Below are 70,936 nucleotides of genomic sequence, written 5' to 3'. Positions count from 1 at the left end.
TTCACACACGATGGTCAGAGGGAAACAAAGCAAGATCACCACCAACCAAGGTTAGCAGCTGAAGATGCTCGATCTCCAACTGACTTAGTTAAAGGTGTAATATGTATGCAGCTGTGTCAAAATATCTGGCCTACGTTTGCAACGTCTTGCTGCTTTGCCACCCCCACCCCCCTCTTTTGGAGCATCACTCTTAATGAAGAGTTCTGGAGAACTTGAAAGGTTGCACCATTCTTAGTGCATTTTAATTGGGTATAATACAATTGTTGCCCAACTATGTCACTTGATCTCTTTTTTATCTTGTGGACCAGTATGGCTGCCTTTATTTTTAAGTGGTGGGCAGCCTTCTCCAGTCAACAGAAGCATTGGATTTCCGTTCCCCAAATGGCTGGATATTAAAATAATAGACTGTAAGACATGAATAGACCTGAGAGGTCATCTAGTCCAGCCCCATGCCCACTGCAGAAATGCATTACTACAGCAGTTGAATTGTGCAAGCTGAACAATACCGAAGGATACCAAATTAGGAAAGACTTGTGTGGAATCAAAGCTCACCGTTAGGAAACTTTTCCTCTGTTCTGGATCTACAGTTCCCGGGATGGGGCTCCCTGCTGCCCAACCTTGTCCCACTCTCTTTGCAATATCAAAATCTGCTACGTGGTTAAACCCTTTGCTAAAGTCCTACACCCCTAGTTACCTCCTTCTTAAATAAGTAATCCTTCCTGTCCCCGTCACCTGTCACCAGGTGGTGCTGCTGCGAAGAAAAAATGTCCTGTTCAAAGAACCAGCGAAGCGGCAAACGCCGGCGGGCAGCAAATTTGATCCCCCCCCCTCCGCAAAATGATGGACAAAAAGGCAGGCGTAGCATGACCGGCAATTAACTGAGTTACAGCTTGCAATTTAGCACAGACCAACAGGGCCGTCGATAAAAGAGCTGCGCTGTCGTTCCCGTTCCGAATTTTAGCCCGCTCGGCTTCAGAATTTTTTCTTCCACAAGTGTCTGTCCAAAGACCACACACACTTTTAAATGCCGGCTTGCGCGCATGCATTTTCCTTATTTCGGATTTTTTTTCCCCTTTGGTTTGGAATTATGGATCGGAAGGGGCACGGCAAACCTACTGGTTTGGATATAGCAAGAGTCCCACCTTTGCGGCCACTTCTTGGTGGTGAAGTGAAACGTGCTTTCTTCAGTTAACCCTGTCTGCTCTATTCACGTGGCCTACTGAACCATAACGTAACCGTACTAGCTTGGTTCACTTAAACAACTAACCAAGGTTAGATGGTTGCACGAACTTTGCCGTCTCTTTCACTTCAACTTCCGTTTTATAATATGTCTCTCCTGGGTCAACCTTTTCCGCTCCGTAAATAAATTCCCGGGTGGGAATTCTGGGAACCATCGTCCTAATATACCTAGAGTGGATCAGACTGGGTAAGTTTCTCTAAACTATCCCCCCACCCCCTTTCTCCCTTCTTATTCCCCATCCAGTTTAGTGGCATGCATGGTGCAAAATAAGTCTGGTTTTGCCTTCACTAGTCTGTTAAAGAAATCACAGGGCAGTAAGGCAGTGTTTCTCAACCTTGGCGGCTTGAAGATGTGTGGACTTCAACTCCCAGAATTCCCCAGCCAGCCATGCTGGCTGGGGAATTCTGGGAGTTGAAGTCCACACATCTTCAAGCCGCCAAGGTTGAGAAACACTGCAGTAAAGTATAAATGGGCTGGATGGTACAACATGCTAACCTCCCAAAACTCAAATTAACTTTGTTTAGCATAGTCGTGGATGCAGCCTTTAGGTTAAATGACACGGTTAAGCGTGTTGAATGCAACAGCTCCCAGCCATTCCTAAAATGGTCTTTTAACTAGAAATGTAAACCAGCATGCAGTTAAAAGTCGGGATGCTTTCAAAGGAAAGGAGATGATGACAACCTGCAATTGTTATTCTTGTTTTTCCTGACCATAAAAACTATAAACAGGGGAAGTCTTGTTATTGCTCATTTTCTAAGTAAGGAGGGTCCCTCTGGGACCCTAACCCCGCACTGTGGCTGGGAAAATTTAACCTGGTAGAAACGCTTGACTTCAGATCCTCCGAAACAGAGTCTAGCCGTAGCTCAGGTAAACTCCTTCAAATCAAACGTAGCCTCTGATGACGCCATGGATGTTATTCTTCATAAATCTAATGAAGAAAGAAAAGCACACCTCCATGTAGTCTCTTTTGCTACAACGTAGAAGTGGTGGGTTGTTCCCTTCTTCGTGGATGTGACTTCCCAGTCCAGCTAAAAGCCCTGAGATTTCCTAGTGGTCTCCCATCCAAGGACTCACCAGATAGACCCGAGCCTGTTTACCTTCTGAGCTCAGCCAGGCTGGGCCAGCTGTTTAGGCCTTGCTGGTATATAAATCCACCACGAGAGTGCTCCCAGGGGCTGTGTTCACAGAACCCGCTTACAGAATTAACCTGTTTCCTCGATTCCCATCAGGTTTCCAACGCAGGGTCTTCCTAATATTTAACTGAAATTGTCTTTGTTATCGCTTGAACCTCTCAGTCTTACAAGAAGAGGGGCTTCTGAAGGAGAGAGGTATCTTATCTCAGAACGAATGGCTGAACAGGGATCTGAGAACGTTTGGGGTCTGTTTTCACACACGTGACTCGACCTGGCTGCGTGAAGATCTGGGAACAGCGACCAAGGGAGACGAGGGGGTCCCCTGCTCTCAGTTTGTTCCAGCAGTAGCTGGGCAGCCGCCTATCACGGATGCTTGAGGGGGGTTCCTGCACTGAATGCAGGGGGGGCTGGACCTGATGACCTCAAGGATCCTGCCCAACTCTGTGATTCTGCTCCAGTGTGATTCGGCTTCTGGAGCAGCAGAAAGCAAATTCGCCCCACCATCTCCGTGACAAATGAATCTGGGATTTCTGATCAATCGAGCCAAGTAACCTCACACGTTAGACGTTGCAGTTCTATCTTTAAAGCGCACGATTAAAAAGCACGAGTGGGGGCTGCCTTCTTTAAAAACACGTCTCCCACCTGCTCATGCACACGGCAGCTTTTAAAAAGAAGCAGGCTCGGGTTTGCACGGCAGGCTGAACCGCAAAGCAAACTCGCCAAGCTGAACCCTGACCAAGGTTAACGCAGTCTGCTCCCAAAGCAGCTGCCGAGCGTGGTTGTGTAAACCTAGCCGTTGTGTGAACTTAAACACTCTCGGGTTCCCTGGATAGTCCTCAGAAGCTTTTGAGCCTCCTTGCAAACTTACACCCTCCTCCTGGGCGGCCTTCCCTTCCCTCTGTCGATGTTAGAAAATACATCATCGGCTGGCTGGGACCGAGATCGAAATCCTATCAAGGGCCAGGTTCAAAACAGCCGCCCAAACAGCCTTCTGGATCTGCGCTGGAGAGTCTGAATTTAGGTGGTTTATGGGGAGCTTCAAAATCACTTGTGCCGATACACACAGGCACGTGCGTGTGCATTCCTTGCAGGATGCAATCTGCAGGTTCAGCTCCCTGTGTTGTTTTTATTTATCCCGTTGCAGAGAACAGATGTTGCAATAGGGTGAATGAAAGTGCCCTGGCCGGTGCCAACCCACAGCCTTGGGTTGGACAGCTGTGGATCGGTCTAAAAGGAAGCTAGCAAGCTTGGGGGGGGGGGTCTCAAGCACCTCTTCTGCAGAAGCTGCAAGGCTCCGCTCATTGGATGACCTCATTGTTTCCATAGGAGCTAATGAACTCGAGATGGGGGGGCTGGGCTGTGGGGGTGGATCAAACTAAAAACAGATGTATGAGTAATGAGCTCGGAGCAGTAAAAAATAAAAATTTATGGGAAGCCCAGGTGTACGGTGGAGCCGTGCTCCAGATGGCTTTGCAAAAGTTCACCGGGAAGGTGGGAACCTGGAAATCTCATTTGTTTTCCCACCAAGATTCCCAGAAAAATCAAGCCCTCTCTTTAGTTCCGTTCAAAATACAGCTGTTGCTCTGAGCTGCCAAATTGCGGAAGGCCAGGAGATGGCAGCAATAGAGAATGGGGAGTCCCGTGTCTCTCTGCTGCCATCTCGTGGCGCTCCAAATGTTTGCAGCCCAATATTTAAATGTTTTTGGTCCTGCACTTGTGGTTTTTCAGTGTTGGCTGCCTATCGTATTTGGCCATTGGCAAGAAGAGGGGAGAGGCGGCTGAAATATTTAATTCCCAGACAATGAATTACCCACTATCTTTGATGTCACAGCAGTGTAAACTGAGGCCCATACACATAAATGCAGATCAGGCCTGTTTGACTTGGCTCCCAGGGATGTCTGCTGGGTGCAGTCAAAAAAGTCAAGATGGCGGCTGCAACAGTGTGATTGAAGCTCCTCCTGGTTTGTATGTGCATTGACTACGTTGGCAAATAATTGATCCAGAAGCTCTCCCAGAGTTTCTGGAAAAACTGATTTCCAGCATTATTACTATTTTAACTTGAAATAGTGTGTCAGTGAACAATCTTGTCCAAGGACATGTAGTTCAGCTTCAAGTCTGGTTTGATATTACTCAAAATTCTTAGCTTCATGAAAAAGATTACACCATTCGATCCAGAAATAGACATTATTTTATATGGAGGAGATCAAGGGAACAGAGGTCATTGAGAGCCACCTTGGTTCTTGGTTGTGGCTTGTGTTCAAGGAGAGACCAACCCAATGTATTTGCATACCATGCTAAGATTAGAGCAGTGTTTCTCAACCTTGGCAACTTTAAGACAGGTGGACTTCAACTCCCAGCACACTGGCTGGGGAATTCTGGGAGTTGAAGTCCACCTGTCTTAAAGTTGCCAAGGTTGAGAAACACTGGATTAGAGAGTGTTAATCTCCTTGGTTAGCTTTTTCCAGCATATTGTGTGAACCCAGCCTGTTTGGTCAGTTCAGGGTTCAATGTATTGTGTGAATTCAGAAAATGGAGGAGGTCAGTAACCAGGTCAAACAAGTTGTGTGAACACAGCCCTAATTCTTATGGCAGAACAGGATCTGGCTGAGGGATGGGAGACCAGCCCGTATGGATGACCTGTATGGCAGAATCAAATAACGGCTTTGGGTGTGTGGCCTGCAATTCCAGAAGCTGCACCCTCCACATTTCCTCTGAGTAGTGGATTCTTGCAATGAGTAAGGGATACTGAGTAGGGAGATTCTTGCACTGAGTAGGGGGTCATCTCCAAGATCTCTTCCAATCCCTACATTCTGTGATTCTGCAGAAGGCACCCAACTGAGACAGCTTGACCTGGGGGCTAGAAGCATGACGGCACAGGGGAGAAATAATGATGAATTTGGGGAGCAGGAATCAAGGAGAAACTGCCCCTAACTATCTTAAATTTGCAGCTCTGTGGGGCTGGGGATTTGGGGAATGCTGCAGAACAGAGCGGGAGGGCACCAAGTTGGGGAACGATGCCATGGAGGGTTGATCAGCGTCATCACTGCTTTGGGGCCCGCTGCAGCTGGTCGCCTTGGGGTGCAAAAGCAATGGACGACTCGCTTTGCTGAAATGTCCATCAGCTTCGGACCTCAGGGCTCCACCCGGCAGCCTCTTTGTGTGCAGAAGCCCTGAGTAAAGTGCCCAGCCTGCCCTCCAGCTGTTCCCCTGGCCTGGTGTAACGTTGCAGGTTCATTTTCCTCTGCTTGTACCCGTCTCCCCAAAACAGGGCGGCTGCTTCAACCCAATGGCAGCCCTCAGCTGGTGCTGATGTGCGTTTCAGACAAGGATGGAAGATGCCAGGAGCTGCAGTTCAGCAACATGGGGAAGGGGGTGGGTGCGCTGGTGGTGGTGGTGGGGAGAAATGAAGGAAAAAATAGCTTTTGGTCCTCTAGCATGGTGTTTCTCAACCTGAGAACATTAAGATGGGTGGACTTCAACTCCCAGAATTCCCCAGCCAGCCCTGCTGGCTGGGGAATTCTGGGAGTTGAAGTCCACCCATCTTAATGTTCTCAGGTTGAGAAACACAGCTCTAGTATATGAATTGGATAAACTGGGAATAGCCACTCCTGTTTTCCATTAGAATATCATGGAGTTGAACACACCTGGAAGGCAATAGAGTAGGCCAAGCTCTGACGTCCCTCAAATCTTATTTAATCAATTCATATCTCAATAAAATCAGACATATGAGGAATATATATTGATCATGGGCTGAACATGTTGAAGGAAGGGGGATGCAAAGAAGAGGAGCGTGATTTTAAAACTGGAGGAAGAAATATCAGTGTCCTGAAAACGCAACGGATCTACACATTCTAGTAACGGAAGTCAAGGAGCGCAGTGAAAAAAAGGGGACTGAACGTCAATATAAAGATGGCCAAACTAATGACAAGAGATACACCCACCAACCTTTTCAGATGCCACTCGTATATAAAAGTGATCCTGTAATGGGGATCTGGTATCCTAACATGGAGAACATCTCTTTTTTTTCCATGGAGGCTGTTGGGGGTTGCTGGAGAACAGCCTTTTAGAGTGGAAAAACACTCGAAATGGCAAAGTTTTCAAAGTATCCTCAGCTGGAAGAAGTCACCCGGCTGACTTCATCTGGACCTCTAAGGTTAGCAGCTTCAGGGCTGCTTGGGAGGTAGATGGGAGACCACCAGGAGATCCTGGGCACGAGCTAGACAGGGGTGTTGAAAAAACCCACCCCAGAAGAAACCAGTGGCAGCTTCATTTGGTGGAAAACTAAATTACACAGTAAGGGTTGCTTAAAAGAGAGCTGTTCATGCTCGATATCAAATGCTGTTCTTGACCTGAGATTTGTTCACGAGGCATCATTGGAGACCTGATTACCATGTTCACTTGTGAGGTGGAACCTTGTTTCTACCAAGTGATTAACTATGAAGCGCTTAATAAGAATTTCTTCCAAGAAGGTTTTTTTTTTTTAATGCTGGAGGCATTTTTAGATTGAAATATAATTCTGTAGCTAGTTTGGGAGAGTTCTTGCTTGCTCCCCAAACGCAGGATTACACTGAGGTGGTGGGGAGTGCCCTGATGACGAGGATCCTGACGAAACAGGTTTTGCACTGGGCACGCCTGCCTCGGCAGGCACTTTGTGAAAGTGTCCCTAAAGTGCCCCTAAATTCCCAAACTTCCCTTTCGGAAGTTCCCTAAGAGATTGGGGATCCTTGGCTTAGAGAACAAGAACGGGCCCAACATGGGAACACGTGTTCCTAGTAGAAAACAACCGCATTCACACAATACACTTAACCTGGCTATAGAGTTAACCTGTGTTTTGTTATCTCAGAGTACGCTGGGCTGGGCTCAGAGCATCCTATAAGCCACACTACAGAAAATCAGACCAAGGTTAAAACCAGGCTGAGTCTGGACAAGCCCTAGAAAACTAACTCTTGGCTGCCCTCTGTGGGTCACCTGGAGGTTTGCGGCCAAACTTAGCAGGTTGTGTGAAGGCGACATGAGGTCCAAAGAATCAATGGTCGGGGGAGAGAGAGGGTCTTGTAACGTTATGCTCAATCAGGATGAAAGTTCTGCATGATATTTTGGCATTTGTCCACATGAAAAAAGGGGCAGGGCTTGGTTTACATGGACCCAGAGGCCATCTTGACTTTTTTGACCCTCCCCAGATGCCCCTGAGTCCCCATCAAATGGTGAACCGGGCCCATCACAAACAGCTCCCCATCCATAGGACTCTTTAGGAAAAAGCGTCTCTGCACTCGCGAACGGCAAGAATCTTCTGGTGCTGTGAATATCAGCACGTTTATTGGATCCCTGAGATCTTGTTCCCTTCATCACGGGGGCGGCGGATGTCCCCGTTCAGAGCCCCTCGGGTCGATGTCAGGCCTGCAAGAGTGGGCATTCGTGCCCGCCTGGTCTCCCGCTCAACCGCGGACAGCGCTCACGCTGGGTGCCGGCTTCTCCTCTTCTAACAAACCTCGGTGGGCAGCCGTGCCGTTGCGCCCTGCGCATACAGCTTGCGGTCCAATAAATCACTGCTAAGAGAGACCGAGAGCGCTGCCAGCAAATTCCCCAGCAAGCTTTTCTCATGCACTTAGCGAGCGAACATGGGAAGTAAAGAATACTATTAGGGGCCATTAGCACGGCCTTCATTTGATCGTGTGCGCTCGGGGTAGACTTGCGTGCTTCGGGGCACGCTCTGGTCCGATCCAGTGCCTGATCTCTAACCTTGTTGCTGCAGCGCATGTGGCAGAGATCATATAGCTCAGAGAGGGGACCCCCCCCCAGCTCTTTTCAGCACATGGATCGCTAGCGGGGCTGAAGGCCAGACCCACTTGTTGCATTCCTTGCAACAAACAGTTGTAGCACACGATGCTCCTGTTTTCAGAAAACTCCCTTCCCTTTCCCGCTCCGAGACCCTGGATTTCTATTTTGTCTTCTCCTGGCCACAGAAGTCCTTTGACATAAAGAACTTGGAGGGTTTTTCCCCATTTTACACAGCTTGATGCTGGCCTTGGATGGGGGTGGAATAAGGGGGGAAATGCTACTTTAACATTAGTGCAGCTAAGGTGGGTTTAAGCCTGTCTTGCTCGTGGGGACGGGGATGAATGGTAGGCAATGTTGTGGGGACAGGGCAGAAAAAAAGCTGCCAAGACGGGGGTGTGCTATGCTCTACTGCAGTGTTTCTCAACCTCGGGAACTTTAAGATGTGTGGACTTCAACTCCCAGAATTCCCCAGCCAGCTTGCTGGCTGGGGAATTCTGGGAGTTGAAGTCCACACATCTGAAAGTTGCTGAGGTTGAGAAACACAGCTCTAGTCGCTGTTTTAATTATTGTTTGGTGAGCAGTTGTGAAACTGCTTCGTAGGGGAGAGAAAGGAAGATGCAAAGGCCAGCTGAGAGGTGCTTTATTTAAATTAAATTAAAGATTAAAGAACTGTACGTTCGGTCCTCCAAGAATGGAGACTCCAAAGCCCAAGATCCATACCCACTCCTAGATTCAAAATGCAAGGAAAGAGGGTTTCCAACGCAATGGATTAAATGTCTACCCTTTGAGGTTTCGCACATTTCACCAGCCTCCCTTGGAGATCCTGGTACTGAGGGGGGGTCCCAGCTGGGGGAGAGCAAATGAAGTGCACGCATGATGGTGTCCCTGTCTGTGTGATGCCCCTCTGTCTTTTCACCAACTCCTACGATTGCAATATTTACTGGGAATTCCTGAGCATTTAATTATTTACAGGACTATCTTTGATTGACAGCCCTCCTTTACGGTCTGTGGTCGCAGCGAAAAATTGCCGCGAAAGCAGAAAATAAAGTTTACAGTGCCAATTCTGATTTGCCCTAAAATGAAGCGTGGCCTCATCTAATAATGCTCGGGAAGGCTGGCCAAGAGCTGGGTCCTCCCCCTCCCCCTCCCCACAACGGTTGGATGGTCCCATCTGCAGCCAGCCGGGACCCTCGCTCCTTCTCCCCTTCGGCCCCAGCAGCACGCAGCTTTCAGACCTAGCCGGAGCCTTCCTGAACTGCAGCTCGTAGGGAACAAGACGGGCAGGGGGAGGAAATTGGCCCGGCTTTGATGTGCAAGATCAAAGGCAGCGTGTGTACATTGTGGCAGATGGATGTGAAGAGGAAGGGCCAGCTTGGCTCTCTCTGAAAAACAAGCTTTTTCAAAGCTCTGCGTTTGGGGGGAAATGCCTTACAACTGGCTCTTGTCATAATTCGGAACGATTTATTAATGCACCTTCCAGAAGAGGCACAGGGCTTTTTCCCACTTGAAGAGACTTATCCTGGCAATCTCCTGTTCCTGCTGGGTCTCCAGGACTTTGCCACCTTGTGGTCCCCAGCCCAAGAGGGAGGCAGCCCTCGGGCATTCTGAACTGTACCTGGTTCAAGGGAGGTTCTCCAGCTGTTCTTCACTCGAGGGCAACTCAGGGGGTGTAAAATCTCTTAGGCTTTGGAAGAAAGTCAGGGGACGAGCCGGAACAGAAGCATCCGAAGCAGGGTGGACAATGGGGATAGCCTTTCTGGCGTGCGGCTAGTTTTCTGCCAGAACTGGTTTCTGCGCTTGGGTGCGGAGCATCACTCAGCAGTGGGGAAAGGGCCTGTCCGCCCTTAGAGGTAGTCCAGACAAGAAGCTGCAACCACGGGTACCAAGACTACCTATACTGTAAGGTTACAGTAACAGGATCTTGCAAGTATGAAAGTCCATTTCTCCCCCCCTCGCCTTTACAGTCCAAGAAACTAGGGAGGGTCTCTTCTGAGACGGTTACCACATGTCCATTCCTCCTGCAGGCTTAGCTGCTGCTTATCTGACCATTGTCTAGACCAGTGTTTCTCAACCTTGGCAACTTGAAGATGGGTGGACTTCAACTCCCAGAATTCCCCAGCCAGCATGGCTGGCTGGGGAATTCTGGGAGTTGAAGTCCACCCATCTTCAAGCTGCCAAGGTTGAGGAACGCTGGTCTAGACTGCTGCTGCTGTTCCTCCTCCTCCTGTTTCTCAAGGACATCCTCACAGTCCATTACAGGTCCCAACAGAGCAACTCAGACATGCAATGAAAGAAAAACAGGGCTATATTTGGGTGCTGGGTGTGAAAGTTCTGATCACATTCTCCAGGTGTTGGGGGGTCTAAGGAGACTTGTAAAGAGAGCAGTGGGCCACGTGGCAATGCCTTGTGCAGCCCTTAATAACCAAGTCTCCAAACAGAGATGTCCAAGGAAGGTCAAAATGTGCAAGAGGGCAGACGCAGCATTGCAATCAAAGTTTCTTCAGGATAATTCAGCATCGCACAGACATCTTCGACTACAGTATTACATTTTCTCCCAAGGCTACCTTAACCTACATCAGCGTTTCTCAACCTCAGCAACTTGAAGATGCGTGGACTTCAACTCCCAGAATTCTGGGAGTTGAAGTCCACACATGCTGGCTGGGGAATTCTGGGAGTTGAAGTCCACGCACCTTCAAGTTGCCAAGTTGGATGAACACTGCTCTAACCCACGCCATGAGAGTTCTTGGTGTTTTCCCATGCAAATACTAGTTAGTCCTGGCTTCCGAGATCAGCTAAAAACAGCCAGGTACTGCCATCTGCTGAAACACTGGCGACTAACTCTGTAGCATCATCTTGTCAATGACTTCTATCCATGATTTTGATAATTTCCAGATCCCAATCGGTTGGGATCACTCCAGGACAGAGAAAAGGATCTTTTAACAATGATGCTAAACTAGCAGCAGGGAGGAAAATCATTGTCAGTGAACAGCCACAAAAAATACACTGAAAAGATTTTTTTTTAAGTTGGCGGAGGGGTGTGTTTGTGTGTTTGTTTCAAAAGCTTTTTTTCCCTCCAGAATCTGGTTGGTCGGACTCACAAAACTTGATTATGTGCCATCCAGTTGGTGTTGACTCTTAGGGACCACATAGATAGATTTTTCTCCTTGATCATAACATTTATTTTACTGCAATTAAGCCATTTTCTCATCCTGGCGTTGTAGAAATTTGAGGGCTGTTTGACTCATATGATTTGGTCATGTCCAGTTGTGGTTCCATTTAGGTTTCAAGCTATTACACAGATCAGTGTTTCTCAACCTCAGCAGCTTTAAGATGGGTGGACTTCAACTCCCAGAATTCCCCAGCCAGCCTGCTGGCTGGGGAATTCTGGGAGTTGAAGTCCACCCATCTTAAAGCTGCTGAGGTTGAGAAACACTGACATAGGTTAATGTAGCCTTGGGAAAAAATGTAATACTGTAGTTGAAGATGTAAATGTGATGCTGAATTATCACCCCCCAAATATGGAATTTGACACTTGATGAAAATCTCTGGCGTTATTCAGTCTGGGAATTAGCCAAGAGAATTCTTACCTTGATGGAAAGATATTTACCTTCCTGATATGAAAGAAGGGATTCACGATACGTGTCTTTTATCCGTTTTTGAAATCTTTGTGTTCTAAAGTCAGGAGATGGAGAATGTGTTTCTATATGATCCCGATCTAATCACCGTAAAAATTAATTTTATATTCATATTATATGGATCCTTTTTTTCCTTTTCTTTTCCCTCTTTTGCCTGATCTTTTTAGTGTATTTTAATCATTGCAGTGTATTTATTCTTTTATTGTACTCTCACCAAAGTATTGTTTTGTCTGTTATACTTCACTAATAAAAAATAGTTTTTAAAAAATATCAATCCTTTTTCTGGGCTCACACACTACACTGAAGCACAGGCAATCCAAATGGGTTGAGTTCACACAACCTACCGCGCCGCCCTCAGAACCAAAGTCCTTGAACTTCTCTATACACCCCATTCTGCAAGAAGCCTCCGGTTCAATCCAGCTAGCAGAAATCACGGAGGCGAGATCTGTGAACAGGCATCATTTAATTAACACTGCAAAGGGTCTTTGTGTAAACATCAAAGCCCTGCCTGTCAGTCCAGATATATTTCTGGAGAGGGACAGATATTCCCTCCCTGCTGTGATGAGACTTGGTTTTAATTTGGCTTCCGGCAAATTGGTGAAAAATAACATTTTAGCGATGCTAGGGGGAAAAAAAAAAACTCACGCTAGCAGCAAAGTGAGAGGACATCTGCGTTCACACAACATGCTGAAAGCCCGTTTCCTGGGTACACGCAACGTGCCAGGCCGCAAGGAAACTAACCCAGGTTAGTTCAGCACCTTGCCTGCACGCACGCAGTGGAGCTGTAAGTGCTGCTCGCGGTCACACGGGTTTTAGGGCTGCAGTTCGCCAGGAAGCGCCGCAGGGCACTTGCGTGTCAGGGAACAGCAGCAGCCGATCGCGGTGTCGAAGCTCCCTCTGCTGGCTGCCTGGCAGATGAACCCCCTTCCCCTTTCCCCCGCCACCCCCTTTTCTGCAGCAGAGAAGCCTCGGCGCGCGTGTTCCCGTGTAAGGCTCGAGGGGGCGGAGTCCGGAAGATTTCACGGATCAACGAGGTCTTGTGTCCCTCCCAGCAAAACGAGAAGGGGGGGGAAGCCCCCGCCTTCCGTTTGCATTTCCAGCGGTTGAGGGAGCAAACGATCTTTCCAAGGAGCATCCCGACGTGCACGCGGGATGGCTTGCGAACGAACTGCCTTTGGGCCTTGGACGGTGACTCAGGACCCGCGCGCGTGACTCGGGGCTCGCCCGTTCCCGTGTCTTTGCTCCGATCCGTGTTTCGCTCCCCTGCATGCTCGTGTTTGCTGCTCTTGGTACGTATGAAGAGCTTAGCGGGCACATCTGGGGTCGTTTTCCGTCGGGCAAGTTTGGGGGTGGGAAGGACAGTCGTGGATTCCCCCCTCCCCGTGTTTGCGTCCAAGCCTTTTGGTCGCGGATGTCGCTTTTGGGGAGGCGTTTTAACATGCACATTATGCACGAGCAAAGATGGGTTTTCTCTGTGAACGGTCAGCGCGTGCCAAACACCCGTGCACATTTGTTTCATTACGCATACTTCTGAGTGTCGGTGGTTGTAGCACCCCAAAATGTGGCATTGTGCCATCATAATGTGCCATTGTGCGAGTGGGTATTCCGTGCCTGAAAACACATCTGTTCTGCACATAGCTGCTTCTGTAGGCATGTTGGTGTGAATCTGCACAAGAGTTTCATGCGTGCTGTTTTCATGTACATGAACTTCGTACATGTTCTTTAATGCAATTCCCTTCCCAGTCTGAAAGAGGTCCAAATATTTAGGATGTGTCAAAACAGGTACATCTGGTGTTTTCTTCTTAGAAATGGAGAAAGTCTCAAAAAAGAGAGCGGGGTGTTTAGAAGATTTGATTCTTTTCAGTTGAAGATGCCTTCATTCGAAGCTTTAAAAAAAAAAAAAAGGAACTGAGGGGGCATTATGGTACACTCAGAATGTCTAAAATCACACGGCTTGTGGAGAAAGAGCAATTTCCCTATGATCACGAAACCAGCAAAAGCAGCCAACTGCAGAGAAACCGAAATGGTGATGCTTCCTTTTTCACAGTATGAAATTAATCTCTGGAACTCCTTTGCAACACGGTGGTTGTCAAACTTCAGATGCCGGCTGGGAAATTCTGGGAGTTGAAGTCCACACACCTTAAAGTTGCCAAGTTTGGAAAACACCGATGTGACAGGAAGATTGGTTACCATTCACATTTGTACAAAAAGGCTTTTATTCATTTTCCTCTTTGGGTGGGTCCACGGGACTGTTCCCACGTGTGTCTCTTTGCAGGTTCGTATGTGGTCTCCCTGCAGAGAGTCGAGCAGTCTTCCCACAATGGCTGTCATTCAGGGGGATCAAACTACAATTCCCATCATCTCCAGACCACCTAACCAGAATCCTCATCTGGGTGTCAGGGCGCATGAACCAGCTGATCAACAGCTGGGGCTGGTGGACCCAGGCAATGTTTTCTGGAAGGCTGAGCAAGTGGGCAATTTTGACCACGTGTGGTGGGCACTCTCACAAAATGGCTAAAGTGGTGGGTGTGGCCAGTCCCAAAGGCCAACCCATGACTTTTATCTTTTTGGGGTGACAGGCAGGGAACCTTCCAGACAAAACAGGACAGTGAGGCAGGAAGAAACCACAATTGTCGACAAAGATGAATACCTTGATGTTCATGGACCCTCTGTAGATTTGGATACACAACTCTTAACACCTCTCGCCACCATTCCCAAAAGGGATTGTGGTTTAAATTCGGATGAGCACTAACTTGCTTGTGACTCTACAGCTGAATTCACACTGCACACCCTACAGTAGAACTAGGATAAAATGGCTTTATGTAGCTGTGGGTCAATGTGATGTGGGAACTCAGCCCTTAACTCAGAAGATTGTGTTTATCTGTTCAGGTTTATCTGTTCAGGCATAAACCCAGAAGTTGTACTGGGCTAAGCTTGGTTTAGTGAATTGTATGAACAACTCACCTTTTAACTGGGTTCACCAAGGAACCACGTCCTCCTTACAAGAGATGCTCTGTTACGGAGCTAGAAGGTCCTTGAAGGAACATCTGAATTCCAGGATCTGTATTCTGGGGCATCTTCCTGATATACCTGATACAACCTGGGGGGGCGGGGAGGGCTTCTCTTCTTCTCCTTCCCACTCTCTCTGGAAAAAAACGACTGAGTTAGAAAGTCAGCTGGGTCTTCCCTTGACTGCTTCTTTCCCACTCTCTTGGTTGTGATTTTTGGAGGGGATGGAGTGTTGCAGAGGCCTACAGCTCCAAGCCCTTTCTCCAGCTGAGGTCCCATGTGGGAACACTGGAGATCCATCAGTGGCCACCACCAGGAACCTGATCTGTCCACAAGGAATCTATTTGGCAGGATACCCCAACCAGGTCCTTCCCACATGTAATCCTGGCTGAGGATTGAAGATCTGGCTATAGATCTATATCTATACCCAGATACAGAGAGCGCAACCGGAAACAGAATTGCTAAGAATAATACACAAGGGATGCCCAGAAGACCCACAATGGCACAGGTAAGGTCAAGATTCTCAGAGCAATCCCTTCCCCTTTCAATAAAGGACCAAGGAGTCTTTGTGAGCATCTAGCTCTAAGTCCGTTTACCTTAAAGTTGCCAAGGATGAGAAACACTGATCTGGCTAATACTGGTCTCTTTCTTTGAATATACGGGGCACCCTTGATTCACCAGAGATAAACACAATGGACTTCACATGCTGAGGACCAAATTTCTGCAGCAATTTAGGTCAGTTGTGTAATGATGCAAAATAAATCAATTTGCATCATGCCAGTGATGTAAATGGCCTCAGTGATGTGCTCTCCCATTTAGCGGATTACAGTATTGGGATTTTAGCACCGTGAAACCCTTCCAAGAGCGTCTAGAAGGGCTGCTGTGCCCAAATTTTGATCACATGACCACAGGGGTGCCACAATGGGCGTAACCTTGAGGACCGGCTGTAACTTCCATTCATTCAGTGCCATCATAACTTCGAACAATTGCTGAATGAATGGTCGTTAAGCGAGGACTACCTGTACAGTATTTCTAGTTGTAAAATATGTCCTCCATGAATATGGACCATTGATTCCCAGGAAGGCCTGTGTTCTTCCCATGTCTCTGGTTGGTCCTTTAGGGAAATTGGGGGCCAGAGACGGGATCTCCTCTTTGGAATGTGTTGGTGGGAGCTGCTGTGGGAGCCACCCAGACATCAGGGTTTTCCCCTGGACTGGGTGCTGGAAGCAAAAATGTTACCACTCCCAGAACCATGTTGGACAGTCACTGTCTTCCCCAGCAAAACCTTGGATGTCACTTCTCCAGAAGTTATTGCCCCCTTGTTGGTTTTAATGTGATGGGGTAAAAGCAATTCCACCCTTGAGTCAAACTTAACTAGCAGAGATCATTTTCTTGGCACCAGTTCAGAAGTGGTTTGCCCCTGCTTGCTCCTGAGATATTTTTGCAACTTCCCACTCTAGCCTACAACCCTGAGATTTCCTTGTGGCCTCCCATCTAAGGATGAACACCTTTGCTTATTTAGATCGGTCAAAACCATCTTGGTGTTGCCCCCTGCTGCTAAGGGGGAAATTGTTAACCTCATACCTATACACTCATCCAACCATTCCTTTTTGGGGTAAGCAACATTTGCCAAAGTGTGGGAAAGCTAAACTAAAGGAATTAAAAGCGTGAGATAAGAAAAGGGAACGTAACTAAACCTAGTTTATTTCAATACCATTCACGACTCTGCTCTGTATCTTTCCGTCTTTGCAAACTGTCCTTGTTTCCACCTCTCAACCCTTTCCCTATTCCTGCATATGTTTCTTTTGTGATTTGATCCTTGTGAATATAGCCAAACTAAATCAGCGCGCTTCCTTCAGAATCAATCCACATTCATTCAGCACCCGTTCAATTCTGACTTTACTGTTTCTGGTCTCCTCCCTCCCCTTCTTAAGCATCCCATTTCTACTGGATTCAAGTAACTTTGCTCCTTCAGGTGCAGCCTTCACATGCCTGTTGCACAGCCATTCCCTAGACCAGTGTTGTCCAAACTTGGCCACTTTAAGATGAGTGGACTTCAACTCCCAGAATTCCCCAGCCAGCCATGCTGGCTGGGGAATTCTGGGAGTTGAAGTCCACTCATCTTAAAGTGGCCAAGTTTGGACAACACTGCCCTAGACAAACCATGCCCCTATTTCAACATTTTCCAACGACCGTGCAAGTCTTGCCATTTTTCAACATTCACAGCATTGATTACTTCATTTTTTTCTCGAACAAGAACACGTATTTCATCCTTATCAATTCCACTCTTTGGCATAGCACCATCGTTCCCATACAGATCTCTAAAACGCTCCTTCCAGCATTCCCTTATTTTAGTTTCAGCCCAATTCATTTGATCTCTTTTCTTTTTAATTCCATCCGTTCTGCTGGAACTCCCTGGTTAAGCCCTCTTCACCTTCTTGCCAAAATGTTTGATTTCAGCAAAACGACTCTTCATTTTTTGGCCTCTTTTAATGTTAATCATTCCTTGTTCTCTTCAACCATCTTTTTCTCTCTGCAACCATCATGCAGTATCTCCCATGTTTTTTGTAGCAATTGTTTTCTTTAATGATTTCCCCCCCCCCTCATCCATAGCCTCTTCCACTTCATCATTCCACCGAAGATCTTTTTCATATTTTTAATTTGTGACTCTACACTAGTGTTTCTCAACCTTGGGAACTTTGAGATGTGTGGACTTCAAGTCCCAGAATTCCCCAGCCACCCTTGCTGGCTGGGGAATTCTGGGAGTTGAAGTCCACACATCTTAAAGTTCCCAAGGTTGAGAAACACTGCTCTACACACTTCAGTAGCTTCCTGCATCGAGATTTATATTCATTCCTTTGCTGTGTGCATGATTAAATAGATGTATCCTTAAGCCACATATTTGAAAGAAAAGCACCATTCTTTAAGCAGATACCGGTCCTCATTCTCATTCCTACCCATCTATTCTTGTCACCTAAAAGAATAATTTTCCTCTGGGTTGCATTTACCCAGAGCGTAGCACAATTCTTCCCAAAACTCCTATCTCGTTCTTCCTTTATCACCATTCACTGGACCAGAACACCAACTTATGGATTCCTACTTCATACACACTCATAACAACCTGGTAGGCACCAATTGATCATTTCTGGTACGTATTTTACCCCTTTGATTTATAAACACACTGACACCGTCATTCCCCTACATTTATTCATCAGCTGTGCTCCACAAGATGAGACCACCTTCATTCAGATCTATGACCGGCTTTCTCTTAATTTGACAGATAGACAAGGAATCTATTTTTCAACTTGAGACTTCAACTCCCAGAATTCCCCAGCCAGAATGGCTGGCTGGGGAATTCTGGGAATTGAAGTCCACCCATCTTAAAGTTGCTGAGGTTGAGAAACACTGGGCTAGAAATTATAGCAATTGTCATGCAACATGACTAAGGGCACCAGATTGGAGAAGAAGACTGAGATCGCTTTCATCAATCTACTGCCATGTTGGACTCCAACTTTCTTTCCCCCTTCCGGCTGGGAATTCTAGGCATCAAGGCCAAGACAGGGCCCCCGATTAGGGAACCCTGGGTTTATAAGACTCAACATCTGCAACTAGTACATCTGGAAAGGTTCAAGGCAAGGGGAAACAGCTGCCTAAAAAGACAGGCAGAGATTCGATCACACCATTGTGGCCAACTTCACTTTTTTGACCGTTGACACCTCTGTACCCCGTTAATGTTCACGTGGAGATTTATAGTTGGTGAAATGTACCCATCACCATCTTTTCTGCCTCTCTGCTCAGCCAATGAATGGCTCTCTCCTGGCTGCTGTCCACTAGTGGAAGCAGCCAACGGTGGCCAACTCTAGGTCAAGGCATCTGTCCTCTGCTGCCCAGGTCCCACCAGTGGCCAACGGAAGTGGATGAACCTGCCCGTGCCATGCCTGGATTTCATGAGGATCATCTCCCCCTTGGATCTGGACCGAAAGCTTCTAAGATGCACAGAGAGGGGGCTCGGGGAGGGAGCCACAGCCATGGTGGGCACCAGCACCGGAGGGTGCCATTTTCTGTGGACTGGCAGATGCGGAAAGAGGCCTCTTTCAACGGCCACCCCCTCCCCGGCCCTTGAAAGCCAGCCTGCTTCAAAGGCATTGCTCTGTAGCCTCCTGGAGTCTGGGTTTCAAAAGCCAAGCTGGCAACAAAGGGAAAGAGGAGGAGGGGAAGAAGGAGGCTTATTTTAGAAACCCAGCAGGGAGGGGCAGGGCGGCTGCGTGCAGCCATGTTGCTGCCTCCAGTCAAAACGGAACTTGCAACAGGTGCCTGCACTTCACCTTGTGCATGCCAGGGGCCGTGGGGAAACCCACTGCCCCATTTGCAGTGCCTCCATCCAGCACAGCAGGAAGCAGGGGGTGGGGGGCCAATCCCATTGCTCACTTTGCACAGGAAGAAATCCATTTTTCTCTTTGGCCTTGAAGTTCCCACCACTGGTCTCCACTGGGTGCCTGTCTGGTCTACATACCCATCTTCCTTTCCTTCAGCACCCTTTTGAAACAAGCAAACTACAGTTGGGGTCGCAAAGCATCTAAACCCTACATCCAGGTTAAGAAAACACGGTTGCTGGGTTCCTCCCAACATACCATGGTCAAGCGAATGAATCTTTTCTTGCCTGATTTAAAACATGCCAAAGTAACACAATGCATGTTAATAGGAGTGGGGCTTTACATGTGTGGTTGTGACCACCGTCTTGACTTTCTTGACCTCCCTCTCTTACAGATGCCCCTGAAAACTCAGCTTGTTCAGCTGAAAGGACTGAGATTCAGTAACCTGGTTAAATGTGTTCCTGAGCTACCAGAAATTAAGGATAAAAAATAAACAAGCTTAAAAGCCAGGTCTGCACCTGACCTGGTGAAACAAAGGCTTGATGGTAACTTAGCTTCACCTTCCCTCGCAGATATAAGTGTAAAGGAAGAAATAAAGACTTGAACGTTGTAGGAGGAGAGCTGTGATAGTCTTAGGGCAGCAAAAATCAGGAGCATGGGAATTCCTTTTCTGACTTAACACCATCTTGACTTTTTTGACCCACCCTGCAGGCCCCTCTGATGAACTCCAGAATCTGCAATCCTTCCAAGGCCATGGGTGACAAAGCCCACTGGCTTTTGCATGCCTTAAGGCTGCCCTGGGACGGTGCCAGAACAAGCAGGGGAAGTACCACCCTGGTCCCGGGGTCTCGTTCGTGGGTTGGTGATAAGAGGATGCCACGGTGGCCAGGGGGCACGCGTGCCACGGTTAGCAGCAAGGGGAAAAGGCCCTTCCACCAGCCTGCTTTCCCTGGCATTGGCTGTTCCTGGTCCACTGATGCCCTCTAGTGCCAGCAGGTAGAATCTGCTGGTTTTAGCCTGAGAAATAAAGGACGTTTTCTCCAGCAACAACTGAAGGCTGGAAGGTGCCCATAACTTTCCTGCCCGCTTCGGAGGAAGTTCACCTGTGGTTTCACACTGGCTGTGTTCGTGCAACATGGTGAGCAGAAGGCTCTCTGCTGTATTCCCGTGTCACGCTGAAGATCATGAGTTTAAACACTGGAGAGGGGGGGATGTAAGTTTAGTTGCACAAACCTGGCTTAGTTGGCTAGCTTTTACGGCTCTGTGTATCTTGCCAATGTAGAAAGACGGTTAAGCATGCTGTGTGGGCCCATCGGCTGGATCGTGATGGAACCACGCAGCTTGCTGCTTTAAAATCTGGCGACAGAGTGGTATGTAAAGTAAATAAAGTCTCGTGGTTGAGTTCAACTCTTGGGGGCTTCTAATTTTTTGTGGCAACAATACAGAATTTGCTGGTCCTGCTGGCCTCCCTGGAGAGTTTTTCAGTTTGGGTTTTCAGGGGGTCTCCCATCCAAGGGCTAACCAGGCGGGGCCCTGCTTAGCTGCTGAAGCCAGACGAGTCAACCCGAAGCCTAAACTGCGAGCAGGTGAAACCACCACGTGGGCTCTGGTAAATCTCTGGCAGGCAGGAAGAATCTCTCACACTCTGGTTGTGTTATCACAACGCACTTAACTCAGGAGAGTCAAAGATCTGGTGGCTGCATTTTTGCAAGGCTGAGTTTAGCCTGATTTCATGTTTGGGATGCTTAATGTGCTGGGTGAACTCAACCCCTTTTGGTGCATTTAAGTTTCAGGGTAGAGCAGCGTCTCTCAACCTCAGCGACTTTAAGATGAGTGGACTTCAACTCCCAGAATTCCCCAGTCAGCCATGCTGGCTGGGGAATTCTGGGAGTTGAAGTCCACTCATCTTAAAGTCGCTGAGGTTGAGAAACACTGGTGTAGTGTGTGAATCCAGACATGGACCCAGGTTGTCACAAGCTGCATTCACGTGGCATATTGAGCCACCACCTGCCCAACATTTAAGTCCAATGGATTGTGCGAACCCAGCTGTGGTTTGCCCTGACACCAGGAGCTTCATGAAATGGACCAAGAGATGATTTTTCTAGCTTGGAAATTAACTTACTTGGGCTTCATCAGTTCTTCTGTCTCTCTTTTGGAGTGATTGTTTTGGACTCCTCGGGGAGGTCAAAAAAGTCAAGATGGCAGCCATGGCCATCCAACTGAAGGCCTGTAAAAAAGGGTGGAGCCTTGATCATAGGGGTGTGGTGGCCATTTTGACTTTTTTGACCCTTTTCCTGTGGACACCCCTGGGACTCCTCTTAAAGGGACAGGGGCAGGAATATGAAATGGTTTGGCCTAACCAACAACACCCAATTCCACAATCCCTGTTTAAAGTCAAGTCCCCCTCAAGTGCAGCTCAGCTCCTGATGACCTCTGGGACGCCTTGGGAAGTTTTCCTGGCAACAGTGCAAAAATCAGTTGCTCCTCCTTTTTCCAGGATGTTTTTGGTTGACATCTGCAATGGTGAGATCTCCTGGTGGTCTCTGACCCATGTCCCATCGAAACCCCAAATCTGGAAGCCTGCCTCCTCTGCCTTTTTGACTTCTGAGCTAACAGGTGTTCTGCACTTGGATTCAGTTATTTTCTTTGATGGCACCATGGCTTGCAGGCTTGTCTTATTGCTTAATTGCAACCATTAAAAAATATTGTTTAATTGCTGTAATTCAGAGGCAGTTTTCCTCCTATCTTTTTTCTTCTGTATGTAATGGGGGGGGGGGTGCTTGTAAATGTAGGAAGCACTTGTGATGAAAGCCTGCCCCCTAGAGGCCACTCTGTGACTAGTCACATTCGTCTCGCCACTGAAAAAAATAGATTCTGAATTACAGTACAGGCTGGAAAGTTTCTTGCACAATCACACTCCCATCCAGTGCGCGTCTTCTCAGCTGCACAAACAAGGAAATACGACGAGATTTATGCTCAGGTAAGTATTAGAGGCTCCTGGTCTAAATATACCTGTTTGCCAAGGCCACAGCGATCCCCAATTTTCGACTTCCTCCAGGAGAAAAGGCTTCGGAATAAATTTCTCCTGCCAAATTCTAATGCCTCCTTTGCATTAGAAACGCGGAGGTTAGTTTATCGCTGTTATTTATTCATTGCATTTTTATTTTACTGACCTTTTAGACTGTTTAATATTTAGGGAACTTGGATAGATGAAAGGATTAGAAATATAATTAATCATAGACGTTAATGCAAATCTGGGGATGACTATAATTTCTGCTTTTTATTATGGATCACATGCACCCTTTTTAGCTGCATTCACAGAAGAGGCTACCCTGGGCTAGTTCTAATGCTGATTTCTTTGTGTTTTAGGAAGTCAAGTCTGTGGGTTAGTTTATGGTTTATGTTATGTTACGTTCATGTTACGCAGACAGACTAATTCAGTAACCCCAGTTAAGCATGTTATCTGCGTGCAGACAATCTGTGTCATAGTGAGACCAAAACAGTGCTTAATTTTACAACTGTCCATTTACAACTCGTATTTTTTCAAGTTCAATATATCCATAGTTCTTGCATGCATCCAGTCACACGTGCATTTCCCTTACCTTGTGCTTTTTAGACATTTGGGACTTCAGTTCCAATAATTTCTAGGCAGCATGGCCAAGGGCTAGGGACGATGGGAGCTGAAGTCCAACATCTCAAGGGCAACCGGGGGGGGGGGAGGGAAGATGGGTTGAGAAAGACGATTGGCACAAACTCAGCCAATCAGCTTTAGGGTGAGAGAGCCAGACCAGAACCTGGTTCAGAAGTGAGAATGAACTTGTGGAGACAAAGCACGTGTGAGAAGGCAGTGGGCGTCAGTTGGAATTAGCTTGGGTGGACATGTCCAGAGTGCAATTCCATGTTTCAAGTTAAATCCAGCCTTCACAATCACCTAATTCATTCACAAAGCAGAGGAGGCAGGTTCCAACCTCTACCCTGCTGAAAACTCAGCAGACACAAAGCAGGGTGTGTGAATAAAAACAAGAGTGTGTGATGAGGACGTGTGGGTGAGATTTCCAGGAGCTCAGGAGAGGGCCCTCCATACAAACCTGCGAGGTAGGCTGGGCTGAGAGAGAGTGCCCCAAGTCCCCTGGGGGGGGTTCCACCATCGTGGATGGAAACCTACCTCACAGGGCTGCGGTTGTGACGATAAAAACCAAGCGGGACCCCCGGGTACGCTGCTTTCAGCTGGAGGAAAGGTTGGATATCAATCTAAGAAGTCAGCAGGCGAAACCTGACGTCTGCATCCGGCTTCCGTTACAGTTTCTGCCAATTTCCTGCCTCTAAACGGTAGAAACCGCAGGGGTTATTTTTGGCAAGGGCGATCAGAGGACTCTGAAAACTGCAAAAAGGGGCACTGGGGGCCGTGTGTGTGTGTGTGTGTGTGCACATGTCTCAAGCAACCTGCTCTTATTGTTGCTGTAAAATGCTGCAAACAGAGAGGCCTCCCCCCTCCTGTTTATTTCTACCAGCCATCCCCAACAGGGCGCCCTCCGGGGGGTGGTCTCGCAGGTGGCTCGGCCCTCGCGGGTTCCTTGGGAACTGTGCACCTTCGCAGGGGCCTCTGGCTGCTGGGGGCTGGATCTGGCCTTCCGCTCTCCCTGCAGCCATGCCGGAAAGCTGATTTCCCTATGAAAAGCAAGAGATCCAGATGACCCCTTCGCAGTAAAAGGGTTACCATTAGCAATTGAATGCTGAACTGGGAGGGGTCCGGATGCTTTGATGGCCGAAAGGTGGGGTGTATTTATAACTTTCCAGCCCCAACAGACTTCTGCTTGAGACAACTGAAGTCTATTCCCCCCTTCACTCTCTCTCTCTCTCTCTCTCTCTCTCTCTCACACACACACACACACACACACACACACCTTATTTTGCTCTCAATGAGAAGTGAAGCGTAGTGGGTAACACTGGTGAAGACGTGGGTGCGCTGAATTTTTTTTTTTTTTTGGTCTGAATGCTAGGAATTGCAAGGCAAGGATCTGTTTCTCTTCGAGAAGAAAGCTGTAATTATTTCAATGATGCCCTTTTCCTAGAAGCATTTCCCGAATTTCGGGCTCGTCCTGACCTTTATGAGGTCTTTTGTGAACACGGTGTCATCGCCTGGGCAATGAGATCTGGGTCTCAAATGGAGAAGTCAGTGCCAGACACTCAGGCGGTATTTGCCCAAGACACTTAATCCAGACAGTGGACAAACCGGTTTTTCTTGGTTTACCCGAGTTGAACAGCTGAGTTTGCCCGACACGCTAAGAGACAAAAAACCTAACCAGACTTAAAACTCGCTGGGCATGTTGTGTGAACGCAACTGCTGATTTTCTGCCGCTTTGGGGTTTCTTTGATGCAATTATTTCTCTGTGTTTAGGTTGACCAGAAGTTCTTTTCAACAGCTCTTTCCAAGGGGGTCTGCAGGAAGGGAGGCAAAAATGTCAAGGTGGCGAAGCATGTGAAAACAGGCAGGGCTTTGATCACATGGTTGATTTTTGGGACCCCCTGCAGCCCCTCTGACACTTTTAAATCGTCTTCAGATATGCCAGCCTGCCAAAAATGCTGGGGTGGCCATTGGGCACGTCACCCACCATCCCGAGGGGAAGAAAGGATGAAACAGCAACTGAACGTATATCCGGAAGGACAAGCATGCACGATGTTCACGCTGTGGATTGCCCTTGAAAAAGTAATTTGTGGGGAGGCACTGCAGGAGGACCCAAAAGTCGCAAAATAGGCTCTTGTTTTGAACAGGGTGGGAGGGGGATCAAATAAACCACGTTAAACTTACTTAAAAATAAAAAGCAAAAATTGCTGTGCACGAGTGGAGGGTGGTCCTGGTTTAGATACCTTTTAAAACGCTTAAAAACAGGACTTTTGAACTGCATTCATGCAACATGCATAATCTGATGATGTGTTCACTCACGTTCCGGTTTTGCACAATTGACTGAACTGGATTGACTGCAATCACGTAGCACGTTCAGTTACAATCCACGTTTGACACTGACAATTAGCATGTGTGAATATAGCCTCTCGGTTTGTAACTGGCCTGTTTAACATTTTGTGGGACCACTTTCATAATCTTGCCCGTTGTGTAATCTCTTTCATTTCAAATACATTTGTCATCAATCGGTGGCAGATTTCGTTAACAATCCTTCATCTTCCGGCTTTATATTTTTAAAAATCCCTTATCCTTATGTTCTGCACCATGAAAATTCCTAATTCAGCTATCCGCCTAGCACACTATTACAGAAGTGAATATTAAGCGTTAGATGTTGGGTAAAAAAGACAGAGAATGCAGATTAGATCTAACCGCCTAATGCTATATATCTATAGTCCAGAAAGGTGATTGTTAAAATTGGATAGATTGTGGAACTGCAAGGGACCCCCTTCAGTACAGACCTAAAAAGGATCAGTTAGAAAAGCAGGCAGGGCACTGCCAACTTAACCCTCCAAAGAGATTGAGCAAACCTGCAGGGCAGGTGTGACAAAAGATCAAAGAACTGCAAAAAATCCTATTTATTGAGGGTCAGAAGTGGCTCTGGACCCACTTGGTCTGTCCACAGTTGTTAAACAAACCGGCATCAAACGTTTCTTCAATTCAGTTCTGAAGTCTGAATTCTCTGCCTCTGAGCCCCAAAGCTGTTGCTCCTGTGGCCCAATTCCTCTAGCTTCATGTTTCTCAACCTTGGCGACTTTCAGATGTGTGGACTTCAACTCCCAGAATTCTGGGAGTTGGAGTCCACACATCTGAAAGCTGCCAAGGTTGAGAAATGCTGATCTGAACCATGTTTAGAGAAGGATTCTCCATGCAAAGGCGTGGATCAGCGGGCATGAATTCCGCAGGCGTGCATTCCCCCCATTATCAGTTCACCACACTGAGTTCGATTAACCGTGTCGGAGGTGTGCAACTTCGAATCCAAGCGCTTGTTTACAGCATCTATTGCAGCTCTTCCTCAGATCCCTTCACCGGCACCAGAGCGAAGAATTTATACGCTTGACATTGCAAATTCTGAGGCTTTTGCTGCATTGGCAGTTAGTAATAATAATACTAGCAGCCAGTAGATGGTTCCCAAGCAGCCAGGATTTTACAAGCCGGGCCTGTGCTTTATCCCCCTGGAAAACTGCCAAAATGGGTTGCAAAGGAGGGTGAAAAAAGTGTGTGTTTTTTTTCCTTTTGAAGTTTATGAGGTCAGGCCTGCGATATCACCCAATGGATTCATTTTCTGCCCGTGTGCCTGAGAGAGAAAGAGACAGTTGCAATCGGAGAATTGGTATCTAATCGAAATCCTCCTTTTAAACGCTTTTAAGCTGATGGGGTAGTTTTAAAATAACCACACGAAGAAAGCTCCCAGCCTTTCAACAGAACTGGGTCATTTGCAATGTAAAATTTTTAATGGACTATTTGTAGATAGGTTTGAATCGAGCTTCTTTTTGAGGAGGGGGGCGTTTCTGGTTTTGAGAGCGGGGTCAGAGCAACGGGGAGATTTGGAGGCAGGTGGGAGACCATCTCCCCCACCTGCGCAGAAGTGAGTGGGTTCGCTTCAGATGGGCAGGACGTGACCCGTGTTTCTGATTGCTGTGATATTTCAGTCTGATCCACAGGAACAAGTTCGAGGGAAACCCCCCCCCTTTGCTCTGTTGGTGTTCAGTGTAATTTAGGAGACGTTGATTGATCTTCTAGCACAGCTTTTCACTTTTAGGGGCACCATTCCTCCTGACTAGTTTGGCCCACAATGGCTGAGAACCATAGGCATTTTAGTCCAGTCTGTTTGGAGACATCGGGTTGGAGGACCGCCCAACAGCCATGATCGTCTGTAGTGGCCAAAAATCAGGAGGCGTCTGATAGCCCCTCTTCCAACCAATTCGTCGTATTCAAGGGCAGAAGCTTTCTTGAGCTGTAACTCGCTTCATTGGATGCGTGGAGGGAATAAACTGATGTCGGGTTTAAATTGGAGGGAGGTGGGGGGACCAAGGGAGGGGAAGATGGGCTGGTAATGCAGATGCAGATTACAGGTGAGACAGATGGCCAACTAACCAATTAGTTGACCAATTGTTACCAACTAACAATTGTAATGAATTAAAAACCGACTGTGTTTGTTGAGATCTTCTAAGATGGCCTGAAACTGTTTGATGTATTTGAGTTCAACCGTTTCTCGCTCGCTGGTGCTGTTAAAGCCCCACTTTCCCAAAACAGGCCCTGTGAGGTCTGCTACGGAGTGTCCCGGGAGGTTGAAATGCTCTGATGCTACCTTGCCTTCTCTTGGGCCCTGCTGTCGAACTTGCCTCCATCAATTCTTTTGCGCACAGTTTGTCTCGTTCCTCCTCTGCAAACTCCAGAGGGGCATTGCTGGCCGCGATGGCATGGATCGCACTGGAGGGAGAGCAGGTGAAGGCAGCTCTAATCCTGTGCGTGTGTCTTGCTGGGGCTGGGATGGCGCTGTTGGCGTGGATCTGGGGGCAAAGCAGACATCTGGGTTTGTTGCAGGGTCTGGCCCCATGTAAGCATCATTGTTTCTTGTTGCTTGGGAGAATCTGCTCCAGGCTGGGTAGATTTCTACACGCAAGCATGTGCCACTCACCCGGTGCCTGAGAAAGGGCAGCATCATCGTCCAGTATGGCCTGCAGATTATTAATAATGTGCTTGAGTGGTTGCAGCCGTGAGCTGTAGGTGACAACCAGCGGTGTTCCACCAGTCAGGTTCTGTGATCTCTTTTTCACAGGTCCTCTCTGCGGATTGATTTGGCTGTATGATTTGTGTATTGATCTCATTGGGAGGGTGGCTCAGTATCCTGGTTTAATTTCATCAGTTCAGCATCTCGGTCAAGTGGATCAGGGCAAATATGGTTATAGTGGCTATAGACAGTTGATTAGGGGTATGTTCTAAGTCCATGTTTCTCGATCTCAGCAACTTTAAGATGTGTGGACTTCAATTCCCAGAATTCCCCAGCCAGCAACGGCTGTGTAAAGCCAGCTGGGGAATTCTGGGAGTTGAAGTTCACACATCTTAAAGTTGCTAAGCTTGAGAAACACTGTGCCAAAGCGTCTCTCTCCAAAATTGCCAGGTGCCAGCGGTTTGCTGCAGAGTCTGGTCCCATGTTGTTTCTTGTGCTTAGGTTGTGCTGGGGGAGATGATGTCACAGGTGAAGCGGAAGGCCACACACAACTATAATAGTGTATGCACATAAGTGTGTATGCTTAGATGTAAATGCATGCTCACCTCTGGAGCACAAGTTCAGTGCTGTGCTTGGAAATAATGTCAGTGCTTTTCTATGACCAAAACCTAGCCACACTGAATGCTTTAGGATTCTGTATTAACACGGATAGGATCCAATGGCATGACAACTATCACCCTAAAATTATTCATTTCCCAGTAACACAGTTTGCAAGAGACACTGCTGAGTTAATGTAACATGCTTAACATGGGTTGGCACAACATACCGAAATCATAAACTAATGAACTGGGCATAACATGCTAAGACACATGTACACACGCACACAAACACCTACATATAGGTGTCCGTTTCTAACCATGATGATGCCAAAGTGATGAAAAGTGCAATGTGATGTCACAGTGATGTCACAGTGCAAGTCTGAATGGGCGGAGCCTGGATGGTGACATCACATGCAAATAGGAAGGGGCGGGTTTGTGTGGTGATGCAATGACATGTTTTATCACTTGCCCCTTCTCCCTGACTAATGGTATTTTGAACATGAGATATACAGTGGTACCTCGGGTTATGAACTTAATTCGTTCTGTGACTCTGGTCGCGACCCGAATTGGTCGCAATCCGAAGCAAATTTTCCCATAAGGTTCAATGTAAATACGGTTAATCCATTCTGAAACATATGTATTTTATTTTTAAACCACAAAACCAGGAGAATGCTGACCTTGCTCGAGGCGACTTCTGGCGTGGAGGACAGGAAGGCGGGTGGGGAGGCGGTTATTGTTTGGAGGGAGAGTCCAAAAGGACATCGGGGAGATCTCCTTCAGGGGTGTCCTCTCTTCTTTGTCTCTTAGCTGCAGGCTCAGTTCTGGGGAAAAATCTGTCTAATGTCAGTTGTTTTTTCCTGCACTGCATATCCCTCCGGAAATGAGAGACCACGTTATCGTTCATCAGATTCAACACTCTGTTCGTTACAGTTCTGTTGGGGTGGTGCTTCTCAAGGAAATCCTGGCACTCATTCCATTTCGCCATGATGGATTGTATCACTTCACTGCTCACCTCCTCCCTGTCCTCCTCTTCCTCAGTGGAACGCTCCTCGCCAAGCGCTTTCTGTTGCTCACTCTGGAGCTCAGCAAGTTCTTCCGTGGTCAGCTCCTCCTCATGGTCCTCAACAAGCTCCTCTATGTCTGCACCATCGACATCCAGACCCATGTTCTTGCCCATGGACACAATCTCCTCCACTACCTCTGCATCAGACCCTTCAAAGTCACGTTCAGTGACACATTCTGGCCACAGTTTCCTCCAGGCTGCGTTTAAGGTCCGGTACGTGACATCTTCCCAGGCTTTGTCAATGAGGCTGATGCAGTGGAGGACATTGAAATGTTTTTTCCAGAATTCTTTCAGAGTCAAGGATGTCTCTTCAGTGACATTAAAACACCTGGTGAAGAGCGCCTTTGTGTACAGCTTCTTGAAGTTGCAGATCACTTGCTGGTCCATGGGCTGCAGAAGAGGTGTCGTGTTGGGCGGGAGGAACTTGACTTTTATGAAGTCATACTCAGCATCCATATTATCCACCAAGGCTGGAGGGTGTGCCGGGGCATTGTCCATCAGGAGAAGGCACCTTTCAGGCAGCTGGTTGTCAGACAGGTATTTTTTAACGGTGGGTGCGAACACCTCGTGCAGCCATTCCATGAACAACTGCCTTGTGACCCACGCTCTCGCACTGGCCCTCCACATGACAGGCAGTCTGGCCTTGTTCACATTGTGCGCTTTGAACGCACGAGGGGTCTGGGAATGGTACACCAGTAGCGGCTTAATCTTGAGGTCGCCGCTTGCGTTAGCACACAGCAAAAGGGTCAATCTGTCCTTCATGGGCTTGTGCCCTGGCAGTGCCTTTTCCTCCTGCGTGATGTAGGTTCTCTTTGGCATCTTCTTCCAGAAGAGCCCTGTCTCGTCGCAGCTGAACACTTGCTCAGCGACGTACCCTTCCGCCTTCATGAAGTCCTCAAATTCTGTCTTGTAGGCTTCTGCAGCAGCCTTGTCAGAACTGGAAGCCTCACCATGTCTTGCCACACGAATACCACGATCGTGCTTTTCTATAATTTCCTTCTTCAATTCGATCGTTAGTATTTTCTTCAAAGCCTTATTCTTGCCAAGCCTGCTCTGCAGTTTCTTTGGAGCCATGCTAACAAGCACACCAAAAACCTTCCAAAACGCCACAAAACACACCACAAGCCTCACCGAACGTCTCCTTGCTACCGCGATCTCGCCCACCGGAAGCCACGACCGCGTGGCAGCAGGGAAGATGGCCGCGTATCCTGTTCGTACCCCGAGGCGGAGTTCGCAAACCGAAGCAAAATTTTGCGGCCGGAGCTGGTCGTAACCCGAAAAGTTCGTTAACAGAAGCGTTCGTAACCCGAGGTTCCACTGTATATTAAACAAATCTGACTTGAACAGGACTTATTCCTTTGTTTTAAATTACTGGGATTTCTGGAAAAAAAAACAAGCATGCTAAAGGTTCACAGATGCATTTTATAGATGGAAATATAAGAAATTTTGAAAAGCCCCTTGAGTTCATTCCTTTCCCTTGGAAAGAGACACATGTTAAGACACTCCATCTCCTTAAATGTATTTCATTCGATTTATACCCCACCATAATCAATCAACTCAAACAGTGCCTCGGTTCACACAACACATTTCACATGGTTCCTGATTAGCCCATGTTTTCATCTGCAGAACTGAATATAGTAGCTGAATAGGCTGGTTCACACAACACACCAAGTTGCAAGAAAACTAGGTTAGCAGTAAGCATGCTTAGCGTGTTGTGCAAATGAACCTGCTTGCATTCCCACCAAACTCCTAACCTGGGCAAGTAAAGACCCAGACATTCTGCATGCACAATTTGCTCAGCCTGGTTGATGTTAGCCTCAGGCTATTTTGTGACTCACCCTGTCAAATTCGCTGTGATGGACAAACCCTGAAAATGGGTTAATTTAAATAACCAGGTTAAATGTACGGTACAAACACAGACAAAACCTCTTTAAATTGGTGGAGCTGATTATAGAAACGCAGCTCAATGTTTCTCTGAAGGGCAAAAAAAATGGGATTAAAAGCCCTTCCGCCAAGAGGTTCAGAGAAATAAATTTTTATCCTGCTGCAAAAAGGAGGTTTAGCACGACAAAGATAAACCAGGCTTCCCAACGTTTGCCCTCCAAACGTGGATAAGCGGCGTTTCGATCCCCCGCCCCTGGCTGGGGAGGAGCCGTTCTGCTCCACCGGGAATCTTAACGAGGCCCGCATCCTAAATTGCATACAGGGGATTTATTTGGAGCAACCGTGCAAAGGATCAGGCAGGCGCTAAAAATGCAGAGAGAGGGAGATGCCCTCTGCAAAAACCCGAGCGTGCAATAAGCAAAATGTGTGTTTATTTATTGAAAAGTGTATCTTTCAACTTAAAATCCCAAGAAATTTGATTGCTTAGGATTTTAGGTAAACACCCAGAAAAAGCGCAAACGGCGACACCAAGGCGCACGCGCCGCCCGCCGCCCTTTGTTCCTGCCCGCGCTGACGTCGGAGCGTCCATGATGTGGAGCTTTTGGCGGGAAGCGGCTGGAGAGAGCCGCGAAATGGCGGCCGCGGGGGGCGTGGCCGCGGAAATGGGACGGGCGGGAGGAGAAAGGGGTGGGGGCGGGGCCAGTAGGGGGACGACGCACAAAGGGCTGGAGGGAAAACCCGGAACGCGGAACTTTAGGGCGGAGCGGAGCTTCTAACTCTCGATGCCATGCGGGTTTAGACTGGGTGGGAAGACCGAGGGGAGGCTGAAAGTCCTTATCCTTGGGTTGCTGAATATAGGATGAATAACTGGTGCAGCAAGAAGGGTGCAAAGCAGCAAGGGGCGGGGATAGCCCTTAGCAATGGGTAATCGTTTTAGCTGAAGTGGAACCTCCAGCTTCTGAGGCACTCTACCTCAGAATAGCAGCTGTTCCAGACAAAGTGCTAAGTGCTTCGCAATCTCTCTTGAACAGTTCTGCAGCTTTTTTCCCCCCTCCATCCTTTGGGATCGCACTGGCCAGAAACCTTTCTTAGGTCGGCTCTCAAATTCTGTCAGACTAGCCCAGGGTGTAATCCTGCTGCTGTAATGATTGCATGATCTCCTTTCCAAAAAGCAGAGGTCAAAGAGCAGAAGAGCTGAGCTCCAACTCCCCGGGGAGGACCACCACCAGGGTTTTGCCCACCTGCCATGCTGGGAGCAGCCCGACCCTTCAAGCCCAGGCCAGATCCAAAGAGCACGCGCAGAGGAAAAGCAGCTGCTGCTGTTTATCCTCAAAGGCAGCGTGCAGAATTAAAAGCAGAAGCAAAATTAAGGGGGCTTAGCCGGCTAATGCAATTCACCTGTTTTCTGGGTGCACACGAGCCCTTGCACCACAAACTAACGCAAAGGGCTGAACGCACGAAACACGGAAAGAAAGCCAAACTGAGGCTTATCGAACGGCATGGTTTATATTTGCCATTGCTGGGGTTTTCGCTGACCTGGGGTAGCGTGTTGTCTGAGTGCAGCCCCTGAAGCTGCAATGAAGGCCGCACTCAAAAAGCTTAGAAGGATGGAAACTGCTAATGGAGCCCCAAAGGTTTGAGTGAAGGTGCCGGGCGGGCCTTTTTGGGGAGGGAAGAGGACCCGAAACCTTTTGAAATTATTGCTTCCCTGTTTATTTACTGCACTTAACAGACCACCAGCTAGTGAAGCTTTTGGGTGGCTGACACACACACAAAAAAGGATAACCAAGATACTAAAAGCAATTAAACCAGTGGAATTAATAATTAAAACCCACAGTTTAAAATCAGCATGTTTGGAACTCCGACGCTGCCTCTGTGGTCGTGCAACAAAGCTGAACCAATTAGGAAAAGACATCGTGGCCGGTGTATTTATTTAAAGTCAAAGGGTGGATTATTACTGTGATCAAAGGGTGGATTATTTGCAGTTGCTCAACGTAATGAAAGAGTTGCCTTTGGAGACTCGGAGACAGAAGGCAGGGCAGAAGCTGCAAAGACTTGCAGGCAGTGATGTGAGGCGAGAGGCAGGGGAGGGAGGGAAGAACAGAATAGGAGAAAATCAGGTGTTAAAAGAAATAGAGCAAGGCCTCATGGGGCTGTCCAAAACGTCAAGGTGGCAGCCACTGCGGTGCAATCAAAGCTCCATATAAAAGCATATAAAAATGGGTGGAGCTTCTATCATACCACCATGCCTGCCATCTTGACTTTTTTGACCACACCTTGAAGACATTTCTGTCCTTGTGTCATGGTAAAGTCTATAAATCAATGTTTCTCAACCATGGCCACTTTAAGATGGGTGGACTTCAACTCCCAAAATTCCCCAGCCAGCCATGCTGGCTGGGGAATTCTGGGAGTTGAAGTCCACCCATCTTAAAGTGGCCAAGGTTTGGAAACACTGCTGTAAATAATCACAGATTTCTGTACTGGAGATGGCTGACAGCCAAATTACATATTTGTACGTGGGTGGCTGGAAGGGGAACACAGTTGACCTCAGTGTCACATCATGGTGCAAATACCACACCACTGAGACCCAGGCCCATAAGGGTGGCATTTCAGTGGTGATCTCGCTGCAGATGGGTCATTGTTGCAGAGGGGGCAGAAACATCTGCAGTTGTTAAATAAAGTTTTAATTGTCCCCTGGTGCTTTGCATCAAAAAGAGACAGAATATCATTTTGCCGTCCCGCACGCTCAAAACACAACATGATAGAAGATTAGTTCAGGTTAAGAGCTCTGTCATGGAGGAGGGAGGGTGCAGTAAGGTTTAACACTACATTTTTCAAGCCCCAGAAGAAATTTAGAAGAAGTGTTGCAACTTCTGACCCTATCCACACTTGGTTTTAGCACATGGCTGGCTTTTCAGTAGGTTAATGTGCTGTGTTCTGCAAACCCAGACCAGTTGGTTCATTGCCTTTCCAAGTATCATGTGAACCTGGAAGGTGGGTTCAAGCAGGTTAAATGTGTTGTGTGAACCGCGGCTTTGTCAGGTGTCTGCAGGACGCTAACAGTTTGAAAGATGAAAGCTAACATTATGAATTCAGGCCTGAACAAGGTTGGCAGTCAATACAGAGGTGGTTGCATCAATTAAGCGTGCACTAAACTTTGTGAAATTTATGAAGGTTGTCATAGGCAGACCCACCTGTGGCAGTCCTGGGCTGATAGTTAATTACCTTTCTGGGTTGAAGGACACATCTGGAATTGGAAGAGCACATGATGGCTGCTCCCAGAAAATGGCAGCTGCTGCAGAGGCTTGCCAGTTTTCAAAATGGCTGCCACAGTGGGTGCAACCAGTCGTAAACACTCTTTTCCCAAAGGTAGGATTGTTCCTCGTCCTGTAGATCAGTGTTTCTCAACCTCAGCAATTTCAAGATGGGTGGACTTCAACTCCCAGGATTCCCCAGCCAGCATGCTGGAATTCTGGGAGTTGAACTCCACCCATCTTCAAGTGGCCAAGGTTGAGAAGCACTGCTGTACAGAGTATACAGCTATTGGTACTCAGGTGCAAAAATGCAGATGACCTCTTAAGGGCAGCATCAACACCCAAAATTCTTGCTCTTTGCTTCCCTCTTGTGGTCATCTGAGCAGGGCATGAGCAACGGAAACATAAAAGGGAGCCATTTTGCACCAACTCATGCACACAGGCACAGTTACCCCATGGCAGCCCCACTAGATAGACCAGACCAGAAAATCAGCGCCACAGTAAGATCAGATAGGCGGTGATTACAGAACCTGGCAAGTCTGAAGGTTTTGTACCCACTTCCTTAATGTATTTGGTGGTGGTTAAGGGAAGATGAGCAGGTGATAAGGTCCCTGGGGAAGGGGCTCCGTGTGCTGCCAGGGCTCCGAGGAAGGTCAGCTGGCCCTGGGAGAGGATGCCCTGGGATGTGAAGAGGGCCCATGGGCAGTTCTGTGGGCGGGCATGCCCTCCGAAAGGTTCAGAGGGTTTCCGCGTCTGGGAATCTGAGACAAACACCGACTTGGCCATCTCGGAGTCCGCCCTCACAGAACAGATTTACCCGGTTCAACCTGGATTGAACCCCCCCCCCCAAAAAGGGCGTTCTTTGGAAGCTGGCGCTACCGGAGAGGTGACCCCTGGGCCAGCTGCCCCTTTGATGCCAAGGCTACCTACCCAGCCCCGAGATGAAGAGGAGCTGCTGTGTGCCGTGCCGCACCGAGCCGGAGAGCGTCAGGTTGACAAAGGCCTTGATGTTCAGCCAGTCCACGAGCTGCAGCCAGGAGTCCGACTGGTCCGGCAAGGGATCGGACGGCAGGGAGTCTGAGGACAAGGGCAGAGGTCAGTCGGACGGCCCGGCCCAGCGGAGGACACGGACACACACACCGCTACTCTGGGATGTTCCCTCCTCGGTGATGGGGCCAACGTGGCTGGCTTTAAAAGGAGGGCATATCCCCCCTCCCCGGGTGCGAGGCAGGCCCTTGCTGAGGGGCCCCGGCAGGCCCACTTCCTGCTGGCGCATCTGGTGGCACGCCGGGGAGAAATACCAGACTCCGTCAGTCCAGGACTGGCGACCCTTGGGGCTGAGGGCACCCAGGGCAGTTGGGGTGCCTCCGGTGGGCACACACGGACCATGGCTACCACGGGAGCCTCTTCACAAGATGGCTGCCTACACCATCTTTGCCAGGCAAAGCAGCCGGGTGGGCAGGGAGCCCGGTGGGCACCAAGGGAGGCATTTCCAGGGATGCCCCATTCCCTGATTTTGCTGTTGGTGTAGCTTCTCAGAAGGGTCCTTGGCAGCACAGTCAGAAGAATCAAGGTGGCAGCCATGGCTGTGCCCTCTAAGCCCCACCCCTTTTTCCATGCATCACGGAAAAGGGGAGGGGCTTCAAGGAAGGCATTTGCATGGGCAAAATGTTATTACCGATGGGTCAGCATTGACTCAACATTGCAAGAAAAGAACCTTGGTGGATCGGCTGCATTCACACGCCCAGCCAGGTCAGGCAAAAACCCAGCGGTTGCGCAGCTGTGTGAATGCAGCCTTTTGCATCCCACGGTCACATCCAAGCCCAGGGTCGTAAGAGACCCGAGTGAGCCCTTCAGATGCCCCCCAACCTCTTTAGAGCCCCTGCGTCTGCAATGTCCTTCCATGCCAATCCTTAGCTCCTGCCCACTCACAACCGGGCGGGCCCCAACAGCTGTGTTTTCCTAGGCGGGTGGTGGCCGTCTTTGGAAGGGAGCGGTGCCAGGTGCCAGCTCCCTCCCAGGGGTAAACTGATCAAGGGAGGGCCAGAGCTTAGTGCTCGGCTAAGACGGCAGACGCCAGCGCCTCTGAATAGGAGGCCAGCCCTCCGATCGGAGCACCCACGCTTTGCACGGAGACGGTTCCAAACTGGATGCCCGCTGTCCCCGGTGGGAAGGATCCCAGGTGATGACAACCCTCTGGAAGGCAGAGCTGGCGTAATAATTAAAGATAATGCTAGGCTGGAAGGCCTGACAGTCTGAGAGCAGAGCAAGGTGAATTCATGCGCTCGGCACCACTAATTATCCCAGGGCTGGTCCTTCTCTCAAGCTGAGCCCCAGGCAGGAAGAACAGGTTCTGAAGCCAGCTTTAGCCTGGATGGATCCCGGTCTGCCACCGGGAAGCCCAGATCTGTCATCGGAGCTCCCGGCTGCTGGCTTTCTCTGCACACCCCATGGCCCAGCCTGCGTGCGCCAGCCCCACAAGGAAGCCTGGGTGCGGGGCATGAGGTTACATGGCCCCTGTGTTGAAAGGGGTCAGGGCCAGGGTGGTTCTCGGGGAAGGGCAGGGGTCAGAGGTGGGGGCCTGGGCCTCACCGCTGGGGGAGTAATGCCGGCCCTAGCACATAATTCACAGGGGTGGGGAAGTTGGGGGGCGATGCTAAAATGATAGCCACAGGTCTGAATGCACGTGGAAGCACATGGCCATGTTTGAGCTGTTCTGCAGATCACAAGCAGCTACTTTAAGGCGGTGCATTTCCAGGAGCTGATAGACCAGATTATATCCCCCTTCTCACAAATGCCATAGGGAGGGGTAGCCACAGAGAGATTGCTAAACCCATGATGGCAGCCACAACTGGTTTTTGACACCCACAGGGCTTCAGATGCACGGTCATGGCCATTGTTTCGACTCTTTAGAACCCCCCTTCGGACACCCCTGGTTGTAGAGGCCAAAAATCCCACCCCATCCTTCACCAAGCTCAGTTCACTTTGGGGTTGCCTGCAGAAGCTCGACCCAGCTGTATTCACACAACCTTTCAAGCAAATTAACCCATTTTTCTGCGGTCTGATGATAGGTTGCACCATTAGCGAGCCCCCCAAGCTGGGCTCATACAACATCATATGCCTCAAGAAAGGAAACCTGGGTTAACCCTCACCAAGCAAATCAACCCCTCGATCTTTCCCTGACCTAGTTAAGGGGGGGAAATAGTTGGCAAGCGAGAAACACCTTGGGAAGGCATGCAAAGTAATTGGAAGGAGATCTCCAGACCAGAAGGCTTCTCTCAAACCCGTGCCCAAATTGAGAGCTTCTGAGTGCGGGCAGAGCACAGTGGCAGAGCACAGCAGCAGAGACTTCTCTGAATGGCCCCATTTCCTCACTAGGAAATTGTTTGAATCTCTTTGCTACCATCTGGTGGTGAGTCAGAGTTTAGCAGCCCACATTGGGTAGAAGCATTTTAGTAATCCATGGACATGCCCTACGTGAAATTGATCATGGTTTGTAGACCTTCTAACATCAACCATCTTCAATGAACCCTTTCCAGTTGACGCCAAAAGGCTCTTGCCAATTCAGTGATGCCCCCCAAACCAGAGAAACTGTATTTCAAAGCATCTGTTCCCATCATGGAAACCAGAAAACAGGTTAGCTGTAGTCTCTTGGGGTGGTTCGCCCACCCTTGCCCTTCCTTTCCGCCAGCCTTTATCTTGCCTTCCACTTCTCTCTCGCAGCAGATCACAAGCAACCGGAAAGCCAGTGTTCTTGTGATACCAGCGTTTTGTTTGAAATATCTTGGTAATGTACGCGCTAAACTATTTTGGCAACCAGCCTCTTGCAGCCAGCATGCTAAATTAATAAACCATTATCTTACACGCATTGAAGCAGAAGTAAATAGAGCTGAGTAAAAAATGTAGGCATTGTCAAGATATTTTAAAAACATATATTTTTAACCTTCCTTTCCTCTAAGTCAGTGTTTCTCAACCTCAGCAACTTTAAGATAGGTGGACTTCAACTCCCAGAATTCCCCAGCCAGCCCCATGCTGGCTGGGGAATTCTGGGAGTTGAAGTCCACCCATCTTAAAGTGGCCGAGGTTGAGAAACACTAGTTCAAACTAAGTAATTTTTTACTCCTCCATTGCTTAGACATGCCCTGGTCCTCCCAGATTTATATGGGAGCAAGTGATCTTACAAACAACATAATCCCAAACCATTTACTATAGGTCTGTAAAGTCATAGACCTTATTAAACCTCTTTTTTAAAAAAAGAACTCTTGAAATAGAATCTGGAAACAAGGAGTGAGACAGGCAGAAGATAAAACCCTTTGTCCTTAAGCCATCTTATTGAATATACCTCTTTTCTGCTGTGGTGTACCTGATGTTTTAACTGTCTAGAATTACTCTGTGTTTGAGACAGCATAAAAGTCAGCAAACATTAATTGATTAATTGATTAATTAATTAATTAATTAATTAACCGAACAGGAAGAGTTTGACCAACCCTCTAACCTGGATTTTCACAGACAGGGCACCTGCCAAATGTGTAGACTTCAACTCCCAGAATTCTCAGCAATGACCATGCTGCCTGGGGAATGCTGGGAATGGAGGCGCAGTAGAGAAAGGCTGGTCATTCTCATCAAAAACAAAACATGGAGGATAACAGTAATCCAGGTTAGCAGATTCTGTTAATAGGACTGGCAGAGCTGGGGTGCTTTAATCAATGCAGCCACTAGGTGGCAGCAAAGGGTGGGAGCTTTCAGTCTCGTGCCGCTGCCCTCTAGTGGTTCATATGAGTATTGCAGGGCAGATCTCAGTCCTGCCTTTTTAGGTATGCTGTGTTTAATGTATTATCGAAGGCTGTGTTTATCTGGGCCTCAGACTGTGAACTGCCAGTCTAGAGTGTACCATGTATTCTGCCAAAGAGATCCACCTGAATTTCCCGGCGCCATTTAGATATTGTGTGAGAAGGATCAGCAACATGCCAGCTGCTTCCAGATAGACTCTAAAGTTCTTCCAGTAGCTGGTACGGAAGGGCAAACAGTCCTGGCCTGGCTGAAGCCAGCCTCTAGGAACCCTCATATGCTCCTAGGTCAGCACACGATGACCCTCGGAATAAGCAGCATTTTGCAAAACCATGAAGTCTGGCATTGCAAATTGCAAACAGGAGGCAGGGATCCTCCTGGGCCAGACGCTCTGCCTTTCGGGAAAAAGCTCTAGGTCTCCAGAGCAGGAAAAGCGTTAGCTATCGGAGATCTTTGCATAGGACGTTTTATCTGCTTAGTGAATTGCACGATACAATGGCCCATTATCTAATTGGAGAGGCTGTGTTTGCACAACCTGCTAAGCAAACTTTAAAATGTTAACTAAGATTAAAAGGAGGCAAGCTGGGATATGTGCAGGGTTTGGCCAAAAGAGTCAAGCTGGTGGGCACGATGGTGTGATAGAAACTCCATCTGTTTCTTATGTGTTCCTCATCACAGCATTGTGGCCGCCATCTTGACTTTTTTGACCATACTCTGCAGCTACCCTTGTAGCCAGGCTTAGCTTGTTGCATAAAAGCAGCTTACTAGACCTGGATCAGCTTGTGTGAACATAGCTAGTAAGTTTCAGCACCTTGGGTAGCCATTAGCTTAACTGGGCCCTGTCGGTGGCCTCATCGGTCCAACCCCGTCTGGCCACATCACCTGTGTATCTAAAGCGGTGCTACTCAACCTCAGGTCCTTTGGTTGCCTTAGAGGGGCAACCTTTGGCCATCTACATTCCCATGAGTCTCAGGTAGTATGGCCAAAGGTAGGGGATAATGGACCAGCAGTAGCTAGAGAACTACAGATAGCCAAGCTGTGAGGACCTGCAGTGCTCAATCCCCAGCAACAGTGACTCCTCTTGAAACTCAGATAAGTTCAAAGAAAGATTCATTTACTGAGAACGAGTATACAGTCTCCAAAGTATCGCTGAAACTAAAAAGCCCGTGCGCGCCAAACTCTACTTAACTACTTTTTCCCTACCACCCCGTAGTCCTCCTTGCGTCTTTCGCTGGGTCTCTCCTGGTCTCACGCTGGTATGACCTTGGGCGTTCCTGAGAGACAGATAACAGTCCATCTGCGCTTAACGGTTATTCCTCTAGCTATCCCCCCCCCCTTTCTTATAATAGCAGAAAGGAAGCAGGCTAATTAGCAAAATGGTTAATTGATTGTGAGGCTTCTGACAGGCCGCCCCTCTGGAAAAAAGGACTAGATCCGCTTTTGGAATTGAGGACTTGTAAAAGAGTAAAAAGAGAGAAAAACATCATCAATGCATTTCTGTATATATACACTGTTATTTTGGTTTGTCTGGATATTTTTTATAAAAGTCCTCGATCAGTTTGGGCACTCTCACATGGTTTTTCCCCACCCATTCGTAGTAAGATTTAGGGAAATGCTTCCATTGGACTAGAGATTGTATTTCTCCTCCCTGTTTCCTGGCATCTAAAATCTCTTCCACTTCCAAACGCTGCTCCCCTTCTATCATTATTGGGTCGGGGGGTGGCTGGGTGGGATGCCACTTGGGTGATTCTTTGCAAGGCTTCAGAAGATTGCAGTAGGATACAGGACGCACCCTTCTAAGGTTTTTTGGTAGCCGTAGTCGGAAAGAGTCCGGGATGATGACCGTTTCGATGGTAAAAGTCCCTATAAACTTAGGTCCCAGCTTCTTTGATGGCTGTGGAGGCTTGAGATATTTAGGAGAGAAATACACTTTATCCCCTACCTTCCACGGCTTTTCAGGGGAACGTTTACGACCAGCATATTTCTTATAATCCTCTCTCGCCTCCTGCAACGTGTTGTTAATTATCAGCCGTATTTCTGTCATTTGCTGGACCCTTCATCCGCTGATGCTACCTGAGTGGTTTTCTGGGGCAGCTCCAGGATTGGTGCAAAATCCTGCCCGGTAGCTATTTTAAACGTCTTGGCTCATACCCTGTGTACATTTATCTAATGCACCTTAAGACAGTGTTTCTCAACCTTAGCAACGTTAAGATGTGTGGACTTCAACTCCCACAATTCCCCAGCCAGCATGGCTGGCTGAGGAATTCTGGGAGTTGAAGTCCACACATCTTAACATTGCCAAGGTTCAGAAACACTGATTTAGAGTGTTTCCAGCCAACCTGGGCAAGACCAACTTTTAATTTAAGAAAAAATCTGAGCCGTGATTTCGCCTTAGGATAGATATGTAAGCAGGGAATGCTTCGTGAGCTGAAGATGCTTGGTTGATACTGTAGAAGTCGCTATAAAAGAATATAGATTAAGTCAATACTGGAAGCTCTATATCAAGTTAAATATGAACTCTAAACATAAGAAAACCAAAATTTTGGATGTGGCATGATTTCCATGTATAAAGTTATCATCCAGAAATGTTTCTAGTTAGAATTAAATTCTCCATCAGATTTGCTTTTTAAATACGAGGTTATTCTAGACATCAAGGCATACTCCCACAATTTAGTATCAAGGGGGAGACCAGAGACCTTTTTCAGTAAAAAGCATATAAAATCTTTGCAGCCTTTACCATATACAATACTAATTTAGTGTATTTAGAAGGGCTATGGGGTTTAACGACATTTAACAAGGATATCTCCGGTTGCAATTCTGCACCATCATTCTTAACGCACTCTGAATCTAATTCTGAGAGGGTGCAAGGCTTTGAAGTCAACATGGTAAGCTACTAAGACTAAAACCACTAAACAAGTTAATACTTAGCAAGCTTAGAACGTTGAGCAACCATACCTGCGCAGTCTTTACCTGACCTGAGTTAAGAAGGTTGTGTGAGCACCGCTATTGATGCCCACTTACTCCAGCGTGTGTTTCCTGACCGGGTTCTTTAAATACGTCTGCCCAGGTTCGGAGGCTATTTCCCTGGCCTGAAACCATGATTCTGCTATCTTGTGGCCTGCAGGCCTATTGCCAATTTGCATATGACGAAGGTGGCCTTCCTGATTTGCATCTCATCACACTGCAAATGTGCCCTGCCCACACCTTTACGTTGTGTGACATTGCCTTCATCTCGTTCCCAGCCAGGAGCGAGCTATGCTTCAGCTGACCTTAGCTATGCTGTATTAAACTATTATCCAGGGACAGCCGAGAGGTATATAAAATCTATTACATTTTGCCAACCCTTACATTAGAGGTAAAGTCAGGACACCAGTACAGAGTGGGATCCGAGTGGTGCTTATAGCTATTTCAGGAGAACATCAACATGCTCCCTTCTTTCCCATCCCACGTCAGTCTCGTCCGCCGACACGCTGCTGCCCTCTGCACGGACGCAGCAGCGTTGTGCCAGAGGTCTCACAGAATCAGGTAATAACACTTGCCAGCATATCAGGCAGGGCATAAGCGCTTTAACTCTATGCCCTTACTGGTTTAGCCCAGGGCTGAAGGAGCAAAACAGGAAATGATGGGACCAACCTTCCCAATTCTCCCTGAGCAGAGCATGGTGAATCTGGAAGTCAGTGTTTGTTGCCCAAAGGAAAGGAAGTGGGGACACTGCTAAATTTCACTCTGATCTGTTTTTTCAAAACACTTTGTTCAAATCATGTTCTGACAGAATGGGGTGTAGGAGGAGGGTATGCATTCGGATCTGGGGAGGCAACTGATGAGCACTGTGGCATTTTGATGCAAGCTCCTCCCCTTTTGTAGGTGCATCATGATGTCATTCTGATGAAACCATCAGATTTTGCTGATGCCTCTAGCCCAGTGTTCCTCAACCTCAGCAACTTTAAGATGGGTGGACTTCAACTCCCAGAATTCCCCAGCCAGCATGGCTGGCTGGGAAATTCTGGGAGTTGAAGTCCACCCATCTTAAAGTGGGTTGCGATTGGTGGAGATACTGTGTTCTGCATATCCTCCTGATATGCAGAAGAGACAGGAAACAGTGCTGGCACGCTCAACCAGTTGCTTTGCTTCTCATGCGCTGCGCACACAAAATTAGGATGCTACCCTTCAGCAGCGAGTCAAAACAGAGGTGGAGCAGAGATGGGCCGTGGGGATCATCCAATTTCAATGTGGTGTCTGAATAAAGCATTGATAGGAAGCATTAAAATGGGCTGGACTTGCAAGAAGGAAACTTTTAATTAAAGGGACAGAAACGACTGCACAGCCTCAACACCATTTTGTCAACGCTGGATCAACTGATCCTGGAACTGTATTTAGTTACACCTTGCCCACAAAATCCTACCTGGGAAATGGGCTAACGCATTTGGAAGACACCCCATTGCAGAAGGTTGCCCAAACTCTCTGTTTTACATCCAGGAAGAAGCTATAACGTCAGGACTAAATTATCGTGTTATTTGGGCTGGGTTTATTTAAGAGTGGTTGTCCTGAATGCAAAACCTCCAGTTTCCTGGGCCTTTTCTGTAACAGATCTTTTGCCTTGGCACCATTGGTCTTAGCCTTGGCATATTCAGCTGAAACTAGCTAGAAGATGAATTTGAAACTGGCAGGACTTTGAAACAGGATTTGGAAACTGGCTGTTCTGGTCACGTTCTCAGATGACAAAAAGGGAGAATTATGTCAAAATGGGATCACATTTGCCATCCTTTGGACAGGTGATGACGATGTCAGAGGACCACCAAATCTATTCAGTTCATGTCGAGAGGCCTTGGCAATGCACACACAATGAGCTTAATCAGCTCAGTTGCACACTTAATGGCTGCATTTGCACAACACGCTGAATTTCCGTACTCTGAAATTTGGTTCGGTTAAATGTGGCTTAGTCTCTTGTGTAAACCCAGCCTGTTTGGTTAGCTTAGGATAAGCAAACCCACCGGCTATTTATGTGTCTTTACCTGTTTAGTCTGGGCTCAGATTAAGTCTTGATCCTAGGTCTAGCTTAGGCCAGACTCAACCCATTTCAGGATGGTACAGTCCTAGAAGGTGAAGACTTACATGACTGAGAGAGAATGGCTGGATGCACCACAACAAATTTAACCTGGTTACTCAATTAACCATGGGGGCTGCTCAGTACTGTGAACTACAATCTGACTTGCACGAGCCTCTAAGCTACAAACCTCCCTCAACACACACACAAGTGAATCCAGGTTTCTTCTAGGACCACACTTTCCTCAGCCCGTCCAGACCCATCCTGTTCCTCTTGACAAGAAGAAAACTGCAATGCGCCACATTCAGGCAAGAGACGCTGGGCAGCAACATATTGATCATCTGCAACGAGCAAGGCAGACGGTGTGGGCGTCTTGTGCCTGGGCCGGTAGCCAAACACATGCCCAGGAACGTTACGGCAGCTTGAGGGAACACCACGCTTTGCTTGTGTATCCGGGCGCAGATGCTGGCTCAGAAAAGGCCTGGCCTGTGGTTTCAGATAATGGACTGGAATGGCAGTGCTGGATCGCCCCGATGCTCAGAGAGAAGCAGTTCAGCTTGCCACAGCTCCATTTAGCGTCCTGGGCAGTGCCCGCTGACCCCACGGGTGGGCCTTTGTCTTCACCGGCAACGGGACCTCGGTGGAGGTTTCTTAAGAAGCCCAGCAAGGAGGAGCGAAACGGTCGGATTTCTCCACTGATCTCATCAATTAGCACCGAGCGCATTTGCGCTCCAGATGTTTGCAGGATATCGTGAGATGCCATTAATGCCTCATTTGAAAGGCTGAAACATGCAAAGAGGGAGCAGCAGGGTGAGACGGCACAAAGGGAAGTCAAAAAAGTCAAGATGGTGCCCACGGCTGGGTGATCAAAGCCCCATCCCATTTTCATTTCCATTGACTTTTTTGGCCTCCCCCAAATCCAACCTTTGGCCACGAGCACGCAATGAAAGACGACAAAGGCAGGAATTCTCCCGGTAGGTCTTTAACCGGGCCACCTCTTCAGGCTCAGGGCCAAGCTTCAAAGAGGGTGGGCTCAGAGCCCCAAAGCGGGCAGCGTTAGAAACAAGACTTATATTCTATAAAACACGCAGCTGGGAGAAAGAAAAAAACCATCATTTGTGTCCAGGCATTCTTCTCCAAAGTTGGCCCCTCTTTTTTGTAGTTGGTGGGCAGAGCAGGCGGGGTTAAATGCTATCATTGAGCAGGGATGGGAGGGGGGCTGGCGGAGGTCCAGATGAAGCCGCTCAAGGCCAGGATTTGGCCCACAGCCAGAGTTCCCAACCCCAGCTTGTGCTGATCAAATAGCCTTACCCTGAGCCTGGCTGCGTTCTGACTTTGCACGTCGTGGCTTTGTATAGAGGGCAGAGCTCCAGGGGTGAGGGGAGTGGGGGGGCTTTTCTCAGCTCTGCTCCCTAAGAGCTTTTAACTGGTAATGGAAGAGGGGGCACCTTTTGCATAGAAAGCAATTTCTCTTTGCCACGGAGTTGCAATGCTCCCTTAATATTGTAAACGCCAGCGCAGGGAGCCCACTGAGACAGCTTCCAAATTGCTTAGGACAGCAAGAGGAAAGTTACGGTATGTGACTTGACCTGCATCAACCTCCTGAGGCCAAGAGAACTGATGCAGGTCGCTTGTCACTTGCGTGCGGACCGGGTACCTCCTTGGCCGGAAATACAGATATGGAACGGAGCATGGCGCTTCCGTCTGAGCATGACCTGCATGCTTCAATTACCGATGTAGGAATCCGTTGGTTAAGACCTAGCTCCAAACTTGATGAATAGATGGATAGAGGGGTGGATAGACAGACAGACAGGCAGACAGACCGTTTCAGCTGTTTGCACGTCTTGCACTGAGCAGGGATCTTAATGGGATTGCAGCCCTCGGGCTACAGATTAGGCTAAACCAGTTTTTGGTTTAACACGCTGCATAAACCTGGTATTATTGTGGTGCAAAGCATGATTTATTCATCAAGAAGGATGCACAAACATGGCCACTGAGTTTTGTTCAAAAAACCTTGGTTAAAACAAAGCATGGCTTAGATCAGTGTTTCTCAACCTTGGCGACTTTCAGATGTGTGGACTTCAACTCCCAGAATTCCCCAGAAGTCCACACATCTGAAAGTCGCCAAGGTTGAGAAACACTGGCTTAGATGAGGATGAGGGTGATTTACAATTTATATAACCACCCATCTCACGTGTGTGACTCTAGGCAGCTTACAATAAAAGAGATAAAAGAGATAAAATACCTGGGTCAGTGTGTTGTGTGAATATTCTGTTTGTTTGTCTGTATCTTGTGCTTTAGACAGCCCCCAAAACAAGGCCCTGGGATCGAGAAGGAACAAAACCCAGCTAGAAATGTGGTTCCCGGGCGGCACCTGCACAAAGGTGGCCGAGGGGAAACGCCTCCTCGCCACGCTGCTGAAAGCAAGCGGCGGACGGATCGTCTTTTGCACACGCGGGTGGAAGAGCAGAAAGGCCGGGTGGGGGACCAGCCCATTTCCTTGGCAACGCCAGACTCAGTGCCTCTGAGTCACCCCCGAGGGAGGGTCCCTTGGGGTGGGCCGTCCCTGAGCGTGCCCGCCCGCACACAGACACACGGGGTTGTGTGTGCGGCCACCACGCCCCTCCGTTGCCACACACAGCCGCCGTTGTTCTCTGGACAGGCGGCTTCTGTTTCCTTTCTGATGAAACTGCCTTTCTGCAGCAAAGCGCCCTGAGAGGTCGAAGCTGGAGGAGGGCGCGGCCGAGCAAGGCACGCGGTGCCTGCCTGGCATGGGAAGAGCTGAGCGAGGCAGGGCGCCCGGGAAAGGAGGACCAGCCTTTCCCAAACCAGAAACACTCAGATTTAAACATAGCCTAGCCTGGTTTCCGGCTTCTGTGCAAACCGGGGCGGGGGGAACCAAGGCACGCCTCTGCTCCTAAGCCAGGAATCCTGTCCGCCCATCGCAGAGGCTTTCCCTTCCACTACAGACTCCATTGTGCCCAGCAGGCGCGGGTAAAAGCTTGGGGGAGGCTGCCCTGCCTGGAAAGGCGAGCAGGCCTCCACGGCTGGCAGGGTTCACACAGCTCTGCTAATCTGGTTCTGGAAGGAAACCGTTGGGGTGGTTGGCCCAACGTGCAGGCGTCCTTAAAGGACCAATCCTGGCTCACCAGCTGGAGAGAGAGGAGGGGGAAAAATCTCATTTTTCTTTGCTCCTCCTCTTCCCACTTGTCTTAGAACACCCTCCCACTTATTCCCAGTTCAAGGGGATGTCCTTTCGCTGGGGAGACTGGGTCTGGTTTCCCGGGCTCCGTTTCCAGGCTATTTGGCTTTGGGAAGGCTGAGGCGAGAGATGAACAGATGGGCTGCGAATTCACCAACCGCCCCCCGGGCTCTGCTCTCCTGCCTTCTGGCTCCCCGGCTAAAATCGCGGGAACCAGCCCTCCGTCCTGCCGCTCCTCCCCTCCTTCCGATGGCGGAGGCCCTTGAAATAAAAATAGCAGTCACATGCAAATGCTCCCTGTATCCAAGGAGCCTTTTCCAAGGGCACAGCTCTGCCCAGCTGGCATTGCTGTCCCCACGCGTCTGGATGTTGCTTCGGCTGGGGCACCGTTTCCTTTTTCCGTGCCTGGCCCTGGGGAGACAGGGAGACCCTCGAAGTCGCTCTTGGGGGGTTGACCTGCTTCTGGCATAGCCCATGCGTCTAAAACTATCGCATCGGTCCTTGTCCCTCCCAAACTGCACACTCGCTGGACGTTTCTTGCCCTCCCAAATAAAAACAAGGGAAGGGAAAGAGGAAGGCTTAACTGGGCAAACTTCTAAATCTCTAGCTTGGCCCCTTTTTGCCCCCCCCAAAATTATTTTTATCTTTCTGACCCCTTTAGAAATCCAGTTCTGGTTCTGTCCAAGGGTGTCTGCAGGGAGTTTCCCAAAGAATCAAGATGGCGGGGCTTTGATCCTGCAGTTGTTGCTCCCATCTTGACTTTTTTGAAATAGAAAATAGAAAAGGGCATCTCTTATGAGCTTGTGGAGTCATGTTTCTCAACCTTGGCATCTTTAAGATGGGTGGACTTCAACTCCCAGAATTCCCCAGCCAGCCTTCAATTCTGGGAGTTGAAGTCCACCCATCTTAAAGATGCCAAGGTTGAGAAACACTGACATAGAGCATCTCCTGATGGTTTTGAAGGGTGGAAAAGGCAGCTGAGCAACTTTTGGGGGGGGGTGTGGTAACCACTGGGCCTATTATCTTACGACAGATTTGTGTTTTCCGTCTTGCTTTTAGTGGCTTTAAAAAAAAAACCAAAACGATGTTTATGCTTTTATGATGTAATTTGGAGTCATTTTCTGAGCCCAGCAGTGTAAAAATACAACACAGAAATACAGAAATAAATAAAATCCAACTTGGGAACGTAGCCCTCTCTCATTATCCTCACCGTGCAAGCTCTACATAAATAACCAGGGAACGTTTCAAATCTTTCTTTTTGCCTAGGTTGAAATATTGCAATTCTACCTACAGACAGGTCAATCCGTTGAGGGGGGTGGGAGCAGTTTGTGATATTGCAAAGTTGCCACTGTTTTTGCTTGTGGTGAATCCCTCCTGGTCCCCCCTCACTGGTTCCAGCTGGAGAGACCAACTGGAGCCAGACAGAGATGGAACGATTCTTCAGGTCGGGACAGGGTTGTGTGAACACAGCTGTATTTGTACCACACACTTAACCTGGTTACTTAACAAACCCATTTTCTGAATCGATAGACTATTAACTAAGTGGCTGGGTTTGCTCCAGACCCTAAGCCAGGGGTTTTAAAACTGTGGGTCACGGACCTCCAGCAGTCACAGACAACTTGGAGGGTCTCCAAATTTCTCCGGCGTAGTCGTTGAGCTTCGATTTTTGAGCATCTCCAAAGCATGTAAATTCCTCTTCCACTTATTTCCTTTCGTTAGCAGAGGCACAAGGGTGCTGTGAGCCAACTGTCATTATATTAATATTTATTTATTTTTTATTTATTTTTAAATGTATTAGAGCTGCCCACTCCGGAAGAATGTTAATTTGTTCAGCTTCTCCCAGAAATGTTTATATGGCATCTTTGCCTGAGGGTTGAGCAGTACTCTGCTCTTTGTATGGTCTGTAGAAGTATGTGTGTTAGTAATTTTTATCCGTTTTATAACGCTTCTAAAATGGAAAAGCATGCTGGGCGGCAAGAGAAGAGCTAAAGACTATCCATGTACTTGTGCTGATGAAAGTTGTATTTATGCTGGCCAGGACTTTCATAAATTGCTGCTATAAAGAGAAATTATTGATCAAAAATAAATGTGGAACAAGGAGTGAAAGTTGTTCTCTTGAAATCTGAATTTCAGGAATTATGCAAGCTCATTTTCCTTCCCCATTAAAATTATGGCTTTCAGGTGGGTCTCTCTCTCTCTCTTCTTTCTTTCCTTTCTTTCTCTCTCTCTCTCTCTCTAACAAAATGGTTTTATTTATAAAGGTATACAGTTCTATTACTGTATTATTTGAGATATAGATTAACATCTAACTATTACAAGTAACTGGCATATTTATTTCTTGCCCAGCCTCAATGAAATCTTTAGTTTTGTTTAGGTGGGATCTCACAAAATCTTTTCTCATTTAGGGAGCTGCAGAATTGCAAAATTTGAGCATCCTCACGAATTCACACAAGGGAAAAAAGAAAGCCAGGTGAAAAGATCGCAGCTGCCGGGTTTTTAGGTGACCTGAGTAAGCCTCTTGTGGGACTGTGTGGCCTTGGCTTGGGAGGCAGCGTCCGCCAGATGTGCCCTGGGAATGTAGATTTGTAGTCCCGACACATCTGGAGTGCTGGGTTAAAGAGGCTGGTCTAGAATGCATCCTCTCTCAACACCGCAGGGGTGATTCACCAACTCTCATTGGAGCTTTTTTTGAGCTGTGTTGGGTTTTCTTCTCCCTTGCCCAGGTCTGACTCTCTTGGCCCTTTTTGGAGATGAGGAAGGAAGGAAGGAAGGAGCCCTGCTTCTGACAGCAGTCTTCAGAGAGCTGAAGTGCTGCCATACAAAACCCATAATATAATATAATATAATATAATATAATATAATATAATATAATATAATTCAATTCAATTCAATTCAATTCAATTCAATTCAATTCAATTCAATTCAATTCAGTTAACTCTCTTATTTTCTATTGCCCCAGCGGGCAGGAGCAGAATGGATGGGTTCAGGGTGTCCAGAGGGGTGGATCAGGCTGCCCCAGGATGTGGTGAGTCCTCCTTCACCGGGGGTCTTCAGACCAAAGCAAGACGGTCATCTATCAGTAGACGGATCCTACTCCGAGTAGGGGGCTGGACTAGGTGACCTCCGGGATCTCTCCTAACTCTGATTCTGATTCTAAGAACACTTTTCTGTTCATGGTTCCCAGCAAGTGGCATTGGGAGGATTGCTGCTTCTCAGAAGCTGTGCTCACACAACCCAGCTTGGTTACACATGCTAAACACTGGGACTTCCTTCCTTCCTTCCTTCCTTCCTTCCTTCCTTCCTTCCTTCCTTCCTTCCTTCCTTCCTTCCTTCCTTCCTTCCTTCCTTCCTTCCTTCCTTCCTTCCTTCCTCTTTCGAAGTGCAGGGTCTTGCCCCTTGTGGCATGAGGAGTATTTCTATGGTGCAAACTGAACATGAAATAAACTTCAGCCGAGGCGCATTTGCCAAATCAGCTTGCAATGCAGGCCGGCCCAGACTTGCCCGAGAACGCCTGGGGAATTTGCACTAGCAAACGGGAAGCAACCGAGAAAGCAGTTTGCTAGCCAGATCTCAGCAGCTGCAGCCGTCCTGGTGGGTCTGGGTAGCGGCAAGCTGTGCCCCCAGAAGGCACGTTGGCCCCTCTGTCTGCCTGAAGTGAAGAGGCTCCGACAGGCGCTTGCATGCCAAGGTCTTTCTGCCTGCTAAGACCATGGTACTTTCTGGGCAGTGCTGGCTGGGGAATTCTGGGAGTTGAAGTCCACACATCTTCAAACTGCCCAGTCTGAAAAACACAGCCTTATTCCATTCCTTTGCAAACCCAAAATGATGAAGGAGCTGGCCGCTTGAGCTTGGACTTGTTTAAAAATAATTCATTATTTTAACGCAAGAATTTGCTCCCCCACATCCAGGGGGGTGGCCGCAACTTTGAAGGAGCGACCCTATTTCTCCACTGCGTCTCTGTCACCCCTTTTTAAACCAGAAAATGTGTGAGCGGGTCTGGAGATAAGATTGCCTGCCCAAGTTGGCGCCTTTACACAGCTCACCTAACCAGGACAGTTAAATGGCATCGACAGAGTCCATGAATCTTGTTTAGTTTGGTTAACCAATCATTCATGCGTTGTTCAAATCCAGCAAATGGGCAAATTCAGTAACCGGGTTAATTCAATAACCAGGTTAAGCAGTATTAGCATTCCTTTTAGTGTGTTTTTCTTTAGCACACACTTATATCTAAGCGCATTGGAACACTTCTGTGGTCTGAATGCAGGCCCTGTGTTGATCTGTAGCCCGGTGTGGCTGATGGGAGATGCAGTCCAACCCCTTGAGAAGGTATTTGGGCAAGACAGACGTGAAGTCAGCAAACTGCATGTTTTTTTCTTGAGCAGGATGATTTTATTTGCATGCAAATGTATGCATGTTTAATCATTCAGGAGTACTGAAGGAAGGGTGGGGTGCATTGGGGAAAATGTGGACTTGCATCCGCATTTCTCAGCATTAAGCTGGGGGAGAGGTGGCTCGATCCACCTGCTTGTCCGGTTCTGAGTAAGCAGTTTCTGTAAGATTTTTAAATCGGCTTCAAGGAGCTTTTTCCCTAAAGGAGAAACAGGATCCCTGATCAGCTGGCCCTTGCGAAAGTAGCTTCTCTCCTGCTCCGAGCTGGGCGCTGATTGGTTGACCCTCCTCTTTTGCCTTCCTGCTGTTATTTGGTTTTTAAATAAGCAGTAGGGGAAAATTTGATAAACAGACGTACTCTAAACAGGCAACTAAATAGAAAATGTACTTCTTAAGCCAGTGCTGGGACGGAAAAACATGCCGCGGGCTTGGGGGAAAAGAAATCATAATGAAGCTGCTCGCTTGTCTGGCATATAAGATGGAGCAAAGGTTGGAATCCTCGGGGTCAAACATGGGTTGGGCCCAGGAGAAAATGTGGGGGGACTGGAGGGGAGCAGAGCCGAAAAACCTGCCCAGAGATTCCTGCGCCATTTGCATCTCACCAGATCAGGCCATGCTGCGCGTTCGAATTCCACAGCAGCTCTTGCTTTGCTTGATGCTCCCGAGCATATGCAGAGTGCTGAAAGAATGCAAGTAAATTCAGAATCAGAAGTCCCCATTAAAAAGGAAAGTGTTCATAATAGAATTATCTGGGATGCAAAGCTTTCATTTCACGAAAGCTTCTGCCTCTGAATAAAATGTTAGTTGGGAAAGGGGCTAGCCGGCTCCTCCTGATTTTTTGCTGCTGGAAACTAACACAGCATTCCTGTCCCAGTGCCCAGCTATCAACCTATGCTAACAGACATTCATTAGACTAGAACCAAACCTAGTTTTCTTAAGAATGACATGAGGACAGGCAAGCTACCTCTTGAATCAAGGGAAGCCCAGGGGGAGGGGAGGATTAAAAAACAGGACGTTCCTTTGCCTGTAAAACACAGAAATGAACACCAGGACGGGTGAGAAACGGGCACAAGGATGACCTGGGAACACCCACTCTCCTCTCGTTCTCTCTGACGGTCACAGCGGCTCAGGGGTGCAAAGGTGAGGTCTCCAGACAGGTGAAGACCCAGCAACTGTGTTTGTGCAACATGCGAAACTGGGTTAGCATGAACCTGGTGAGCTTCTTTGGGGGGCTAGCCTACGGGGCAATCCCAAGGGCGTTTAGTGCATGACTGAGTGCTTTGGGCGAATCCACGTTCATTGTGTTGTGTGAACATGGACCTCCTCCTCAAGCTGAAAAGTTCTTGAATTGCACCACAACTTCCCTTCCCCTTTTCTCGTAGCAAAACCCTGCCATACCTGGCCCAGGAGCCTTTCCCATCCTGCACCGTGGGCGCTCTGAGGGGGGGGCGAGTGACATCACACACATCACCCCACCTGCAATGTGATGCAACAATTGGTGCTGTTTGCACAATGATGTCACGACCTGAGCTCCTTCCGGACGCCTGCAGTGGCCCTCCCCAATGCATTGCCTCTCTCTCCCAACTGGCATGAACAGCAGCGCAGCCTGGAGAGCTGATGGGAAGTGTAGTCCATGATCACACGCTACAGGGAGCTTTGACCATGGTCGGCACGGGCGCGTTGTCTTCCCCGACCGAGACGCTTTGGGGAAAGGCTATGCTGGTCTATGACCGCAACCCAGTAAAGATTTGATTTGATCTGGGGAACGGAGGCCCACAGGTTTGGCAAAAGAGGAATGGACTTTGGGGGGAATTCTGCTCCGAATGGGCTGTTGTGCCTTTTGGGAAGACGCCCCATGGGCGCTTCTGCAGAGCACCCTCTCCATTCTTCCTGGTTGGATTCTGGGTGCTCCTGGCCCCTCCTGGGTGCAGCGCCCCCCCCCAGGAGGAGAGCCAAGGAAGGGGGGGGGAGAAGCAGAGACCAGAAGCCCCGAAGCATCAGAGCTGCTGGTGGTCTTCAAGCCCAACAAAGCTTTGAAGCTTCAGGGCGGGAGATTTCCTGGGCCTCGCAAGCCGGAGGCACAGGGAGCCCTGGCCAGTTGGAGCCCATCCAGAGCGGAGGCAGCCCTTGGACGTCATTGGCTCTGCTTCCCAGCTGCTGGGAGGGGGCCTCTCCACTAACCCCCCCAGCTGAGCTGCAGAACTCCAGGGGACCACTGAGGGGCAGAGCGAGGAGAGATTTTGCATCTGCACTTTGGCACCCTGGAATAAGCGGCACCCTCCCTCCCCACCCGGGCTGTTTCAAAAGCCATCTCCTTCCAAAATTAAAGAGCACCATTGCCAGAAGGGCGAGGAAACCTGCCCCAAGGACCGAGCTGCCTCGATCCGTGCAGGGGCTTGCAGGCCAAGCAGCCTTTTCTCTTCTCCACCCGCAAATGCAAAGAAGGGTTGCCGAATCAGGGTCCCGGAGAGGCTTCTCCCCAAAAGGCATTTGCTCATCACACAGGTGAAGTTCATGTCGCCTTTGAGAGGTGGAAGAGGCAGATTCCAACCCGTAGGAAAGGTTACCTGCAGGGACCCCAAGGTGGCATTCTCAGTCCCTGCTTCCTTCTCTAGCACCAGGCCCCAACTCGGTTAAGTTTTTACAAAGTGAAGATCTGGCTGTTTCAGTAAGATCTGGCTGTTTTGTCTCTCTTGGACAGCCCTGGAGAGTAATTCTATCTATAGCTGCATTTCTCAACCTCAGCAACTTTCAGATGGGTGGACTTCAACTCCCAGAATTCCCCAGCCAGCATGGCTGGCTGGGGAATTCTGGGAGTTGAAGTCCACCCATCTGAAAGTTGCTGAGGTTGAGAAACACTGGTCTATACTGTTATCTTTAATTTTCAATGTGTTCCTGGTTTGTTTGATTTTTGTTTGTTTTGCTAATCCAAGGTTTTGGGCTAATCCAAATGACACCTTGAAATATAAACAGCTGATTGTTTTCTGATGGGTTCCAGCTCGAGAGGTCAAATAATAGCAAAATCCTGGAAAACAGGAGGCGATCTGACTATTTCCCTAGGGTGGCAACGCTGCTGAAAATATCACTCTGATGGAAAAATTCCCCCCCCAAAAAACCAGTATCACCCCCACCCAGATTATTTTCCCTTCCCTGATTTAAACACATTCATTATGGGCCACAAAGGCATTACGATTGTCTACTGCCCTGTTCCAAGTTTTCTCAGTAATCTAATTAAATAAGGTTATTAACTGATTAAAACGATTAACTAAATAAGTATGATTAGGTGTGTTTTGTTTCTATACAGACTCTGTTGTATTGTTAGTTGTCTGTGGATTTAAATAAAAGGAAAAAATAGATTTTTTTTTTTTAACTGCTTTGGAGATCCGTAAGCCGCTTAGAATCAGAACTCCATGGGGGACGGTAATCAAGATTAGGAAGATGCCGGCTTGCATTGTGATGCTCATCCACCCTATTCCCAATTTTAAATCCTCCCCCTGCCCACCCCAGATGTTGCCACAGAGATGGTTAGAGTGTCACAGAACCTGAGTAAAAGAAATAAGTAAAATAAACCCTTGATAACAGCAACCAGGCTTGGCATATTGTGTGAAGGCAGCCTAAGGCTTTGCTTGGCCTGGTTTAACTTGGCACAGGGCCTGTGGTTCCACATCTGCAAGGCATTAACGACTGCGCTGCTCTCGGATACGTCAGGAGCCAAGCACGGAGTGGCGGAGCTTCAACATGGCAGAGGACATCTTCATTTTCCCTCTGGGGAATTTGAAACGATTCCCATCCCACGGACATTTACTCATCTCTTATAGTCTTGCAACAGGCCCATTTACATAGTTCAGGTTTTCTCTGGGGTGTATGCAAATGATCCCACCCACACAGGGGAGGAAATGCTGAAGGAAACCTTTAGGGTTGCATTCTAGGAGTTGAAGTCCATGCATCTTAGAGTTGTCAAGGCTGAGAAAGGCTGGGCTAGCCAAAGGCTCCCTGATTGTTTTTCCCACCGCATCTGTTATTTCAGAGAGGCCTGCTTTGCAAATCTTCCATTTAACTTTTCTGGGCTATTGCCCAGACAGATCCATCCTCCTTCATTGATGTCAATCTAATCCCTTTTAAAAGCCCTCTGAGCCTGGAGGCAGGGTGACAACTTGGTATCCTGTTGCAGAAAATTCCCTGTGTGGGTCACCTCGAAAAGGGAAGAAAGTACACTCTTGTGAACAACACGAAGCCCAGCAGCTCCAACCCAGATGTGTTCTCTGTGCCAAGCCAAGCATGTTGCATGACCAAGATCTTCTAGAAGAGCTCCAGAAGCTGCTTCAGACCAAAAATGGGACCTTGTTGCATGACCGAGATCTTCTAGATCTCCCAAAGCCGCTTCACACTGGAAAGGGGACCTTGTTGCATGACCAAGGTCTTCTAGAAGCTCTCCCAAAGCCACTTTGTGTTCCTTTCAGCTGGCCCCTTCCTCCTAGCCTACCTCCCAGGATTGTTATTGTGGGGAAAATTGGAGGCAGGAGGGAGTGCCCTGAAGGCTGCCTTGCAAGTGGCATAAATCTAACAAGTATCAGTGAATAAAATAAGGTTGGGCTGCCTGCGGCGTGAGCACTCCAGAGAGCGATGGGGGTTACTCACCCTTCAAATGTCTCAGTGGTGCCAGGCTGGAGCATCTGTGGCAGGCGGTTCCAGCTGCATGGCACGGCTTAAAGTGCCTGCCAGGCTGGGCCAGGGGTGGGGATGTGGTGGGAAGGAAGCCGAGGCTGACACAGTGAGTTCTCCATGATGGAAGATTGCAAAGGGTTGGCCGGTGGGGCTTTGAATGTCCCCCCAGTCCAGAAAGAAGATAAAGCTGTGTCTGCAAAAAAAACCCTTTTCAGCGGCTTTCCTCGAGTGGGGGGAAATGTTCTCAGCTTTCATCTGCTGCTACCCGTTTGGCACTTCTGCAAAGCTATCGGAAGGGCAGGACTTCAACACCCGCTATGCCTGACCAACATGGTCTTTGGCGCAGACCAACATTGAACATGGCTGGGCAATTTCCAAGATTCCCAGTTGGCACATTCCAAATGTCCATCATGGTGCTTCTGCCCGTTGGCCTCTGCTTCTGCTAGCCTTTTGGTTACAGGGGGGTGGCAGTACAGTCTTGGAAACCCTGAACAGGGAAGCTGAACTGGTGCTGATGGGGCTTCATGTCATCAGTTCGGAGCCCAGATCAGGCTAGGTTAATAGTTAAGGTTTAACTAAAGTGACCCTTAATTCCTGCTTATGGACACAAGTAGCGGCTTTTGTACATTTTGACCCGATTACTAAAAGAACCCATTTGCTGGTTCACACAGTGCACTGACCTGTAAACTAATCCAAGAGCTGTGTTTGTGAGGCACACTACACCACAAACAGATCAAACCTAGCTTAGTGCGAAGGAACCTTTGCATGTTGTGGGAATGCAGCTGGTGGGTCTTGTGCAAACTCAAAACGAGCTTAACTAGATCAGGTTAAAGCAACTGAGGAGGGACAGAATAGCACTTTCTAAATTATTTGAAGGGATTCTCTATCATCCCAGAGCACAGGACACAGAATAAGGGATTAAAGAAGATTCTGGTTGATTGTTAGAGAAAACTTTCTAAAAGAAAGAGGTTTCTGACTCGGGACCCATAATCCAGAGCGGTGAGGGGCTGTACTTGAGGTCTGGACATCCATCTCTTGTGGAAACGTCACTTTCGATTCCCATCCCAAGCAGAGGGCTGGACTTGATGACCTTAACTCTACGATTCTACGATAATCATTCTTTTTGATTCTGTGAAATAGAAAAAGAAATGAGTCGACGCATTTTCCCAGGGTGCTGAGCCCGGGTAGGGTTGTAACTTGGGTTGAGTTTTCTTTTTAAAGGATTAGCGTGTCCCGTGGATCCAACCCATCAGCGGATGATTCAAGCCGTGGGCAAAGCCAGCCGGGACCAGGGCCGCGATTGGGGGGGGGGGGTCCTGCTGGCCTTGAGGCTCCTGCTAGATCTGCAGGTGGAGGTCATGGCCAGGTGTGCCCTTCAGTTGTGACCTTAGTTGTGACGAGAGGACAGCCCTGACTCTGGTGGCTCATGCCCTTATCACCACTTGACTAGACTACTACAATGCGTTCTCCATGGGGCCGCCTTTCAAGACACCTGGACGCTTTATTTGGTGCAAAATGCAGTGGCCCACCGGGCACACATTGCACCTCTTTGTAGGCCCTGCATTAGGTTCCTCCCTGTATTTGCTTCTGGGTGCAATTCAAAGTGCTGGGTTTAACCCAGTGTTTCTCCAACTTGGCAACTGTAAGACGGGTGGACTTTAACTCCCAGAATTCCCCAGCCAGCATGGCTGGCTGGGGAATTCTGGGAATTGAAGTCCACCCGTCTTAAAGTTGCCAAGTTGGAGAAACACTGGAACTTATGAAATCCTTTACAGCTTGGCACCAGGTTACCTGCAGGACCACATCTCTCCAAGCAGTCTGATCATGCTGATGAAGCCTGCAGAAGCTTCTGGTTGTCCCCCAAGGTGGGGGGCCAAAGCCTGGAAGCACATTTTTTCCATGACAGGCCAGGCCTCTGGAATGACTTCCCATTGGGAGTTCATTTGTCCCCAACACTAGCTACCTTCTGGAAAAAGTTGGAAACAGAGCTTTTTGGGGTGTGACGGCAGGTATTATATCGTTTGGGGTTTTTCATGTATTTATCTTCTATATTGTTATTATTCTTGCATTCATGGTTCTTGTGAGCTGCTGAAAATCTCTTTATGATTGTGGCAGGGGATATCAGTCTGATGAATGAATGAATCCACTAATTTAAAAAATAAGCAAGCAAGTTACTCTGGGGAGGCATCCAGAAACAGTCTGGCTGGCTCAAATCGAGATCCATCTGAGCATCTGTTCCTAACCACAATCACACCAAAACGACAACATGTGTTACTGCGCAAAAGCAACGCCATCTAGACTTTTTGAAACAGGCATAAAAAGCAAGCAGAGCTCCCATCGTGACTTCCTCGCCCGGCCTTGTGGACGCCCTGGGTGCAGTTTGCATTCTGACATTACGACAACCTGTTTTGTCACTCCCCGCCCGGACCCTCTGCAAGATGCTTTCCGCCCATTTCCCCAGCATTTTATTTTCTTCTAGGGGAAGGAAGCCTACCAGCAGAAGATCTTTCAAAGTCATCTCCCCCACCCCAAAAAAAGTAGGAGTATCTTCCTTCTGCTACATTTTTCTTTTGCAAATCAGCACCTCAGTAAACGGACAGCTTTAAAACATCCCAGTTCGGTAATTTTGGTGACACGTAACTGAGCTCAATCAAAGACGTGGCTTTGCATGAACCAAGCCTAGGAGGTTGTGTGAATGCAACTGCTAGAAACTCCCCCAGTTTCAGGCTGGGGAGAAAGAGAGACAAACCTTAGAAATGTAGATTAAAAATAAAATATAAGGCGAGGGGGTGTGGAGTGAGAAGCCACAACAGCTGCCAGGAAAAAGTGAGAAGTTGGGTGAGTCAATGGGAGGATATCTGACAAGAGAAAGTAGGCGAGATGTTTGTTTCATCTCCAGCCTTATGGTTTCCAGAGTGCTTGTGCCTGGGGGGGGTTTCCACCCCCCTTCCCCTCCCCCTTTCGAGGGGAGGCTCCTGCTCCTATTTTAACCATGCAAGTTAAAAATATCCCAGCTATTGTGGGAGCGAAACAAAGGTGCAGCTGGCGGCTGAGCTGGCGAAAAGAGGCAGGCCACCCCCCCCCATTTATTCTCCTGCAAAACTGGCCCTGGAGCCCCCCCCACCTTAAAAAGAGGAAGATGTGGAAGGTGGGAGGGATCTGGTTGCTGACTCCCCCCCAGTGTCTGTGCGAAGCAGGCATCGGGGCAGACGACTCTGGCGCCAGGAAACCGGCGCGAGCACAAAGCCGCTTGTGTGTGTGGAGTAAAACCTTCCTTCCTGGTATTCCCCTCCATCTGGAGGTGCCAACTCGTCCCTCTGGCTTTGCCAGCTGGAAAAAGGCCTTTGACGTTGCTCTGCCCCCCACTTCTAAACCTGGACCTGTTTTTCTAAAGGGCAAAAAAGAAACACGCTAACTTTGGGCTGTGCTTTCAAAACACATGTGGTCGGGTCACATTTAAATGGGTCTAGTCTTTAACCCTAGATCAGTGTTCCTCAACCTTGCCCGCTTTAAGATGGGTGGACTTCAACTCCCAGAATCCCCCAGCCAGCAAGGCTGGCTGGGGAATTCTGGGAGTTGAAGTCCACCCATCTTAAAGCGGCCAAGGTTGAGGAACACTGATCTAGATGGTAACTTGGATTGGTGTTTATCATGTTTTATGTTCTGTGGTTTAGCATGGGGTGCAACCCAGCTTATCTGATTAATTCAGGGTTCAGCAAAGTTTGCAAACCCAGAAAATGGGTGAATCCAGAAACTAGGTTAATTGTGTTGGGGAATGAAGCAATTCTCTTGGCAGGAAGAAAATGAGCAAGGCGTTGGCCGTGTGGTATCTCCTAGCACATCCCTGCGTGGCTTTCAAACTTCCTTACTCCCATCTCTCACCCTGGGTGTTTGCCTGGCTGCGATGAATGGTTGAGTTCCCCCAACCAGGTGCGAGAATCCACCCAGATCCTGCTTTCACACCATACATGGACCCTAAAGTTATCCAAGTGGTTCTGACAACACCGTAAGCCACACAAGGATGTAACCACGGTTAGCACATGGTGCAGATGCAGGGCTAGGATATTCCCTGAGTGAGTGAAGCGTGCAGTGCACATCTAGCCAAATGCACACGCTCACACAGTGCTTTCATACCTGCCTGGCTGGGGAGGGAAGGTAGGATTCTGACAACTTTTTGGAAACCATCTTGAACAAAAGAGGGAAAGGACAAACAGACGTCTCTTCTCAAGGGAGTTTGCAAGTTTTTGTTATTGCAGTGCTGGCTTGTCTAAGAAGGATGTCATTCTGGGGCAGTGTTTCTGAACCGTGGCGACTTTAAGACATGTGGACTTCAACTCCCAGAATTCCCCAGCCAGCTGGGAGTTGAACTCCACATGAGTTGAAATTTCCCAGCCGGCTGGGAGTTGAAGTCCACATGTCTTAAAGTCGCCAGGTTCAGAAACACTGTCTCTGGGGTGTCCCAAGCGAGGTGAAAGCCATTTCTTGGTGAGCAAGACAGTTCCTCAACTAGCAAATGCATCTTGTAGTGTGCCAGGCTGGCCACGTGGTTGTGTGGAGAGGCACTGGAGAGGGCCTGGAAACCGAGGGGACAAGAGCCAGCCTGGGTGATGGGAAGAAGGTGACGTGGGAGTTTCACTCTTGGCCTGCAGCCACCCAACGCCTGATGGATTCTGTGCAACTTGCAGCAAAAGCCGATGCTTTTCTGTACAGTGTTCCTGAAAGTCTTTAAAATGTGCCCCTCCCCTTCCAGACCCCAGATTAGGCCTAATCCAGGAGGGGAATCTGGTACCACAAGTGTGCTGGTGGCATGCAGAACCGTGGCATAGCGCCGTCCAACCCCTTTTTCCCTGGAATGGGATTGGAGGAGGCAGTTCAATTCGAGGGGGGCTGAATTTACAATGGCAGAGGCTGATGAGGCCTGGAGTAGTCATTTGGGAAGAGCTATTGGGGAGGGTCTGGCCTTGAGTCCTCCCCACCCTCCCCAACCCCGTGTCTGGGAAAAATCCATTTAAACCTTATGCAAGTGACCAGATTTGGCTCTTTTTAGAGGCAGGGAGCAGAAAGAGACTGTGTCATTGAAGAGAAGACCTGCAAAAGGGGAAGGTTTGTAATGAAAAGGTGAAGTGGTGATGGGGTGGGGGGGAGGAGAATGGTTTGCCAGTTCCAAAGAATAGGAAAAAGTTGGGGACTTTGCAACCAAGTGTAGAAAGCAGATTTTTTTGTGATGCGTCAGCTATCAAGGATGCAAAAGAAGACAGGCAGGCTGGCAAAAAAACAAAACAAAAAAGGAGTTTTTCTATGCTGGTCTTTCTTACAGTGTGGTCCTAGGACCCCTGGGGATCCCCCGAGATCCTCTCAGGGAGGTGTGAAATCAAAATTATTTGCCAGCCTAGGTTGAAAAATCACGCAATATTAAAATCCCATCCAACCATCGTGAGAAACGGTAACAGCAGCAAATGCCATTTTAATTTTTAATACGGTCAGTATTGATAAATGTACCCCATGCAAACAAAAGCTCTTTGGGGGCCCTCCATCGTTTTTAAAAGTGGGAAGGGGGGGCTGAGAGAACAAAGTTTCCGAAACTCTGCTCGGTGCCAACCTATCTGCCCTGTTGCAATCATAGGAGCAGTATATGTAAACTAACCCTGTTCCTGTTCTTTCAAGCTTTGTGTTTTGAAGGAAGCTAGAGAGGAAGTGTCCTCACGCAGCACAGGAGTGGTTGAAGAAAAAATTATTTTCTTGGCCGAGGTAGGGAGCCACGTTCTTTGGCTCCGTTGCCTTGTCAATCCCAGATTACAGAGACAGCTGAAACAGGTCCCCGGCTGAGACAGCAAATACAACTCAGGACACTAGGACAGTCTGAAAACGTGCTTTGCACGTCCCAGGAGAGCAGGCTGGTGCCCATTTTACCCACACTGCCCCCACACATCCAACGACTGCATTCACACAACACTCTGAACCTGCATCCCGAGTTAACCTGTTTTCTGAATCCCCAGAACGTACTGATCCATAAATTGAACCATGAAACACCAAATTAACATTAATCCTCGCCCAGCTTCACATGTTGTGCAAACGGAACTGGGCAGTCTTCAGTTGACCCAGTTTAAGTGTGTTGTGTGAACACGGCAGTGAGGTTTGACTTTTGAGTAAACATAGACAGGCATTTATGCCATGCAAGTGAGCGGGCCCTTCCTCTGTCCTAACCTCCTGCACCCTCTGTGGCTCCTGGGGAGGAAAACTCTGTTCTGACGAGTATTCCTTACCTCCCTGGTCATCTATGGCTTCTTCACGGCAGTTTGGAGAGCAAAAGAGTCAAGGCAGGTCTCTCTCCATGTGAACCAGTTGCCAGGTTGCCAGGCCTGGCCCTGACAAATTGCGAGGATTAAGGTGTGTGGGCAGGGGCAGGAAAAAGCCGTGTGAAGGAGGGGAGTTTCGCTCAAGAGGGAGAGCAGCCTTACCCACCTGTGGGGAAAACCCCATCCCCGTGCATGAGTCAGCCGCTAGTCAGCTGGCCGGGGCCCTGCTCCTGGCCTCCCAGATCCTGGCCAAGTCTCAGGAAGGAAACCCCCACGGATTAAACGGCAGTCCTTGGGCTCAACTCACACGCTCAGTTGTGAACACGGATTGAACACGGTGGAAGATCTCCTGCAGGCCAAGCGCAACTCTTTGTGGCCGCTGGAGTCGGCTGGGTAGCGTTTGCAGCAACCCTAAGAGATCCGCCGGACATTTTTCTCACGTTCCCAAGCTTGGGATCTCCTAGTGGTCTCCACTCTAAACGCCACTGTCATGCGAAGGGCTCGTTCGGCGTGGCCCTGATGAGGCCGCCAGCGCCGTGACAAGAGACGAGGCGGCCCGGCTCGTCCAGCAGCGCGCGCCTGCCCGGCTGGGGGCTGCTGCCAGCCCCAGACCGGCGGGGGGGGCGGAGGAACCGGGCGGGGAGCGGCGTGGAGCCGCTGCGCCGGCTGGGCCGCCGCCCTGCGCAGCGGCGGAAGCGCCCCTCTGCAGAAGAGCTGCGCAACTCCCACGCGGCAAGGCGCCGGCAGGCTGGCACGTCCGAAACGTGCTGCGTATTAATAGCAGCGAGCGGATGGCTGGGGGGCGGGTGCGGGTGCGGGGGGGGTCAGAACCGCCCCCAGGGCTGTCCCTCCCCGCTCGCTGCGACACGCGCGACCCCGCCTGGCCGCCTGGGGTGGCATCGAGGGCAGAGGCGGGCGGGGCGCCTCTCTCCCTTTGGAGGGCGGGGGGCACGAAGGCAGCTGCGCCCTGGCCACCGGGCGACGCCGCCAAGCCTGCGTGGCCCTCGGAGAAGGCGCCCGGACAGGCGGCGGCGGGCCCCGCGTCTTGCGCGCGTCCCGAGCAGACCCCGCTGGCTCCAGGGAGGCGTGCGGAGGGGTCGGGCCCGGGGCTTCTCGCCCCCGGCGGCGACCCAGAGGCCGTCCGGGCCACCCGCGAGCAAAGCGGTGGGCGCGCGTCCTCTGCATGCCCAGTGCTCCGCAACGGGGAGGCTCGATGCCGCGGACCAGAGCCGCTTCGAGGCGGCTGTGGCCGTGGATGATGGGTCCCAGAGAGTATCAGGTTATTGGGCAAGGCGGTTGCAGACCCAGGCGACGGCCGTGGCCGCGCCTCGTGCACGGAATCCTGCGGATCAGTCGCGCCCGTCCCATCCGCGGTGAGCCCCCGCCCCCCTGGTCCGGTCCTTGAGAGGCGCAGCCTTGCGCGCGATGCACGCCTGCGCCTCGGCGTCGCCCAGCAAGGTAGTCTGGTTCCCCACTCGACCCGGGTCTGGGGTCGCGCGCGGAAAAGCCAGCCGCGGTCCGACGCAGCTTCGCCTTTCGTGTGGCTGCGGCGGGCTGCGCAAGCCGAGCCCGTGTTTGCGCGAGGGGCGCCCGGGCACCCGCGCCGCCCCCGCCTGAGCTCCCGGGAAGGAGGCGGGGGGCCCGGCTGAAAGCTCGCCGCGGGCGCTGGGCATGGCGGGGGCGGCGGCGGCGGCGGCGAAGCGCGGCTTGCGGGAGCGGCGGTGCGGGCGGAGTCCGGCTCGGCGGCCCGCCGTGCGGAGGGGCGGCCGGGCCGCGGGAGGAGCAGCGCCCAGCCCGGGCTCCGCGGAGGGAGCCGCCGCGCCCGACCCCGCCTGGCGAAGAGGAGAGCCATTCTGCCTCGGTCCGGCCAGGAGAAGGGGCGGGGTGCCTGCGCGCAATTTGGGGAGGGGGTGAGCCCCGCTTCTTGGGGAAGGCGGGGCGGCGGCTTGGCGGACTGCTGCTTCCGAGGGGACGGAGGAGCTGCGGCGGCGGGCGGAGGAGAACCCGCGATCCTCCCTTCGCCGCGCCCTTCCCTTTGGCCCGGCCGGGCGCCGCGCGAGGAAGTCCCGGCCTGTTTTGCGCCGCGAAGAGTCCAGGTTTCTTTTAGCGGTGGCGAGAATTTCCCCGGGTGAGTATTTTGCAGACGATTTCCTGGCACCCAGAGTCGCTCCTTTGTCTCCCCTGCCCCGCCACCTACGACTTCCTTCCGAGGTCCCCCTTATCCGGGGCCCCCTCCTCCTGTTCATTACCACGGCCGTTTTAATTGCATTTGCCAGACATCGCCTTGCCCCTGACTCCATTCTACAGGATGGGCGACTGAGGGCGACGTATCAATTGATGTATTTTCCAAGGATTCCTCCCTGGCGCACTTGACCAGGCGTGGGGTGAACAAGATCTTCCTTAGTCTAAAATTGCCACCTTCTCCCCCCCCGCCCCCCATTTCAGCCTTGTATTCCTGTCTTCCTTCATTTCCCCTCCGCCCCATCTGCTTCTTGGGACTTTAATGAATAAAATGCTCCTCTCCCCGATTTTTCTCTTTTTATTGCGTTTGTTTCCTAACGCGGCGCCGTAACCGTCAAACAATGCGTGGTGATGCTGCAGAAGGAGGGAGGGGGTGGGGAGAGTTAGGCTGTTAAAATGTCAGCTGAATTGGGGTGGGGGGAAAGCAGCCTTGGATGCGGGGACCCCCTTTGAAACTCAGCAGAGCCCATCCCTGGTGCTCTCTTTACAGAAGTCTTCGATGGCAACCTTTTTCCAGGGATCCTCTAAAAATGTACCATTCACACGGCATGCTTCACTGGGTCAAGGTGAAATCGAGCAGAATCTTTTGCTCAACCTGCTGAGTTTGAAACGGAGTGCTTCGTCGTGGTTAGGGGTTCTGCTTTGTTAGTTGGAAAAGGTGTTAACCGTCCTCGTTTTTGCACCTACAACGGAGAAAATCGAGGAGCCCTTTAGAACTATCTGTAAGCTTGCCGTGATGTGACCTACGTGGAGCTGAGGTTCATCTAAGTCCTTATTAATAGAAACAGATTCTGGTTTAAGTGGACCACAGAGAACATGGTGACCTGTGCCATGGTTTTAGGGAATGCACGGAGCCAGCATTCCCGATCCTGCATGGAAAAAGTATGTCAAGAGTTTCCTGTATGTACCTGTTGAACTTTGCTGGCTGGGAGGCATTTTGACCCATTCACTGATATTTTGGAGGTGCCTTGCACAAATGGCCGCCTTAGACCATCCCATAATGTTGCAACTGGGCAAGTTTAGGCTTGGGTCTCGGCCATTCCCAAATGAGAAATTTCTTCTGCGTCAGCCCTTCTGTTGCGGATTAACTGCTGAGTTTTGTCCCATGTTGCGTGACCCACATTTGCTTTATCTTCAGCTGGTAGACGGACGCCCTGATGTTCTGCAGAATCTGTGGGTTCGATCCGTTGTAGGAGGAAGGCTAGGGTAGCCAAAAAGTCAGAAACAGATGGGTAGCGCCTTTGAAGACTAACCATTTTTGTTATAAAAATGGTTAGTCTTCAAAGGGGTTACCCGTCTGTTTCTGATTCTGCATCCTGTCCAGAAATGGTTGTTTGCTTGGTGATTGTGACCCATCCGGGTCCTAAGACTGCACAGCGGCCCCAGACCGTGTTCCTCTCAGCGCCATGCTTCATGGTGGGAAAGATGTTTGTGTTTTGGGCCCCATACAGTGTTTTATTCCTCCAAACGTAATTTCTCGTTCATGCCCCAACATTGCACTGCCATGTCATTGGTCCATTGAACAGTGATCCAGTGTCGGATCATCCAGGTGGCCTTGGGCAAACTTGAGCTGGGCTGTAATGCGCTTTTCTGAAAGCAGGGGTGTCTCCCTCGCTCCACACGCCTCCCTGCTCAGTGTTTTCTTTACAGTGGACTCACAAACGCCAGACACAAGACGGTGCAAGAGCACTGTTTGGACTCCGTGGTTCCCTCGAGGTTCTTGGAGAACTCCTGGAGAATTACGCCCCTTCTTTTGGGGTGATTGGGGTTGGGGGAGTCTTGGGAAGAGAACAATGGCATGTCTGATGCTGGACTGATGGCGGCCAAAGCCTTTAGCAAATGGCTTTGTAGCCTGCTCTGGAGTTGTGAGCCTCGACACCATGTTTCCTGAGATCTCGATCGGGGCATGATTCACTTTCACAAACCTGGGCTGCAGAGAGGGGGCTCCAGGGTGGTGTGTGTGTAGTTAGTTTGGAGGCCTCTTTAAGCTCACCCCAGATTGTCATCTTAGTGATAGGAAAACGTGACTCAGTTTACTCCCTTAAAATCAGGAGTCTGGCAGCAGCTTTTCCAAATAACTTTAGTAAACTTTGGTATCCGCTTTCTTGTGCTGCGGATCATCGATCACCCATCTGATGAAGTCAGATTCGTTCGCTGATTTTTTTGCCCCCGTACACTAACAGGCTCTCCTCTTACAGTCTTTATTGCCCCTTTCCCACCAAATGCTGGCCGTTCGATGTTGTTTGCTTAAGCAAATCTCTATTCATAGCGCTCGGATGAAGCCGCAGATCATCTTGTGGGTCACAGCACTGCAGGGTTATGCACGTTTGTGAAAAGTCGTCAACTTGATCTCTCTGCTGTAGATCAGGTGGCCTGTTTACGGGTGACTGTTGTGGGAGAGCCCAGAAAACAGGTGACTTCTACAATCAGCACAAGGGTATTGTGTGAACGCTGCTATTACGTGGCTGAAGTGTGTGGGCTGAGTTTGCAAAAGTCTGCTACCCATCAGGCATGCAAAAGACGTTCATGGACTCTTGCATTTTCCTAAGTGAGACTAAGAATATCGGCTTGCTGTAAATGCCTGCTTAGGAAAAAAGATTCTTCCAGAACAGGGTTATCCTTGATTGCTTTTTTTTTTTAATCAATATTTGCATTTCAAAGGAGGGGAGAAAGGAGGATAGGTCTGAAACCCGGTCGCCAAAATTAAGAATTCCCAAAGACTGTGACCCATTTGGGCCTTCTAAAAATACAAGGCACCACTGAACACGATGGGAGAGTCTCCAAAAGGCCCGGACTGGAATGAAAAGCCACCGAAGGCAGCCGGATGGAGAGATGGGTAGGATCTTGCCATACTTTTAACCGGAGAGGACTGAGCTCATTCGAGAGCTTTTCAAATTAACCCTGTGTAGCTCGCTCACTGGATTTTCTGATTCAGAGCATGCATGCCAAAAGAAAGTGAACTCTGGGGGAAAATCTTAAGATCAGAAGGTACCTCTTTTCCCACGGACAATTTTTTTGGGGGGAAGAGGGGGCGTTTTCCTGTAACGAGGAAGAATTCTTGGGAGGGAACTAAAGAGTCCTCCGTGCGGCTGTTCCTGCATTTCCAAACTCATTCTGGTTCTTTCAAGAGGGAAGCCCCCTCGGAAAGGGCCGTCTCCCTCCCCACGCCAAGGCACGGGAGGCGCAAGACATGGTGGGCTCTGCGTGCGGGGTGGGGATGCGAAGGAGCAGGCGGGCGCATCACCCCCGCGCTGCGAGGCAGACAAAAGAGGCCGAGGTGGTGTCATGGAAAAATACACGCCGGCCCTCCGGGGAAGGAGCGACGCGGCTGTTAGGCAGGAGGCAGAGATCACAGGCGGGCGCCCTCCTAAGTTGAGAAAGGGAAGGGGACTTCGGCTTCAGGAACGGGGGCCGCCCCATATTGTTCGCAGCTGGGCAGGATGGAGCAGGCGGGATGAAGGGGGGGTCCAGCTGCCGGCAGCCCGCCCAGCCTGCCTGATGCACCCGGGAAGGGAGCGCACGGGACCTGGTTGAAAGAAACACCGTCGTGTGGTGGGCGAGCGCAAGCTGGGTGGCCTTGGGCCTCTTGGCCAGAGAGGAAAACGGTTGGGCTCGTGAAACAGCAGCCAGGAAGCATGAAGGGGAGCCCCTTAAAACCCCCCGGGTCCTGGAAGAGGAAAAGCAGTGGAAATCACACCAGGGCTCAGGGTTTAGCCCCGGAGACAGCGAGAGAGACGGGTTGGAAGCACTGTGCAAAATTGTTTATAATCCTCATTGGCTTAGGGCAGGGTTTCTCAACCTGAGCAAGTCTAAGATGTGTGGACTTCAACTCCCAGAATTCCCCAGCCAGTGTTAAGATGTGTGGACTCAACTCCTAGAATTCCCCAGCCAGCGTGTGGGAGTTGAAGTCCACACATCTTAAACTTGCCAGGGTTCAGAAACACTGGCCTAGGGTCTTCCCTCAGCAGGATCTTGCTGAGTTGTTCCCACATTGCCTTTCTCGTCCCCCCCCCCTTTTTTGCAAAAAGGCAGATGTCAAGCTGCCAATCTCGGCAACCATTTTTTCCAGAGCCTTGGGCCAAAGCACAGCTGGCCAGTGGTGATTTTGATGTGCAGGGGTGAGCCTGTCTGAATTCCAGCTGTTGAGGGACAGGTCTGTACTTCAGTTCTGATATATACCGAAAAGAAGGGGGGGAGGTCTAGGAGCACCTTTTCCAACTCCAACCTTTTTATTATGATTTTTTTTATTGTATTTTAATTAATATTTATTCTTGTTTTACCGTAAACTGCCCAGAGTCGCTCTTTTGAGTGAGATGGGCGGTGACTAAATTTGAAATATAAATGAATAAAAATAAAATTAAAAGCCATGAGTTTTTGTGAGCTGGGGCTCGCCCCATTAGATGCATAGAAACGAAAATGGTCATACTATACTAAGTCCCACTTTTACTAGAGTCGGCCTGCATGCATAGGATGCTAAATGAGTCCCAAATTTGATGCCCCAGAAGGCACCACTGGATTGGGGGAATTCTGGGAGTTGAAGTCCACCCACCTGAAAGGTGCCACGGTTGAGAAACGCTGATACATAGGAAGAGAGGCAGGTGGTTTTCTCCCATTCAGATTCCCATGACCGTGTAAACTTCTTTGCCACTTAGCTCTGATTTGGGGGTAGCACAGCCTCAGGAAACAGAGGTGGGAGAACTCAGCTGTATTCCCACCCAGCAGAAGATGTTTAACTTGGTTATTGGGTTGGCCTATTGTTTTGAGATCTTGCAATACAGTGCACGGAATTGTAAATGACCCAAGTGGGCTGGTTTGGGGCAGCTCGCCAACACACACACACACACACACACACACACACACACACATGTTAAAACTGAGATTGCCATGCGAAGGCAGCTGGTTGGCCTTCATCTGGCCAGGTTTAACGTGTTGTGTGAATGCAGCCCTCAAATGTAAGGATGGGGGCCAGAGAAAAGAGCAAAAGGTATGCAGTGGGGGAGCCAGTGAGTATTGGGAGCAAATAATGGAGGGGGGGGGGGACTGTCAGGGGAGATGGAAAACTTCCAGGAATTGAAGGAGTCCTTGAGAAACTTCCACAAAGTGTAACTGTATATGCCTGGTATATAAAAAAAGTGGTTTTACACCAGGAAATGCCGTCTGCCTCCTGAACTCTGAAACAGCTGTATGAGCAGCAACCACACCTCCCTACCCCCTAAAATGGTTCTGTCTTATTCTGAACTAAGAGGGGGTGGCGTTTCTGGGGCCCAGATGTTCTTAGGGCCCAGAGAAGCTGCAAAGCGGGGCCCGGACGATAGAAGTTCCAGAGCAAAACCCAGCATCTTTCCAGCTGGACAACAGTCAAGCCTGGCCTAGCCTGGCTGCAAGTTCAGAAGCTTATTGAATGAAGCCAGGGATAAGCAATACCATAAATAAAAATGGATAACTGCAGGCAGAAACACCATCTTGATGGCGATCGGCAGAACCCCAAGCTTGCGAGAAGCCCTTTGCATCTTGCGCCAGCCCCACCTTCCCTGCTAACCCCAGATTCTGCAGTCGGAGTTCCTGTTTTAGGCAGCGGTCAGGAAGAAGGTCAAGATCTGTGGCTCTTGCCCTTATTTATGGGAATGCTGCACATCCCCACAGGGTCGTCATAAGCCGCTGGGCTCAGCGCTGCTCCCCTTCAAGGGCACCGGCTGCAACACGTGTGCTG

General features: G+C 49.2%; 1 protein-coding gene across 1 annotated transcript; it reads right to left on the bottom strand.

The window, feature by feature from the left end:
* Positions 1-26,370: 26,370 nt before the first annotated feature.
* Positions 26,371-63,748, bottom strand: TIGD1 (tigger transposable element derived 1). The gene is made up of 6 exons (XM_088132212.1): positions 63,152-63,748; positions 52,627-52,703; positions 35,532-35,678; positions 29,792-30,843; positions 27,473-27,560; positions 26,371-26,424 (listed from the first exon to the last, which is right to left on the bottom strand). Exons 4-6 carry the CDS (start codon positions 30,535-30,537, stop codon positions 26,371-26,373), a joined length of 888 nt encoding a protein of 295 aa, XP_087988338.1. The 5' UTR covers positions 30,538-30,843; positions 35,532-35,678; positions 52,627-52,703; positions 63,152-63,748.
* Positions 63,749-70,936: the final 7,188 nt, after the last annotated feature.

The sequence above is a fragment of the Python bivittatus genome, unplaced genomic scaffold (genome assembly GCF_059951505.1).
Source record: "Python bivittatus isolate LINGU-HERP-01145 unplaced genomic scaffold, Pbiv_v1 ctg000980_np1212, whole genome shotgun sequence".
Classification (NCBI taxonomy): domain Eukaryota; kingdom Metazoa; phylum Chordata; class Lepidosauria; order Squamata; family Pythonidae; genus Python; species Python bivittatus.
Note: the sequence above shows the minus strand (reverse complement) of the source record. Positions and strands in the feature narration are given on the sequence as shown.

What these genes read in the sequence shown, in the direction of transcription:
- TIGD1 (XM_088132212.1), bottom strand. Translation starts at nt 30,537, where the DNA reads ATGGCTCCAAAGAAACTGCAGAGCAGGCTTGGCAAGAATAAGGCTTTG. An exon ending in ACAAAGGCGCTCTTCACCAG is followed by an intron (nt 27,561 to 29,791) that starts GTGTTTTAATGT and finishes CTCTCCCTCCAG; the next exon opens with TGCGATCCATGCCATCGCGG. An exon ending in GCGCAAAAGAATTGATGGAG is followed by an intron (nt 26,425 to 27,472) that starts GCAAGTTCGACA and finishes TTTCTCTCTCAG; the next exon opens with GCACACGGGCAGAAAATGAA.